The sequence below is a fragment of the Salvelinus namaycush genome, chromosome 5 (genome assembly GCF_016432855.1).
Source record: "Salvelinus namaycush isolate Seneca chromosome 5, SaNama_1.0, whole genome shotgun sequence".
In the NCBI taxonomy this organism is placed as follows: domain Eukaryota; kingdom Metazoa; phylum Chordata; class Actinopteri; order Salmoniformes; family Salmonidae; genus Salvelinus; species Salvelinus namaycush.
In genome coordinates, this window is record NC_052311.1 from 35259513 (window position 1) to 35331601 (window position 72089).

General features: G+C 42.3%; 1 protein-coding gene across 2 annotated transcripts; it reads right to left on the bottom strand.

Moving 5' to 3' along the window:
* Positions 1–29056: 29056 nt before the first annotated feature.
* LOC120048239 (synaptic functional regulator FMR1-like) lies at positions 29057–39170 on the bottom strand. 2 transcript variants are annotated; one of them, XM_038994044.1, is made up of 15 exons: positions 38889–39170; positions 38393–38445; positions 37967–38060; positions 37614–37685; positions 37358–37506; positions 37129–37219; positions 36915–37031; positions 35979–36149; positions 35768–35846; positions 35552–35664; positions 35356–35442; positions 34869–35094; positions 34447–34635; positions 34165–34244; positions 29057–31834 (listed from the first exon to the last, which is right to left on the bottom strand). In XM_038994044.1, exons 1-15 carry the CDS (start codon positions 38937–38939, stop codon positions 31637–31639), a joined length of 1770 nt encoding a protein of 589 aa, XP_038849972.1. In that variant the 5' UTR covers positions 38940–39170; the 3' UTR covers positions 29057–31636. The 2 variants fall into 2 exon arrangements, with proteins under 2 accessions (XP_038849972.1, XP_038849970.1); XM_038994042.1 differs by having other exon boundaries at positions 37958–38060.
* Positions 39171–72089: the final 32919 nt, after the last annotated feature.

A 72089-nucleotide genomic window follows, 5' to 3' on the forward strand; every position in this document is an offset into this window, starting at 1 on the left:
GCAAATGAATTAATGAAGCTTTAAATGACAGCAGGAGTGGATCAGTGTGACAGTGACAGAGAGACAGCGTAAGAAAAAGAGAGAGGGAGGTAGCACATATGAGGAGAAGAGAGGGAAGGAAAGGGAGGGAGAGAAAGAGAGAGAGATAAAGGTAAAAAGAGAAAGAGAAGGAGGGGAGGAGTTGAGTATGGAGAGACGGTGGCATATTATGGCTTAATGGCTGCAGAATAATGGTAATTTCACTATTCTCTCCAGTGGCTCGGACTGTGCTAATGGCTTCATTAACACTCACACACTCTGGCGGGCAATAGAGGACAATGTCACATCCATCTTTGTCACATCACAATAAAGCTGGTTAAATACAACTCTGCTGTGTGTCCGGCTCGGGAGGAAGACAGAAATTAGAGCAGAGATGAATAGCAAAATATCAATGAGGCTGTGGCCACAAACATGCACTACACACTTCCTCTGGTCTTGTCAACTAGCAGGCCACTCAACAAAAAAATGTCAAATTGATTTCTAACAGGTATGTTGTTCACACTTAGAGTAATACGTCAATGCCATGAGATCTGTGAAAAGGCATGCTGGGAAAACAGAAACATGCCATAAATCACCAACGCCAGGCCCCCGTGAAGTGGCCATCACTCCTCAATTGATGACGTTTCCTCCCGGCATTTGCTTGTTGACTTCCCTCCCAGCCCAGCTACCGATTCCTGGGTCTCTCTCAGTCTTCACAGCCACACAGGCCTTTTAGCTATGAATCCCTGCGGCACTTTTTCACTAAAAGGTTTGATTTTTCACACAGGGAGAAGGCGGCGAGGAATCCCACTAGGTTCAGATAATGCGAAGAGCTTCAGGGAATTCTACAAGAGCTTCAAGTAAAAGACAAATAATAAAGAAGTACTAATGTGATGCTAAAGTCTGCCTCTTTACTGTGAAAACATTGCTGTGAGCCAGAGGAACAGAATTACAGCGGCGGGGCTGAAATAAAAAAGCTAATATATTTATGCTAGGTTGTTAAGTTGTCAACCTTGACACCACCCTTTACGTTCAGACATATTGCACAGAGAAAGGCACAGCTGACTTACTGTTACTAACAGTTAGACAGCAGCGTAAACTAGACCAGCCACTGCTATAGGCCCCCACAGTATCAAAAGTTCATCTGTCTCCTTCACTAAGGCATGGCTGAAACATTAGCCATGATGATAACGTTAGTGGTCTGGGAGGTCCACACACGCTTCACACACACTTCACGTGCTAGCCCGTCATCCCGCGTCAACTTGGATGCATCTGTAACGCTTGAGGGGACAAAAGAGAAGAAGAAGAAGAAAATGCAAGAGGAAGCTCCGAAGATTAGGCTATGTGTCGTAAAAGACCAACATCCACCTGCCTAGAGCGTTGCATGTCAATGAAGGCTTTGGCTTATATTCTTCCGTGTTTATTTCGTATTTCGGTTCATGACAACAATGGATGTGTCACAAACACTTCCATTATAAAGAGGCTAGGCTGTGATTCATTGCTGTTTATTTATGCATGAATATGTATTACAAAACCATGGCAGCCTGTGACATTTCTCTACCTTGGAGTGAATGTGTGGCAGTAACGGCTGCTAACTATGCCGACACAAAGGAACACAGCGTTTGAAGTTTGAGAGAAATAACAGACGATTCTATGAATATCTCACGTATTCCAGGTCTGACAGCTCTGAAGCACAGGGATCTATAATGGCAAAAGCAATAGCTCTATTTTGCTGAATTTATCACAGTGATTCAATTCAAGGGCAATTGGAAATACTTTATCAAAGGGGAGCTATGTGAAAACTCCACAGTATAGTGTTATTCTCCTCCAGCAACTAACCTTGTAGAATCACCTAAGTCTTCCCAGCATGAGATGTGTTTTCTTTGGGGTTTTTAGTGTGGCGAGGGGTGTTACTAAACTAAACAAACTGCCTGACTTAATTGGGGTTTTACCCAGATCCCCATTCTCTCCACTGTGATATTAGGAAAATAACTCCCAAAAGAGCATAAAAGCTACAATGACATTATCCAGAGAAAAGTGTTTCATCTGGCAATGAGCTAATAACAGAGGACTAATATGAATGACAAAAGTATTAGAAGTCTACTTTGATAGCTTATGTTTAACGGCATAGTAATATCCATAAAATCTATTGTCCCAAATTGTGTGGAAAAAACATATTTAATTCCCAAGTTAATCCATTGAGTAGGCATTTCAAATGTTTTGAAGCAGAATACATTGTGTTAATCTCGTAACAGGCAAATTACTTATTATTACAATTTCAAATACCAATTGAGTGCAATAAGTTATTTCATATCTTACATAATGACAAAAGCAGAAATGCATTGTGTTATGTATTATGCCCCGTGGTTTGTATACTCTACCATTGCATTTGTTTTAAGTGAGTCTCAGTCTCAAACCTCAACCTACTCAGAGTGGCTCCCATCAAAATGTCCCAATCACCAGGCTACTGTATATCTCCTCTACAGATAACAGCAGCCTGTTCCTCCCCATGTTATTCCTTTTGTTGCTCACTACACTTAACAACACAGGGACTTTAAAGGAGCAGATAGCTCTTTATATTCAAGTCATTTTGGATGTTATTCTTCCCTTATCTATTTTTTGGTGGTAAGGCAGATGTGCATTGTGGAGTGATCTTTATCAGACAGTAAAAGCCACTGGGACTGTCATTTCCCTGGTCTGCACTGCACTGGGCTGCTCTGAAGATGACAGTAATGTCACACAGCAGCCTCTTCTGTCACACACACTAGCCTAGTGACAGCAAATAGGTACATCTGCTTTTCTTCTCACTGCTTTTCTGTGTATGCTGAGTGCAATGTACTCTGGCATGATACAACAACAATGCATAGGGGCAGAGGCGTCATAAGGGCACGTGCCCCCTAAGATTTGTCCTGTAAAAAAATATAAATAATGTTTAGCTAGCCCAGATAGGTTCCCAATCTCCCATCCTAATAACTAGCTGCCAAGAAGCCATTTCAGGCTATCAATCAAGTTAGAGTAGCTAGCTGTTCTAACTATCTTACCTGGCATACCTGCTGGCAAGGGTGGTAGAGTTTAGAAAAGCAAGCAATAACTAAATGTACGGAATAAGACCTCACATTCCTTTCAATCTTTTACCCAGACTTTAGCAGAGATGCAAAAAAAGCATATTCAGTCAGGAGGATGCAGACAGCTCAAGAGGCACAGTATGCTTCGATATGCATAAAAATACATAGAATTAAGCATAATGATTTTGGCTCTAGATTGCAGGAAAAAAGCTGTTTCGGGTGTTTGAAGAATTCAAAATTCTCCGCCTCCGGACCACCCCCCAGTCATCCTCACGTACTTTTTGCCCCATCAGATAATGGGGGGGAAAAGGGGAATATTGAAAATACTGTGTAACACACAATTACATTACAACACTGAATAAACCGTACCTGAACAGACAATGAATAGCATTGGTACTGAATAGTAGCACTGACAAAGGGGAACACAAATTATACACCTTGGTAAAATGGTACACATAATTATAATTAAGACAGTCTGAGCACTAGGTAAATAAAGGATGATTTGAGGGGCCTGGGTAAAAGTGGAAAGCCTGGTGATGTGTCTCTTGCTGCCAAGGTGTTTGGTGTGCAGAGCTTTAGCAGTTCTCACTGCTCCTCTGTCTGTCTCCCCAAACAAACAAGGTGTGATTCATTCACAGGCAGCCAGACACCAGGCTTCCTTTGTGCTCTCTGCCGGAGTGGAGAGGAGGGCCTGCAAATATATTCCACTAGCTACCTCTCCCTTTTTCTACAGTGATGAGGAGGATGGGGGGAGGAAGTTACTTGCATTCAGTATGTGTGAATACTCTACGATCATAAACTGTACTAGCTCATTCATAATTAAATGTAGATTAATAATATTATATTGTAACTTATTGTGTTGCACCCTATAAAAGCAAAGCAGCTGTGTGATGATAAAGTCTAGAGGGAGTTGACATACAGTATTAGTAAACCTGTGTTCTATACAGCTCATTACATTGTACAATGTTGGCCGGTCACTTATCCAGCATGTCAATTCCGAGTCTATTCAGAACGGCTTCACAAAGCAAACAGTGAAATAATGTCACAACAAGCTCAGTTCTCTGGCAGAAGAGACAAATACCGTTGCTTATTCCAAATGGCCATGAATAGTATGTTCACTTGAAAGAATTTGCCATTTCCTTTGGCTTACACTGGACCAATCACGAAAGGTCATCCTAAAACAAACTGATTTACCATGAGAGAAAAAAGATCTCGACCATTCCTCGCCTGGCTCCACTGAATCATCTTATTTGTCATACACTGCTTTCAATGGAGGCACTGACCTTTGAAGTTGGAAAGTAAATTGCTCAGTGGCAGTAAGGCATGCTATTAACTCGGAGGTACTCAAGCTATAGCCCGACCAATCAGGTGACGATACAACACGGCAGCCTTGACGAGGACCCGTGCTCAAATTTATTTGCTTGTAGATTTCAATTATTTTCACCAGGCAAATGTTTTTAGCTTGTTTAATTCAATTATCGTTTGAATGGTTATCTCAGAAGTGGGTTTATTCCACCAAGTTAATACAACCTTGGCAGCTGATGAGAGAAAATGTCAGAGCTGTTAGTTTCATTACTGCTTTGCTCTAATGAACCTGTTTAACTTCTCTAACACTTACTGTTCTGAGAACTGTTAAAATGTTCTCCGTTTTGGTGGTAGAGGCTTAATAACAACAGCATGAATGAAGGGTCAACTAAATATGTGAAAGTCCACGGGGACGTCAAAAGCCGATACAAACAGAGAAAATACAGCACATAATAAAGCAGCATTTCTCCCCAAAGAACAGCTAGTGCTTAGAAGGCACTCAAATTTTCACTCAAGTCCTATCAGCTGGAATTCAATAAAACTCAATTCCCAGAGTTGATAGAGCTTTCCCCTAAGCAGGGCTTGGTGTAATAAGCTACATAGTCCTTATCCAAGAAGAACACAGTTAATAGAAAGTAACATGATGATGAACTAAGTATTACAACATTGTAACAGATTAGAAGGAGGGTAGTGTACCAAATATTTAAAAACCAGTCTGTCCATTCAAGCGTGCATAGAGTCTTGACTCTTCTTCCCCCTTCACATGGTCTCCTCCACATTCACATTCACACCAGCCTTTCCTTTCTGCTCACATGGCAGTGTGAGAACAGTGTCAAGCCTGCTTGGCCAAGCCTGTTAAATTCCCATTTACCTCACTTTTGCCATCACTACAGTCCTTATTAATTAGTGTACTAATTAGTGCAGAGTTATGAACTGTAGAGGGTGCTAGGAGGAGTGCCTGCCAGGAATCCAGGATCTTAGATGGCTCGGGATAGCTGGTAGTGAAGGACTGGAAGTCGGGGTCTTATTTGCCTGAGCCTAGTCTTAGGGAATGCCCTCTCCTCCCCTCCAACACTGTACTGAGGAACTAATGGAGGACAGAGTAAGGCCTGATAGACTGTGACAGACAGGTGTGATGACAAAGGTAGGCACATGCTTTTTGATTGTACGATGCAGGGGTGCACGTAGTAGGGAGGAAGTGGGGGGGGGGGTCTGATCCTATAGTTCTGTAGTAGGCGCCATAAGGGTACTCTCATCCGCTACGTCACACTAGACAGGCTACTAGACAGTCAAGGAGGATTATTTGTATACAATTCCTCCTCTACTGTTTTGTACTTACAGTATCTTCAATAATTTTCTCTCTCCATCACAGAAATATACACTTTCCAACACCACCACAGGCTATTTACACCCAGCCAAGGACAAAAGAGAAATCCTTTGATTGAGACACATATCAAATACTGCCGCCGCCCCCCCCCTCCCCGGCCTCTCCCCTCTGCCAGCTTCAGTCCAGCTCTTGGCCGAGGCCAGGTGGATATTAGTGAGGTGAGGTCTCCCAGGTCTGACAGGAAGAGCTGCTCCAGATGAACTTGTTAATTGCACACTGGACCGGAGGGCAGAAGGGCCATGATACCCTCACCTTTAGTCTCCACAGCGCATGATCACTGAGAGGCTCTGCTTTATCATTCCACAGCACTCGCTGCTCATTGGCAGATGGCAGAACGAGTCCTCGAGGCAGCGGACTTGTCAGGCAGAGCCAGGATGCCAACCACTGCGAGCCTGCACCCGTGTCACGGTGACGGAGCGTAAAGGAGGTGGACGGGCAGAGAGATGCCACCAGGCCGCCTGGCATGGCCGTCTCTTCACGCCGGGCACAAATGAGATTGGCATTGAGAGAGGCTCCTCGGGTGCACTTTATAATATGTGGCCCCCCAGCTGTGGTCTGCGCACCAGGGCGGAATGTGGTGGGTCTGCTGCAGGCCTTGAGAAAACAAAATCCCTGTGACTAAACTGCAGAAAAGGGACTGGAAGGCACAGCTTACAAAAATGTGGAGAAATTCTGAAAACAGATTTTGACCAAACTGAAAAAATATAAATGTAGAACTCAGACCGGGTTATATACATCCACAGAAAGCCCAGTGTTACATACAACAACCACTGCTCTATGGGCACTATCTTATATTACAGCAATAAGACACCCATTATGTCCACACATAATAGTCATCATACTGTACACCTCACATCCACTTCTAATGTATGTATTTGCTCAAAGGTCTGAATTACACTACAGTGTACAGTGTATTTTTATCTAATAATTATGATGGTCCGTTGAACCATCTTAATAAGTCTTAATACTATTTAATTCAGAAGCGTTTTCTTTATCCATTGATATTGCCGCCATAGCAGCATAGCTTAATCCCCCAGACACGTCGGTTCAGAATTACAGAGCTCTTGGGCCCCTTTGGTGAGAATATCAGTAGAAGTAGATTTTATTTTTCCTTCCATCCTGATTCACCAGGCAGAGACCTTGCCGGTATCACTTTACATATCCAATACCCACATAGCCTCAAAGAGACTCTCTTTTTCTATTTTCACCGTCCGGCAACGCTGCGAGGCTTTACACATTTCCAGCCAAATAAAAATGAATTATTTGGACAGCAATCCCTGCTGAGAAGTACAAGTAAAAGGGAAAATGACTATTTCACGAGAAACACTGGAGTCATAGGGTAATCCCTGGGGATCAGTCAAGTCATAATGTAGCTAGAAAATTAAAAGAGAAAGTGACAATAAATAGCTAGGCCTTATTTAAAGGGCTGAGTTAAACCCATTCCAAGGTGTGGATGTCCATAAAACAGGCTTTAGCACACATTATTTGTAGGTGTTAGTTTAATGACTTCTAATTTTTCCTCACAATGCCAACAGAGTGAAGCATCGCCAGGTACAGTACAGTAGTCCAGGCATATATACCCACACACAGGCGTCAATTCCCCGTCTATCTGCTAATTCCCCCTTGAGTGACGAGAAACCATTATGGAAAGAAGGGGAGGACCATGACCTTCATCAAATGAGGTTTAACTGCTATTACTGGTGCTGAGGCCATAATATATGACTGGCTGATTGGAGCGAAGCACAACTACACCACCGGCCCTAGCCCTCCACATATCCCCAGCACCCAGCCTCATCTTTTCTCACTACTGCTGGTGTGGTGTAGTGTTGTGTGGTGGCACTCTCAGTCCGTCACTCCCTCTGTACACCCTGCTCTCTCTTTCGCCCTCTCTCTCTCTCTCTCTCTGGAGCTCATTTCCCACCTCACTGACTCCTTCTCACCGTGGAACTGACTGAATTTGACTTGATTATACCCAACACTTGCTCTACCTAAACCAGCATGAGAGTAATCAAATTATAATCAATATCCGTGTTGGGATATTGCCCTTGGCTTAAGAGGTGGACATGATTTCACATCACTATCACACGTTCTAGTTGTGAAGCGGAAAGAAAAACCTATTTAAGAAGCCAAAGCAGTATAGTAATGGCAGGCATCAATCAATGGAAATCATCTACACTATGTGAGAGATTATACATGATGATATGTGCAAAGAAGACACGTACAGCTTTTTCTATTTCTTATTTGCTGTAATAAAAATATATGTAAACAAACATATCTCATTCGTGCCTGTCCTTCAAGCTGAATTGTGTAATACCAAGGTAGCCCCCATCAAATTATTTAACTCTTGCAGGTAGGCCTAAGGTGTGATCTGGTTATTAAACAGATCATGCTACTGTGGTCACATTGAACACACCCAACATTTACCTCCAGATCCCACCAACCATTATAAACCAACTACAGCAGCATGAAAGATTCTCAATCACTCATCATTTAGTGAAACAGCCTAGGGGATATGACATTGCAAGAAAGTGTATTTTGATGGAAAGCTGTAATTAGCTATTTGTGTATAGCTAGACATTCCATTCCAGTCTATCACTCTCAGAGATAGAGGGGAAATGAAGAGACATGATCTGAATTGAATGAATCTAAATGGAAACAACTAAACCAAAGAGGTGTCTCAAAAATCAACAAATGTAAGTATTGCAGCATCCAATGAACAAAGCAGCAATGGAAACAAACGTGATTAGCAAGCCCTGATGGTGTGGGAATTCAACAGTCTAAATGCACAGTAGCACTTTATCAGCTATAGTAGGCCTAGTATATTAATCTAAGATGAGAAAATAAAACAATTGATGCTGAATGTATGATTTATTCTGTGGTTTTAACTATTGTGCGAGGGAGTGGGGAGAGGAAAACTAAGAGGAGGGATGAATGAATGAATGAAGTAGGAAAACAACAAAAATTTGTGGGGGGGGGGGGGGGGGGGGGGGGGGGATGTAAGAATAAAATCCTGTAGGCTGTTCCCTGCTCTCATGGGTTGAGTTATCATGTTCACAGTTATTTACCTCCTACTGTCTCACCATGTGTTGGTGCTACTTCTGACAATGAATAGAACGCCCCAATCTTTAGGGAATCAATGGCATTCAAATGAAAGTATACAAACATTAGTAGCACACCAATTTGAAATTAAAACATCATATGGTTAGAAATAGTATTATTGCAATAGGTCAAAAATATATATAATAATGTACATACTAGACAATGTACATGCTAGCAGAGGAAACTGAAGTGAACTGAAGAATATGTTCAGGTAATTACTTAATTGATTAATCCTCAACCATTCTAAATCACAATCTATTTGATCCATAAAATCTATTACAAACTTTACAATAGGCTTACACAGATGCTTAAAATGTGTTTTAGAGTAAAGCATCTGACAAAGAATAGCAGGGATATTTACAAACAATAATAAGACAGACAAGGGCATTTGATTCAGTTGTCATGCAATTTATCCACAGCAGCTACATTGGCGACATCAATAAAACCCTATGAATCGCATGTTCAGGGTGAAAACTATGCAATTACGAATCAAATGATCCCGATAAATTTGAAGCTGACATACAGACATACAGTAGTATATGTAGCGCAAAACCAGCAAAGGGGCGAACTTCCCCCATTCATGAGGTGGCATTAGGTGAATAGATGTCAGTGCGCACCGAACACTTTCTACCACTACTTGTCCTACAACGCACAATATGACAATAGAGGTACCGCGTAGACACGAAGAGGGCTGTAAAATAATTAATAACAGTCATCTCTCACTTTAATGCGTTCCGAGAAGGAATGCGAGCATTCCAGGAGCCCAACGCCAAAAGCCGGGCGCATCGATGTTCAGTTCCCAGCATCAAACAAAGACGTTAAACATAACGGAAATAAAAATATACACTTGTACGTACCACTGTTGCTCCAGTTCCCAGTCCCTAAAGAAGTCAAACTCGAATAGGTCCATGGTTGGTCCCAGTTGTCTGATTCAGGAAGGAACCGGTGCCTGCTCAACGTATGCGTCAGTCTACATACATCAATTCTATGTGGATCTGCTAACTGTAACTAGATGTACTGTACTGTACCGTGGTCTCGCTGGCGAACTGGCATACAGTACACACACAGCCAGGAAAACGCGACTGCCTCCACTGCCTGCCTCGCGTCTCCACAGTGAACAGAAGGCGGAGCTTGACAGGCAGAAGCGGCGACATGGAGCCCGGGTACACCAAATTGAGGTATTCGGTTTATCATTTCCAATTAGCTGAAATTATATTTGCCCCACCCATTTTAGTTGTCAAAGTCACCTGTCAAAAATAACTTCAGATGTAATAAAAAATAAATACATTTAAAAAAGCCAATAGTAAATAGGCCAATGAGGAAAACAAACACTATTTTATACAGGTTATAATAAAGTTATAACCCCTTTAGAAATGATGATCAGATTATGCATTTTCAAGCAGTGGGTGTGATAATTGTGCATTACCATGCATTAGCATTATTCACAATAGTTGTTGACTAAAGATCATTTTACTACTGACTGATCATAGACTAGGGCAAGTTCAGGAGTTGTGTTTAGTGTCTATGACCCATATTGACTTTGTAAATGGGTGTTGTTGACAACACTGTGACCCATTGGGCCCTACAGCCTCACACAGAGGTGCTATAAATCATGGAGTTTCACAGTAAATGGTGATATGTTCGAGACATGAGATAGCATTTCATATTTTTTATCGAGCCAATTGCTTTCATCAATCTCAGGTGTAATCATAACAATGAAAAGAGGTATGATATAAGTTATTTGGCAGTGCCCTGTGGGGAACAGACAGGGGGCATGGCAGTAAGGAAGTGGAGGAAAGAGCTCTGTAAATTGATGTATACTGTAGTGAGGAAGCCATGATGGCAACATTAGAAACATCAGCACTATGTGTGTCTAGAAAGACAGTGTCCTTCCATTAACAGCATATAGAACTGGGCGACTGGGTCCTGTAATATGGAGCAGGAGTGTATGCAACATCAAAACAGACATGTCTAGCCTACATCTAGCCTACGTCTAGCCTACTGTATCGTGATTTGCCTAGCTACCATGCCGTGGCAAATGTTGGTAATGTAATGCGTTATTACAATACATCTCTCCTCCTCACATATAGAGCCTGGAAGTCTGTTCTGATTTATGGCATATACCTCCTAGTTGATATTAATCTCACTGCCAGAATAGTCAGCAGCCTGGTCTCATAGACTAGATGTAACATAGTAAAAGTAAATCCGGGACACTCAAATTAGTATGACATGTTAAATTTGGTATGTTTACATAAGACTTGGGGTGGATGGGTGCACATGTCTAGGAACCCAAAGGCTGTGAGTTCAAATCTCATCATGGACAACTTTAGCATTTTATCTTATCAACTACTTATTACTTTTTAACTACTTTGCAACTACTTAGCATGTTAGCTAACCCTAACCCTAACCTTAACCCTTTTAGCCAACCCTTCCCCCAACCTTAACCATTCCCCTAACCCCAACCATAAACCTTTAACCTAACTCCTAAACTTAACCCTAAACTAACCCCTAACTCTAACCCCTAGCCTAGTTAACATTAGCCAGATAGCTAACGTTTTCCACCTAGCTAGAATTTGTATCATATTGTACATTTCACAAATTTGTAACATATAATATGAATTGTAATTCATAACATATCATATAAAATGGGTGATGGACATCCACAAATTAATACAAACCATACGAACTGTAACATATCGTACTAAATGGAGTATCCCAAATTTAATTACAGAATAATAATAAAATGCTCTGAGACCAGGTTGCAGCAGTAAAGGGACCTATGTCTTGGTCAAACACACTCTGGGAGTCATCTGTAACCCATATGGCCCAAATTGAAACAAGTAGTGTCTGCTTTATTGCCTGTTCTGTATGGACAGCAGTAAAGCGGAGGAGAGCAGAGGAGAGGAGGGGAGATGGAGGGCATAATAGTGTTGGTTCTTATGCCAGGGTGCTCAGGTGCACAACACACCATGCCACACATGGGGAATGTTGCCTTTCAGAGAAGCAGACATCTCCTTTATCATGACTTAATGCTTATTTAACTACGCAGCCAATTCACTATAGTACTCGGTTATACCCCCCCAAAAAATCAACCAACTTATGGAAGGAAATGCTAAATAATACAAAATAAACTAAGCAGCATAGGGAAACATGATTTGCACTAATAATCTGTATCTGTGCTTTGTTTGTCATGCATTTTTAGGGGTGTCTTTGGTATTTTGTGATGGCAATAGACGAAGCCATGGTGGGAAAGGGCCTGTGAGAGTCTCTGTCTCTCTAGTTGGGTCTTTGTTTGGGGTAGTCTGGGGTAGATGCCAGCACTGCTCTGCGTCATGCTCTGGGTGCCTCCCAGTGCTTCCCAGGCCCCCACACTGCATTTGCGTTGTTGACCCATAAACCGGCTGCAGGGGAAACACAGGGCTGCACAGACAGATGGGAGAAAGGGAGAACACCGTTCCCAAATCCTTATCTGAACCTTCATGGTGGGAATGCTTTTCTTTCTTACACAACCTGCCTTGTCTCACCACTAATTAACATACACTTTGCAGTTTGTACATTTTAAAGTGCATACACTGTAATAGAATGTATTGCGCATGCACAATGTGTACTGTGCATACACATTGTGCATACACATTGTGCATACACATTGTGCATACACATTGTGCATACACAATGTAGCTAGAATATACAGTACCAGTCAAAAGTTTGGGGACACCTAGTCATTCAAGAGTTTTTCTTTATTTTTACTATTTTCTACATTTTTGAATAATAGTGAAGACATCAAAACTATGAAATAACAAACATTGAAACATGTAGTAACCAAAACAGTTTTAAACAAATCAAAATATATTTTACATTTGAGATTATCAAAGTAGCCACCCTTATCAAAGTAGCCACCCTTAGCCTTGATGACAGCTTTGCACACTTTTGGCATTCTCTCAACGAGCTTTGTGAGATAGTTACCTGGAATGCATTTCAATTAACAGGTGTACCTTGTTAAATGTCAATTTGTGGAATTTCTTTCCTTCTTAATGCATTTGAGCCAATCAACTGTGTTGTGACAGTCCATATTATTGAAAGAACAGCTCAAAAAAACAAAGAGAAATGACAGTCCATCATTATTTTAAGACATGAAGGTCAGTCAATACAGAAAAGACCCAGAGTTACCTCTGCTGCAGAGGATAAGTTCATTAAGTTAACTGCACCTCAGATTGCAGCCCAAATAAATGCTTCACAGGGTTCAAGTAACAGACACATCTCAATATCAATTGTTCAGAGGAGACTGCGCGAATCAGGCCTTCATGGTCGAATTGCTGCAAAGAAACCACTACTAAAGAACACCAATAAGAAGAAGAGACTTGCTTGGGCCAAAAAACATGAGCAATGGACATTAGACCGGAGGACATCTGTCCTTTGGTCTGGTGAGTCCAAATTTGAGATTTTTGGTTACAACCGCTGTGTCTTTGTGAGACGCAGAGTAGGTGAACAGATGATCTCTGCATGTGTGGTTTCTACCGTGAAGCATGGAGGAGGTGTGATGGTGTGGGGTTGCTTTGCTGGTGACACTGTCTGTGATTTATTTAGAATTCAAGGCACACTTAACCAGCATGGCTACCTCAGCATTCTGCAGCGATATGCCATCCCATCTGGTTTGCGCTTAGTGGGACTATCATTTGTTTTTCAACAGGACAATGACCAAAAACACATCTCCAGGCTGTGCAAGGGCTATTTGACCAAGAAGGAGAGTAATGGAGTGCTGCGTCAGATGACCTGGCCTCCACAATCACCCGACCTCAACCCAATTGAGATGGTTTGGGATGAGTTGAACCGCAGAGTGAAGGAAAAGCAGCCAACAAGTGCTAAGCATATGTCGAAACTCCTTCAAGACTGTTGGAAAAGCATTCCAGGTGAAGCTGGTTGAGAGGGTGGTAACGTTGAAGAATATAAAATATTTTTTGATTTGTTTTTTTGGTTACTACATGATTCCATATGTGCTATTTCAATGTTTGATGTCTTCACTATTATTCTACAATGTAGAAAATGTATGAAAATGGTAGAAATGTAGAAAATTGTATTAATAACAATGTTGAAAAGTAGTGGAAATAAAGAAAAAGACATGAATGAGTAGGTGTGTCCAAACTTTTGAGTTGTTCTGTATTTGTACACAACTGTCATAATTATGTTTTAAAATAGATGTCTTCATCATTTCTTCCATACTAGGGTGGTGAGATTTTTTATATTTTTGAATGTTCATCAACATTTTTCCCAATCCCTTTGTCCACCCATGGACATAATTCACTGCAAGAGACATAGCAGCCATTTGTTGAAATTGCCTGTGGTTAAATCACTTGTCAGAAGCTGTGAGAAGTGATTGGAAAATACCTCATCAGAGTGAGAGGAGGCCCTGCAATTGTCTCTGTGTCCCTTTTCATCTCCCTAAAATGAAAAAGAGTCATTATGAGCTAAGTTGATACGGTCTGAGGGGGATCACCTCCTAATTATACCACTGTAATTTCAGAGTTAATTATGTCTCTAACTTCCCTCTTCTGTCGGCCCATTCATAACACAATCTCAACTCTCCTCAACCCTAGCTCACAGGGCGAAGTGGAGGCTCAGGATCATATCTGTCCAGACTGGAGGAGGTGGAAGGAGACAGATCCAGTAGCACATTTCACGTACCTAGGCTAGCCAGACAGATCCTCAATCAGCACAACTAACCCCAGAGCAGCCACAACATCAAGGTGAGTCTGGCGAAAGTCATCCTCTCAGACTGGAGCTGTGTATACTTCCTATGTCTGGCAGTTTAAGTAAACATTAAAAACGCATAGGTCCAGTCAAAACTCCCTGAGGATGATTGTTGGGTGGCAGGATCCATTTAGCTGGTATCATTGCATTTCTGATTGAGTATGGCTCATTTTTGTCTGTTCATCTGAGTATAACTGACAACATCAATGTATTATGCATGAGTTCCACAACTAGCTTCCACAGGCCAAAGCAACAGCATCACTCTGGATGTGTGTATCATAAATTCAGCTCATAAAAATCTCTGAGATGAATATGCAATTTCTAGAGAAACAGTTTTAAACTGCAGTTGAGTGAAAATAAAAATATATTGATATTGCTTCTGTCTTCATGGTCCCCAGAATATAGTAATATGAACACAGCTCTTTAACATGGCTCTCCAATGTGTTCATTGATAATTGGCAGTAGCACTGGCAGCGGGGCACTGAATCAACCTCTCCATGGCAGCCCTGCCTGCTGAGTGACAGATGCTAATTAGCTACCTTCGTCAGGCCCACTAAATAATCTGCTCTCTCTCTCTCTCTCTCTCTCTCTCTCCCTCTCTCTCTCGCTCTCTTTCTCTCTCGTTTCTGACAACTCATTGTAAATGCCAGCTCTCCAGATGCATTAAATGTCTTCATTATAAATTACAGTATTTTTGTGTGGCAGTATTGAAGATTAGAATGGAAGAGGATGAAGTGTTCTTTAAAAAAAAAAAACGATTCAACAGCCATTTACCTTAGCCCGTCTGATTCCTCGCATTCTTCTCAAACACTGAAGAGCCAAGGGACATTTGCTCAATGTAAACTCTCTTTTTTTTTTTTTTTTTACAGCGGACCAGTACCATTGTTCTCTATGGCCATTATCAAATTACTCCATTACCCACCCCAAATTCAATATACGTTTGATAAATGCGCGTGATCCATCAACTGGCTGCACTTGATATGAACATGATTCTGGAAATATTGCCTTTGGTTATTTTTCCCTCAAAACATAGGCCAAATATCATAAGCATTAGTTCTGTGCCTCTGAGTGACTAGTGTAATGTTGATTTCTTTATAAGCCATGCACAGTTCTATTCGCTGTAGACTCCATATTCTTTTGTCTAGAAAGTCTCTCTTAAGTAGCAGTCATCCGGAACGCTTTCAGTGTGAAAAGAGAGAAAGCTATAATGCCGTGAACACAAAACCAAAGTGCCTCTGGCTAATTTCAACAGTGAAATCTTTTTGGCATTGATCGGTATTTCAATACTGTATTTGTGTTCTCAAAGCTCCAATTAAATTACAAAAGAAAATAAATAAAGTAGGATACATACAATGCCGTTTTGACGAATTGTAAATGTCCTTGTAGCCATTCCATAACTAAACAAATCAAGGTGATATTCAGCAGATTCTCTGTGTCATCAACATGTAAAAAATACCAATATATTTTTGTAATAAAAGAGGTGTGTGGGATGCATAATGCCAATATGACTAAATTTAACATTTCCTGGAAGCCATTCCATATCTAAACAAACAAAGCCGATACACCACATATCTATATTTGTGCCATTGTCTGTCTGCCTGTCATCATCAACTTGTCAGCATAACCATGATGATGAACCCTATGAAAGACTATACCACCACAATCTCCATTGTATTACAAACCATCAATTATTTTCTTGTGGTGAAATCTTCCGTGTTCGTTTTTGAATGTTTTTTTCTTTTGTATTTTTCCCCTAACTCTTTTCTTTTCTGGCATCATCTGTTTGTGCGGAGCCAGAGAAAAAGTTCCCGGCAGAAATAATGACCACATAGATAGAAGGTCTTTGAAGAAAATAATCAAATAATTCCTGCCGCTGGATCCAGGGGAATTGATAATGATAGTGTTTTCTGCGGGATGACGGGATTAATCATAGACTGAGGAGGGGAATAGGGCCCAAACATTCTCTCCCTCCTAATTCTTGTGGCTTAAATGTACCGCTGAGCTCCATGGGAGCTGCTGGTGTGAGCACAGCCAAGCCGGCCACATTAAACGCTCTCAGGCTGATCTGAGGAGGATGGTTGTGGCTGATGTCTGAGGCTGGCTGTGGCTGTGCTGGGAGCCCATGAACCCTGGGGTCCACATACACCAGCCCTGCCATCCTACAGTATCCTGGGGGTCCAGACACACACGGTAGCCTGCAGTCAGCACACACTGGACACCCTGCAGTCTGAACACACAGAGCATCACAGGACCCAAACATTGGAAACACCAAGGTCCAAATACACAGAGAATACTGGAGTCCACATGTACAGTTTCTCGTGCAAAAAAATGAAAAGTTGCAATATGAAAGGACTATGGAATTATTGTAAGATCACTGTAAGATGCTACCTGCTTTACTACCATTGCTATATCAAAGCTCCTGGAACAGTGCTGGTCCTCACCTCACTCATCCCAGTCTTAGCTACATTTCTAAGAAATAATAAACTCAATAGCACTGTACTGCAGATCCTTCGTAAATCGCCCACTTCTTTGTGTAAACCCCCCTGCCCAGAGCATGGGCAGACGTCAGCAGAAACTGTGACCTTTTAGTGAGTATGGGGGATAAAACAAAGTGCTGTCAGTAGTAATGAGCCATCTGGATGCTGCTGCGTCCACACCATCCAGCAACCCACCCACCTGAAGAACACATCAATCTGCTATCTGTTCACAAGGTGGTGGGAAGCATCACTGCTGTCACTCACCAGCCTGGACCAGTAATGTACCGCCAATCAGACACACCCTCCCAATGCCTGCTCCAATTTGCCATTAGGCTTACTGGCCATACATCTCACAAAAGATGTAGTTCTATCAAACGTTACAGTTTATGGATTGCCTATCCCAAATGTGTGACTTTGGCTCATTCTAGCTGACAGAGGAATACACCCCAAAATATTTTTACAATGGATGGTGCAATAATTTCCTGTTTGAACGACACATTTGCTATTTGTCATCAGTACCACATCAATAGAAGGATTAATTGAGGAGAACAAACGAGGCAAAACAGATAGAGGGACTCTAGACTGAGGAGAAAAAGGGGTCTGGAAGTGTGTATCAGTACAGGGCCTCACACACCCTATGGCCTGACAGCTAGGGACACATGCCTCCGAGCAGCAGTCGGATGCCACAGGCAGAATGGAGATACACACAATGTTTTTTGTTTCCCGGCGGCGAGTTGTGTGTGTCACAGGTGGATCACACCTGACACGCTTTGGCTACTCTGGCCTCCCACTTTCGTCCTGCTGCTGTGGAGGAGTGCTCCCTGCTGGATCCAGAGGGACATTTTTTCCCACTATGAGGAAAATCTCCTGGGCTAACCACGTACAAGGGCTGCTGCTAATGTGAAAAGAGGACACAACGGATTTAGCAGACTGTAGACGGCAATATGGTGACTTAGTACTCTGGCAGCGAGGGAAAAAAGAGAACATTTGACATTTGTATATCAGATTCATTCCAATGTGTTATTAGAATCTAGACAGTGAAAGTTCTCAATTAAAATAACAGTGTTATTATTACCAATGCTAGATTCAGTATTAACAGGGAATGAATGTGCTTATACTGTCTTGGCATAGAAAATATGATAATACACCACGTGACCAAAAGTATGCTCGTCGAACATCTCATTCCAAAATCATGGGCATTAATATGGAGTTGGTCCCCCCTTCGCTGCTATAACAGCCTCCACTCTTCTGGCAAGGATTTCCACTAGATGTTGGAACATTACTGTGTGGACTCGCTTCTATTCAGACACAAGAGCATTAGTGAGGTCGGGGAAGAATGTTGAGCAAATCGGCCTGGCTTGCAGTCAGCGTTCTAATTCATTATAAAAGGTGTTTGATGGGGTTGAGGTCAGGGCTGTTTGGAGGCCAGCTTCCACACCGATTTTGACAACCCATTTCTGTATGGACCTTGCTTTGTGCACGGGGGCATTGTCATGCTGAAACAGGAAAGGGCGTTCCCCAAACTGTTGCCGCAAAGTTGCCACAAAGCACATAATCGTGTAGAATGTTATTGTATGCGGTAGCGTTAAGATTTCCCTTCACTGGAACTAAGGGGCCTAGTCCAAATCATTAACAACAGCCCCAGACCATTATTCCTTTTCCATCAAACTTTACAGTTGGCACTATGCATTGGCACTATGCAGGTAGCGTTCTCCTGGCATTCACCAAACCCAGATTCGTCTGTCGGACTGCCAGATGGTGAAGCGTGATTCAGCATTCCAGAGAACACGATGCTTCTTCACTCCAGAGAATGCGTTTCCACTGCTCCAGAATCCAGTGACGGGGAGCTTTACACCAATCCAGCCGGCACTTGGCCTTGTGCATGGTGATCTTAGGCTTGTGTGCGGCAGCTCGGCCATGGAAACCCATTTCATGAAACTCCCGACGAATATTTTTTGTGCTGACGTTGCTTCCAGAGGCAGTTTGGAACTCAGTTGTGAGTGTTGCAACCGAGGACAGGTGATTTTTACGCGCTATGCATTTCCGTACTCGGCAATCCTGTTCTTTGAGGTTGTGTGGCCTACCAGTTCGTGGCTGAACTGTTGTTGCTCCTAGACATTTCCACTTCACAATAACAGCACTTACAGTTGACCGGGGCAGCTCTAGCAGGGCAGACATTTCACGAACTGACTTGTTGGAAAGAAGACATCCTATGACGGTGCCACGTTGAAAGTCATTGAGCTCTTCAGTAACGGCATTCTACTGCCAATGTTTGTCTATTGAGATTGCATGGCTGTGTGCTCAATTTCATACACCTGTCAGCAATAGGTGTGGCTGAAATAGCCAAATCCACTCATTTAAAGGGGTGTCCACATACTTTTTATATATAGTGTTTGTTGCTAAAATTATGAAAGTCAGAATGAAAATAAAGGTAAAGAAATTTGAGGGGATGGGATTGGCCCAGAGAGGAGAGGAGGATGGACCAGATCCATGTTTTGTCTGTCCTTCCCTCCCACCCTGTAAACGCCACGCGTATGTTACACCTGCCTGGTCCCTGCTGTAGCCCATCCGAGTGTGAAAACAGTCCGCATGGGAGGATCAGTCTGTCTGTCTCTCTGTCTGTGGGAAGGGTGGGGATGGGAGCCTTTCCAAGGCTGTGTAGTGGGGTGTGACGAAAGCCTTATCTCCTGACAACCACCCCACTCAAGGCGCATGGCCAGAGACCTGTCAGGACCAATCATCCAGTGGCCTCAGCCCTGCCTCCTGCAGTAGCCCTGGACACGGAGGCGCTGTCACAGACTGGACACACAGGAGGAGGAACACAGCCAAAGCTAGCCCAGCCAGCCCAGCCTAGCCTAGTCTCACTCTCTATCCCACATCCAGAGTGACTCATCCCCTAATTCCCGCTGCCTGCACCTCCGGAGTATGAGACTGAGCATGACATTTCTCAGAATTAAGCATCAAGATATTTTCCTATGACAGCTTTTTTTTAAATCAGGGGAAAATAAGTCACCTTGAGTTTATTAACCCTGTGAGATCGGAATAACTGCCTTAAACACTATGGTATGCTTCCTCCTGCTCTGAGCTTTTTTAAAAGAAATTTCTGGTAGTAACTATTGATGGACAGGAACCATCAATCATGGCCAATGTGACAGATAGACCTAATAGAGTCCCACAGTGGAGGTGTCATAATACCCATAAAACCTAGCGGTCAAACAGGGAAATGGTTCCAACCATTTTTCCACTATTAATTTTCCCCTTAGGGAATTTTAGAAACACTTAAAATAAGGGCTGTGTTTCGTGTAGGCTTACGCTTCGATCACACCGACAATGTCATTGCATTTTGGTACACCAGAATTACATTCATTTCCAATGAAACTCTGCGTTTTCCTTGCAGCATTGTGTTGCAGAGGCAGTTTCAGTGCGTTCGGTGTGTAGACGGCTTGACAGAAATGGAAGCAGAAGGTGAATGTTGAACTTTTGTTACATACATATCCAGATGATGCTGCAAACTATTTTGCGCAAGGATGCTGTCGATGTGTTCGAAGCGTTACCCTGGCGTGATGTTTTGATAACCATGTAAATCTCTCTCGGACAAGGTGACTTTTATCAATATATTCTGCTCTATTTATTACTAGATTTGAAAATGATAATTAGCCTCAAAGTAGACATCATGCAAAACAACAAATCCCTCCAAGCACTTACACGTCATCTCTAGCTGACACCTTTGCTAACAGGTATTGTGTCAATTTAAAACTTCCACAAGACAGTTCACATTAATGTAAATTTAAAGAAATGTAGCCAATTTAGGCATTATTATATTTAGCTAACATTAGATAGTTAATCCAGAGATTCTTACTGCCTCGATTCGGCTGTCTCGTCCAGATCAACATGGCATTTGTAGTTCTTTGTGATAGCCACATTAGCAGCTAATTAGCAGTTAATTTTGTTTTGGGGGGGGGGGGGGGGGGGGAAATTCAGGGGAACATATTGATAAAAGTCACCTTGTCCAAGAGAGATTTACACGGTTATCAAAACGTCACGCCAGGGTAAGCCTAAAACACAGCCCTTATTTGTGCGCTTATAAGTGTTTCTAAAATCCCCTATGGGAAAAATCAATGATTGAAAAACGATTGGAACCATCTCTCTGTGTGACCGCTAGGTTTTATGGGTATGATGACTCATACTGTGGTACTCTATGGGAGGTCTTATCCACTGGGCACACACTTGTTGAATCAACATAGTTTCCACATCATTTCAATCAAATTACGTTGAACCAAAGTGGAATTGATGTTGAATTGACGTCAGTGCCAAGTGGGTAGTGTTTATGGAGCACTCAACAAGTTCATTCAACTAGTCAACAAAAGCTGTCTGCATAACTGTGGCCAAACTGTAGGAGTGATGTGTTGACTGTCTGTATGCTGTGGTAGTCTGTCTGGGAGAAACAACCAAGGGCTACAGCTGCACTGACTTCCCTGATAAAAAAAAAGTATTATTACTTAAAATGGCTCATAGCACTCCACCACAGAACCCCCAGATGTGGCCACCTGATCAATACTGAAACCTGGTCCCACTTTGCATATTACTCCTGTTTTTCAGTCTCAGCCTCATGTATTCTTGTTCTCAGCGATTAATCTTCACAGTGAGAAATATACCTGCCGAGGGAAGGGCGATATATCATAGTGCTTATTATGGTCCAAGGTATTTTCAAATCAAGGAACAGTGGCGTATTTAAACTAAAACCATTATACCAGGGGTTCTCAACAGTGGTGTCATGCCCGTAGGGGGCACAAAGGCATGTGCCCCTCAGATGTGTCCTTTAAGCTCACATTTTGTCATAATTATTTGTAAAAAGATCTGCCAGCGGTATTTTGCGGGTGGGGGGTGGGGGGGGCCCACTGACTGGACCAGGTAAGTGGTTCCTTCCTAGATGCACGGAGCAAAGAGGTGCCTAGGCAGGATGCTAGATACTCTAGTGTGTGCAGTATCGTCACTGTAAGAGGAGAGAGAGTGTAGTGACACACACAGCATTTGACTTGATTTTAGCTGCAGGTGACTGGCATGAAGTATGTTTTGTAAATTCATTTGATCAAGCTATGTAGTCTAAAAAAAGTTTTGTTATTTCTCCATAATATTAGCCACCTAACAATTTTCTGAAGTTGGAAATTCATGAACAGTGAATTCAAATTCACTGTTTATGTACTCATGGATGTTTTCCACTGTGAAATTCATAGACAGAGCTATGCATGCAAATATTGACAGACAATTAGACTGTTCTTTTCAAAACTCAAATAACAATAAATCGATACACAGTTGACAAAAAATGCTTTAATTATTGGTTATGATACTACCAGTGTGGCAGCGGTACTAAACTAAGGCATCAAGTTCTTAAAGAATCAATGTGCACCATTAATTAAAATAACAATTGAACAGGTAAAGAGGTATGCTAAGATAACCTATGCAGAAAAATATACATATTTTTGACATAGAATTAGGTGTAAGGATTATGGCTATAGAGCAAGCGAATGAGCTGTGTTAGGTGTTTGAAGAATGCAAACTTCCGGAGGGGGGAACAGCTTCACTACGTACCACGCGCCTCCATCCTGATGTACATTGTGAATCCTCTAAAATAATGAGTGCATGTCGCTCTTGGTTCTCAAAGTGGGGTCAGAGGTACTGAAGGGAGTCCGAGGCCAGATCTCAAAATATGTACAGTACCAGTCAAAAGTTTGGACACACCTACTCATTCAAGGGTTTTTCATTATTTTACTATTTTCTCCATTGTAGTATGTAGTAACCAACAAAGTGTTCAACATATACATTTTATATTTTATATTTGAGATTCTTCAAAGTAGCCACCCTTTGCCTTGATGACAGCTTTGCACATTCTTGGCATTCCCTCAACCAGCTTCACGAGGAATGCTTTTCCAACAGTCTTGAAGGAGTTCCCACATACGCTGAGCAGTTGTTGGCTGCTTTTCCTTCACTCTGTGGTCCAACTCATCACAAAACATCTCAATCGGGTTGAGGTCGGGTGATTGTGGAGGCCAGGTAATCTGATACAGCACTCCATCACTCTCCTTCTCGGTCAAATAGCCCTTACACAGCTTGAAGGTGTGTTTTGTGTCATTGTCTTGTTGAAAAACAAATTATAGTCCCACTAAGTGCAAACAAGATGGGATGGCGTATCGCTGCAGAATGCTGTGGTAGCCATACTGGTTAAGTGTGCCTTGAATTCTAAATAAATCACAGACAGTGTTACCAGCAATGCACCCCCACACCATCCCAACACCTCCTTCTCCATGCTTCACGGTGGGAACCACACATGCAGAGATCATCCGTTCACCTACTCTGTGTCTCTTCTTATTGGTGTTCTTTAGTAGTGGTTTCTTTGCAGCAATTCGACCATGAAGGCCTGATTCACGCAGTCTCCTCTGAACAGTTGATGTTGAGATGTGTCTGTTACTTGAACTCTGTGAAGCATTTATTTGGGCTGCAATCTGAAGTGCAGTTAACTCTAATCCTCTGCAGCAGAGGTAACTCTGGGTCTTCCTTTCCTGTGGCAGTCCTCATGAGAGCCAGTTTCATCATAACGCTTGATGGTTTTAGCGACTGCACTTGAAGAAACTTTCAAAGTTCTTGAAATTTTCCGGATTGACTGAACTTCATGTCTTTAAGTAATGATGGCCTGTCGTTTCTCTTTGCTTATTTGAGCTGTTCTTGCCATAATATGGACTTGGTCTTTTACCAAATAGGGCTATCTTCCGTATACCATCCCTACATTGTCACAACATAACTGATTGGCTCAAACACATTATTAAGAAGGAAAGAAATTCCACAAATTAACTTTTAACAAGGCACACCGGTTAATTGAAATGCATACCTCATGAAGCTGGTTGAGAGAATGCCTAGAGTTTGCAAAGCTGTCATCAAGGAAAATGGTGGCTACTTTGAATTATCTCAAATATAAAATGTATTTATATTTGTTTAAAACTTTTTTGGTTAGTACATGATTCCACATGTGTTATTTCATAGTTTTGATGTCCTCACTATTATCCTACAATGTAGAAAATAGTAAAAATAAAGAAAAACCCTTGAATGAGTAGGTGTGTCCAAACTTTTGACTGGTACGGTATATTTTTTAAATCATACTTTTCATTCTTATTTTTATTAGAATGTTTTGTTCTATATTTGTTTTACATTTCATTATTACATTTTACTAACAGATTAAATACCTTTTGGCCAAGGGATCAGTGGAATAAGTTTAGAGGGTGTAATACAATACAATACAATGTTATAATAATATTTCAGATAATGTTGGTCTGTCTTTTGGTCCGTCTTTTGTTGACCAATAAGAAGGATTCACCATTAAAATGCAGTTTTATGTCGGCCCAATAAAAAAAATGGGAAGAAATTTGTGAAACACTTTCATTCCACCATTTCCACAGATAACTAGTTACTGTGTACAGTATATAAACTCAGCAAAAAAATAAACGTCCTCTCACTGTCAAATGTGTTTATTTTCAGCGAACTTAACATGTGTAAGTATTTGTATGAACATAACAAGATTCAACAACTGAGACATAAACTGAACAAGTCCCACAGACATGTGACTAACAGAAATTGAATAATGTGTCCCTGAACAAAGGGGGGGGGGTTTCAAAATCAAAAGTAACAGTCAGTATCTGGTGTGGCCACCAGCTGCATTAAGTACTGCAGTGCATCTCCTCCTCATGGACTGCATCAGATTTGCCAGTTCTTGCTGTGAGATGTTACCCCACTTTTCCATCAAGGCACCTGCAAGTTCCCGGACATTTCTGGGGGGAATTGCCCTAGCTCTCACACTCCGATCCAACAGGTCCCAGACGTGCTCAATGGGATTGAGATCCGGGCTCTTCGCTGGCCATTGCAGAACATTGACATTCCTGTCTTGCAGGAAATCACGCACAGAACGAGCAGTATGGCTGGTGGCATTGTCATGCTGGAGGGTCATGTCAGGATGAGCCTGCAGGAAGGGTACCACATGAGGGATGAGGATGTCTTCCCTGTAATGCACAGCGTTGAGATTGCCTGCAATGACAACAAGCTCAGTCTGATGATGCTGTGACACACCGCCCCAGACCATGACGGACCCTCCACCTCCAAATCGATCCCGTTCCAGAGTACAGGCTTCGGTGTAGCGCTCATTCCTTCGACGATAAACGCGAATCCGACCATCACCCCTGGTGAGACAAAACCGCGACTCGTCAGTGAAGAGCACTTTTTGCCAGTCCTGTCCTTATCTTTGAAAGACAGGGTCCTGAAAAAGGGCCGTTTCTTTTTTTGCTGATTTTAGAGTTAGACTTAGACTTCCAGCACAATGACTGGAAGTATATGGTATCTGCTCGCTAGCGCTAGATAGCAACTTCCTTCAAAGTGCGTGCAGCAACACAAAAATGGTATCCACGAGTTCATCTGACACTGGGGAAGTAGATATAGGGCCTCATTGACAAAATCCCGAAGTATCCCTTTAAGGACATATTTTGGGCCTCGGAGGCTCACATGGATATTGGTGTCCACAGTCCTCCTCCAATTATGTTTTAAAATGTTTTAAAAATATATATAAATGCACTGTAATTTAATGTTTAAAACTGCAATTTATTCTCTCCGCCTCATGGCAAAATGTGTAGAATTGCAGGATATACGTTTTAAACTGCAACAACAGAAAGTCTCCCTGCCCCATGAAAAGATTTGCAAAATTACAGGAAATTAGCTTGAAAACTTTATAATGTTCTCTCCTATGCCAAGAGGTGGGCCTTTAAAATGTTCCTTCCTAGGGCACAAGACTTGGTTCGTCTGGCCATGCACTGCCAAAGTCATAGTAAAACTCCTTGCATGCTATTTTTATCTCACTCGAGTTGATTTCTGATTATGAAGGGGTCTCTGATCAATTTGCTATCACAAAAGGGGTCCCCAGCACCCAAAAGTCTGAGAACCCCTGCCTTATACAATACTGCGATTACTAAACAGGAGCCAACCGAAGGGATTTTTTCACTATTGAAAATGATTGACACTTTATAAACACTGGATTCCATCCCACCAAGGAGGCTTTCAGTCAGATGTGTAGTGGAATGTAAATAAGCCTGTTTAAGTCCCATTGAAGTGTAGATAAAGAGATGCAAGTTTGTTCACAGTGTCATTGTTTCTCCTTCAAAGAGATAAGATATCAGATGGCTGATAATTACACAAGCACCGACTCATTTAGGGGGGAAGACTTCATACTAATCAAAATGCATTAGTAGACAAGCATCTGACATCAGCTCTAAAATAGCTCTTGTGCAAATTGAATTTGACAAAGTGAGTTAGGGCCTGCTTTACTCAATGGATGAGTACTGCAGGGTTTAGCACATTCAGTGACGACATCACCTACTACTTACTAACTAACCCCACGGGTAAGCGTCTATTCTATGCTAGTAGAAACTATTCACTACTTCTAGGGGACTGACTTAGTCTGAATCGAGACTGGACAAGGCCATTTGTTTAGTTTAATGTGCGTTAAAGGAAGAGCCTTGCTCTCAGCCATCATGTGGCCTTAGCGGAAAGATGTTTCATTTGTCTGGAGAAAATACAAAAATCAATACTTTAATTTCAGTTTTCAATTAAGAGAGCTAACAGGTTAGTTAGCATTTTTAACATGGGTTCCCTATGCTCATCCATCAGCATTAGTGCACATTGGAAATAATGACTATGACTGCATACTCTATTATCTCTGTCCAAAATGGGAAGCACAAAGGTAAGTAATATAAGTGGACAACCACAAACTAATACAATGTGGTGGATGTAATGGACCCTCCGCTCTTTCTTTGTTTAGTCATTTTTTTCCAGCTGAGCAGAAATGAGACCGTGAACTGTAGCTATATATTATTATGTTGCTTGGAAAACAGCCAAATGCACCCTGAATTTGATAATTATTTTCATTTTATCTTAATGATTAATACAGATTAACAGGACAATTTAAATGTTACATGCACATACCTTGATTAAGACTTTAATCAGCAACTTGATAGTAGGAAATCTAATCATTGGTAATGATAACCAATCTGTGTATTTTAATAGTTTAGGCAAGGAGGATGTTTGTTGTGCTGTTCACAGTTAGACCACTGTGTGATGCCTTGGAAGTATGGAAAGGATAATGGTGCTTCAGTTTATTCTATTACGCTTCTATACACACGGACGTACACACACACAAAGAGTGTGAGAGAGAGAGAGAGAGAGAGAGAGAGAGAGAGAGAGAGAGAGAGAGAGAGAGAGAGAGAAAGAGAGCACTCTTCTTGGCAGCTCAATGCCAAGAAAGTTGGGCCTGGTTGAAAAAAACAAAGACAAAGCAGGGTAGAGTGCCACAAGAGCAGAAAGGAAAAGGGCTCCTCAATTGTATTGTGCTGAGACGACTGAAAATAAACCTCTTTAACAGAGAGATATAAACCAAATAAAACATAATCTATAAAATGCTTCACTACATCACCACAATTTATTTGAGATTTCTGAAATACCATTCAAAACCGCAGCACGTTGAATTCAGCCAAAACACTATTTTGACTAATAAAATCACCTAATGAATGTATGTCTGTCATTATATGCTAATTAAATACTTCTCCAGGCCCATTTTTAAGTGTTGCCATTGATTTTCCATGCATGTATTAATGAGAGTACAGGCAGTGTTGGCCAGGGGAAGGGAGGGGACTGGCAAGGGATGAGGGGCTCTGGAGTGCTGGGTTCAATTGACAAGGACCTCAGTGACAACAGGAAAAAGAGCAGGGAGAGAGGCAGAGAGAGCAGTGGGTGAAAGAAGAGGCCACCAGGTCTCTCTTTCTCTCCATGGCGGCTGTTGTTAGGCTGGCCAAAACTAGGTCAGTCTCTGGGATACAGAAATGACAGGCTAAATTGCTTTGCCAAAGCAGAGAGAGAAAAAGAGGGATATATATATATATATATATATATATATATATATATATATATATATGTATATATATGAGAAAGAGAGAGAGACAGAAAGAGTGTGTGCCCTCTTTGTTTTGTGCTCAGTATAATCGGCATATATCTTTTGCAGAAGTTGCGATTCTTGAGTTCATGTCATGACTGCTCAATGTGCAACAACCAATTTTTGGCACAAGGCTAATTGGATTGGACTAAGTCTGTGCCAGGGCTCCACCACGTGGTCAAAAGGAGACTCCCATCGGCGCTCTTCAAATAAATTACCTAGCTACTATACGTACCAGTGGTACTGAAATGTGTCCTGCACAAGTCCCAAGTACTTAATCCTCTTCATTCCTATGAGGAACATAAGCCTTCCAGGAGAAAGCACCACTACTACTTTTTTGCCTTTTTGGAGAGGGTTTCCCATAACAGGCCACAGTCCTTCATCTCCTTCTCCATGGTTCTTTGTAAGGTTTCCTTTGGGCAAGAAACAATCAATCAATCAAAAGTATTTTATAAAGCCCTTTTTACATCAGCAGTTGTCACAAGGTTCTTTACAGATACCCAGCCTAAAAACCCAACGAGCAAGCAATGCAGAGGCAGAAGCAGAGTTGCTGGGGAAAACTCCTGAGAAGGCAGGAACCCAGGAAGAAATCTAGAGAGCAACCAGGCTTCGAGGGGTGACCAGTACTCTTCTGGCTATACCAGGTAGAGATTTAAGAGTACATGACCATTAAGGCCAGATTGTTTTACAATACGTTCAAACGTTCATAGACGACCAGCAGGGTCAGATAATAATTGATGGCTACAGAGGGTGCCAACACTTTAATATTCTAAAATTAGACAGCTTTTCATAGTCAGGGATTCAAAGTATCATTACATATTTGCAGCTACTGTTCTTGGATGAAATATGGCTACAAATATTTAACTTTCATGATAATTATTGCCCAATCCATAGCCACCAACGTTTTATATGTAGAGCTCAAAATAAACAAAATACTCTAAAGTAGCAGAGGAAGATCAACCTTTATTTATTGAAACTGCTTGCATACAAAATATATTGCACTATAACCAGACAATGTCAACATAAAGCCCAATCTGTTCCGCTAATATGTACAAAGAAAATATTGCCCAAAGTGGTGTAACATACAAGGTCAGTCTACCCAGTTGGTTCACTATCTACAGTATTTCTGGTTTCAGTTCTGCTTTCAAAACACAACACCCTACAATGTGTGCAAGAATAAATGTTTTACAATTGTATTTTTCTTGAATCATATACGTTCCCAAAATAAATAACTAGAAAACAGTCTGTTTGGCAACACTGTGACTTGACAACAGAGTAGACTGTGAGCTGATCTGCAACATCTTGTCAGTTTACTGTCTGTGTCAGATAGATGAATGTCATTCAAATACTGAGTAAACCATTTATGCCCCAGGCAGGGTTAGATAAAGTCCCAGATGGATGGTGCCATTCTGAAGAGACCATGGCCCACATTGCTCAGGCCGTTCATAACGATCTGATCAAACATCTCTTCCAAGTCTGCACCATTAAACTGGGCTAAACCTGCCATAATTTTCTGTTTTAAAAAGCTTTTTTGCTTATCCCACCCCTCCGCTATTAGTACAAAATATTCAATTAATGTCTATGTAATTTCATCATCATACTTATCTAATTTATATAAAATCCCTAAGACTGAGTCAGACTGGGGCCAGTTCAATTGTTGACTGTTAACGCTGGGGAGAACAGTTGCTGTTAGCCTGCTGAAAGACAATTTTGCTCATTGGACATTGGCAAAAAACAGCAACACAAGAGATGCTCAGACAGCTGTTCACTGATGCCCATTGGCTGTACATCATCCAATGTTGCAATTTAGAGTGTAAACAAGAAAACAAAAATTATTAAAACAAGACACTAGGAATACCCTCACAGTAATTTTTTTTCTTCAACTGTAAACTAAAGTTTTAATGCACAAGCACTGCTCCGATATAAGACATATGGTTATAACATGGGACTAAACTTCATCCTCCATACGGCAAAGGTACATTAGACTCAGAGTTAGCTATAGGGTTATCTAAACTTGGTAATATTGTTGACAGCATTCATGTGATTCACCTGCTGAAGAAATCTTATCACATCATCCGTTTATTATGGTTCATATTATTTAGTAGTTGCAAATAAACCAAAAAGAATGATAAGTGCACATTTGAAGTTCAGTCCAAAACAATAGCAAAAAAGTATTTTAAACAAATGAGATAATATACAGTATGCACCCCCCTTTATATAATTTACAATCTAATGACCAATTGTCAATATCTTATGAACAATATATTAGGGTTGGAGAGAGATGTGTGTGTGCCAGTCTTCCCATTGACACTTTTAAATGAAAAACCAACAGGAAAGTGATTGTTGGTCAATGTATGGCAAAAGGACCATGTGCTCAATATCGCTCCCCAGTTCGACATAGTTCATGTTAAAAGGTCCATATATAAGTGCTTCTGTCATAAGGTACTGTACAGTGTTGACGATATGGAGTCCTATCTGAATCTAATAGTCTCCATTAAATGTAGCCAGTGTGAAATGACATGAATCTGTTGAGACTTGAATAAAAATTCACACAAATAAACTCACAGCATCTTTCTCCACTGTGATCCTATGGTAAGATAGATATTGAATTCATGGTCGTTCCACCATTTAAAAAAAGAGAAATGCTTTATCATTGGCTAGAAAAATCATCATCCCTATTCAAGCAATATTCAGCACTAGGAAACAGAAACCAAGCAACGCTTCGGAAAAGTCAAGATTGCTGACTTTCGCCAATGTCGAAACCAATGATAAAGATGTAGCCTACATGCATCGCAAGGTTAAAAAGACAAACTTTTCATATTTTTTTTTGGAAGGTGAGCTGTGTGTCCACTACATGAGTAAAATCCATTACTGTTTTCCAATGTCGTCTTCTTCCCTGATTGACTTCTATTTGTGATACTATCCACACGAGATAAAGGCACAGATCAGAGAGGAGGGTTATTCTTTTTTTTTTTTGCTAATGATGCAGCCGTGACCTCACATGGTAATGAGTTCTATATTCCACTGTGACACACGGCTCCATAAACACATCATGATGGAAAGAGAAGGCAGGAAGGACCAAACAATCCAACCCTCTAGCCGGAGAAAAGGCTAGTACTGTACATGAACAAGTGATAGAAAACCATATCTTTTAGAAATACAGATTCATCATGGTGGCCCCTCTTTTTGTTTTAAACATTTTCTCCCCACAGCTTTTAATCATCTGATAGGTAGTTGTCAACAATGTCAATTAGAAAAAGACTGCAGTCTCAGTTTTCCTTCTCCCGTTAACTAAAAGCGTAGATGGCTCCTTCCCTGTACACAGTAACCCACCCAACACCCCATCCACCTGCCGCTGATGCTGTCGGAGTTGCTTTGTCCAAAGTGTGCTTAATTTCAGCCCTGACCTGTCCTCTTTGGCCTAACGTGTCTCTAATGAAGAAGCTTCTGGATTGATGGTGTGGTGTGTGTGTGAAAGAGACGTGTGTGTGTGAAAGACGAGGGTGCCTTCCGTCGGCCCCATCTACGACACCCCGTTCACCACCACCGGGGGCACAGCGGTGGATTCACCACTAGGGCCCTCCTGCTTCTCCTTCTTGATAGGTCGCTCTTTGATGGGTCTCTGTCGGTTTGCTCCGAGGACAATTCCGTCGCCTGCGGGGCCAGGGGGACCTCTGGCTGCAGCATGCACACTCCTCTCATTGTTACTGTCCACTCGGATCTGTGGGACCAGAGGATACTATATGAGATGGTAGATTGGGGAGATGCAGGACAACGGAGTAGCGTCACGTACAGGTGAATTAGAGTTTGGAGCAGTCTGTCCGCCAGCCAGATGCATTGATATTCGATTCTCCTGGAGAATAGTGTCGGCTAATGTGCTATCACTTTACCTTTGCACATGCCACAGATGACCATTAAATCGGCACTTCTATAAATTGCGTGTCAGTCGTGTGGTGAAAAACTCAATGGTCGGAGCTCGAACTGTTGTTCCCATGTCTCCCCAATTTAAATTAAAAAGGGCATAAAGCAACTATTTCTCAATGCCAGAAATGCAAATATTACTAGAGCAACTCAAGAAAACATTCACAAATTACAAACTTTTAAATACATTTGTATAATACTGTAATATTGTCCTAAAAGTTGGGTTTGAGGTTCTCCAAATCAGCACTAACTTTGGAAACAATCACAACGTCAGCTCCACAGTGAGGAAATAAAAATCCATGCTCACCCTTCATCTACTCGTGGGTAAAAAAATACAAATAAAACTTGTGTGTTAGTAGTATGGAGCTAACTAACAATTGCATTTTTATTCATCAAGATGGCCAAGCTTTGTGTGGTAGTAGGGTGTAGAAACACTTGCTATGCCTCTATGGCCACGCAAATTAAACACTTAAAAACTTAAAAAGTGAGAAACATTTGTGAGAATGACGGGGTTGAATTGGGCATCTCCTCATCAATCTGCGGGGCACATTTCAGGACTTGAGAACTTCCATGGCCATCAACAATGGAAGGAGGGTTCAGCAAAACGTTGCTTTTCCAAAGTGGATACTGTCCCTACCAACACGTTGGCTTATAAAATATCCCGAACAGCCAGCAGCACCAGCAGAGACAGAGCATTATCATGGCGTCACTGTGTAAGTGAAAGAGCTACAGCATTAAGCGCACGTCTTCCACCTAAATAACACTGATTAACGCCAAAGTAACCAAATGTCTACCAGCTGTGGAAAGCTAACTGCTGGTGATGTCATAGAAAGTACAAGCCTATGGGAAAAGAGTCGCGATGCAAGTCAATGTTTCTGTATAGAGCAGAGGCTGGGAACGATGTGGGGTCTGTGTGTAGATGGCGGGCTAAACTGAAATGAGACGGCCATGTATTCGATAGTGGATCTGGTGAAATTTTGGAGAAAGGAGGCAGGTTTCTTTAGAGGGGTGGATTGTGGATTTTGCTCAATGCGAAAGTTTTGTCTATTTACGGAGCTTGCCGCATGAATTGTTTTTGGAGCTGCTGGCTGTCTGCATTTGGGCTCTGTGTGGATGGCTCATTGGAAAGTGTCTGTGGCGACAGGGGAGTTTTCTATAGAGCCTGCCTGCGGGCTAAATTGAAATGCGACGCTTTGGTAATGGATTTGATCGCAGATCTGGGGTCATTTTGGTGAAGTCCCAGACACAGGCTTTCTTTGGAGCTGTGAATTGTGGATTTTGTTCAATGGGAAAGTTTATTTTTTGATCGTAGGATAAATGTTGTCACAGTGGCTTCTTGTTGAAGAGTCATCAGCTAACATTAGCTCGCTATAGCCAGTTATTCTCCTCCTCCGTTTCTGAATTAATTTGTGGCCGTTTCTTTCTAACTGGCAAAATAAGTGAGATAGATTTTGTTTGTGTACTGCCATATGTCAATAACATAGCAAAGTTTCTCTGTGGTATGGGCTAGTAAATATCCTAAAGCTAGCCAGCTAGACAGTGAGAGCCAAAATATAAAACTGGGGAGAGTTAGAGGAAAGACTTCACTTTGTTTCCTCTGCTGCTGGCTTGATACTGTTCACTGAAATAAATGTATGTAATTAAAAAAAATTCTATAAAGATTGTAATTGTGTCAAAATGTTAAGAATATTGCAGAAGAATCCTCAGCTGTGTACCAGCTTACCATGTACAGTAGGCTACAGTAGACTCACCGTGTGAGTCATCAAAATTACTATATTGCGTTCGGGCAGTCTTCGTGGTTTGTATATGCAGGGAGCATAAATTGTACAATAGTTTTTATACAGCACTAACTACATAAATATCTGATAGGGTCCATTATCTGCTACCTGTTAAGCCTTTGTCAGAGGTCATTGACTAAGTTGCAAAACGGCTCCTGTTGTGTGACCAAAATGGCTCATTTTATGACCAAATGACAAAATCAAGTTCCTACAAAGCGCAAATTGTATTAATTTCTACATTTCCCAGAGGTCTTGAAACGGTACATGGTGACATCTACTGGTAGTGTTATGACACAGCAACTGAGGCTGCTGCCAGGATCAAAGAACAGCTGGTGCTTCTGGAATTCCTCACCTGCAAAGAATCTTCCTGAGGCCTTAGCTTAGGGTCTCTGGTATTCCGTGAACGTGACTCAGTCCACTGGATGTCTTCAGCTACAGAGACAGACAAGGTAATATACAGGACCTCAAAATGTTATTATGGCAGAATGATTGTATCATTACTCTGACTCATACAGCAGTACATAAAACCCTAAGGCAACGAATGCATTTATATACAGACAGTGAAACGGGGCCCTTGCACAGTAGGGGTATTATAGTAAGAATAGATAGGCTAGTTCAAATATGGATAGTAGACCTTTGAAGCCTCCCCCTCCTCTTCCTCTCCCTCCCCGTCCGCGAAGCCCTCCTCCCCCTCTCTTGCGTGTATCGGGTCGTTTGGGGAAACCCCCTGTCAGCTCGTCAGTGGGGGCCAGAGACCAGTCGCTCAGCTCGTCCTTGTGGTCCGACTCGGTCTCAGACGCATTGGAAGCCTCAGAGTTGGTGCCTGGTGAGAGCGATAATTAGTTATCCTGTAAATAATCACCAATTTACCAAGTTCCACTCAGTCCCATACAGCCATAGTATTGTGAAGAAAATAAGGAAATAAGGTTCCATATAGGCTGAACTTGTTGCGTATGAACATACAGTAAAACATAGAAGACAATCAGTGCCTTCTGGACATAGCCTACTGTTCCATATGGACATGCAGATACAGCTCCACTCTCTCTAGTTACATACCGGAGGTAAAAGAGGGACCACCGCGTCGGCCACGGCCGCCTCCTCCCCTGCTGAACGGCTTCCCTCCTCTCTGGGAGCCCATGCTCATCATGCCCAGGCCACCGTTGTCTACAATGAAGATCTTGTTGTCAGGCCGTCCAGTCCCCGGGGCCCTGGGGCCTCCTCCCCCAATCTGCCTCAGCTGCTCATCTATCTGCAGCCGCTCCATGCGCAGCTGGTCCACTTCCTACAGGGAGACACAGTGTGTCTGTATCATGACTGTATTCAATAACAACTTACTTATTTAAAAGTAACCTATATATCTAATAATGAATGTTAGGCAGAACCTATCATTCTGATGAAGTCAACAGTCAATAGAACAGTAAACAAACTCCTGATATCAGTCTTTGGATGAAAGCTTCTGCTATGTGGCATTTATCTTAACATCCATAAAAGGAACATAATCATGTTGCAAATTTTAGCAAAGCAATAGGGGAAAGCTTCTAACCTTCAGATAGTTGAGATGATAGTCTAACAGTACTTTAGCATTGGAAATGCTTTCCTTTGTACCCACAAAGACAAACGGCACCATGCCCTGTAAGAGAAACAAATAGACAGGATCTAATGAGGACAGAGTGGCTCCAAAGCCATCAGTAGAAAGCAATTAAAGTGAATACAGAGTTCATTTGATTCTAGCCACTTACCTCATCCACTGGAGGTGGCTTCTTGTCGTTCTCAGCCTCAATCCGAACTCGAACGACACCAGATTTATCCACTACTTCCTGGATCAACTTCCCATTTTTCCCAATGACTTTCCCTGGCAAAGGAGATGTGGTATTAGATTATGAATGACGATAAAATGGAGACTGAGTTTTGATGACTTTTCAAACAGAACACAATTTTATCATCTTCTACTTTACCCACTAAATTCCTTGGTACTTTGATGACATCTTCAGAAAATTCCAAGAAGCTCCTAGCCTTGCGCACTGCCTCTTGATCCTGCAATTGAATCATACCCAGAGGAGATAAAATACATGCATGTCTATCACTAGTATGACCAAGTAAATATAGCTTGTGAGTAGAGGTTTGTGAGCTTCCATATTTGTGCTAGTTGTGTGGTGAGCTCCCTACCTCGCCATAGATGTGGAAAGTGCAGGTCTCTTCGTCCAGGTCTATGGTGGTGACCCCAGGTACTTTCCTGGCCTGCTGGATGTTGGCACCATGAGTCCCGATGGCCAGCCCCATCAGGTCATCTCGGACCACAAACTGCTCATGGAACCTAGATGCCAGCTGCCGAGAGCTCTGCACACAAACCATAACCCCACGCATAGCTTAACCATAGTTCACCTCATGTAGAGACAGAGCCTATTGAGGTTAACAACGCTAACATGGCTTTGTCTTAATATGCGACAATAAGCAGGTTTCCATTCAATCTTTTTATGCGAGTAAAGTACATGTCGGATAAAAAAAACACCATGACAGGCCTGATGGAAACAGAAAATGTTTCGGTAGACTTTCTAAATGTCGACAAAACAAAATACGCTAGACCAGGTAGGATCTTTGTGTCAGTAAAATGAATTACGTGAGAAATGTCGGTGGAAATGCTTTTATGCGTAAATATTTATATAATAACCATCATATCGAAGTAAACTTGGGGACTTGTGTGGTCGTCCCACTATGACCAGGCGGGAAAGCATGAAGTTTATAAGGCTACAGATGAAATCAATGATGACGAACTTCAGAGGGTGGTGAAAGTACAAGGTGATGAGCTTAAAACTCCTTTCCAATAAATATTGAGGGTCTTATTGGCTGCCGTTTGACAAATACGAATAATATTTCTCCATAATAATAATCTCATGTAGGCTATACGTGCCAATACCGAAGTGGGCACACTCGCTATATAACACAGCATTTGTGTAAGAAAACCACCAGTAGAGTTGAAAATGCAATGAAATAGTGTGCATATTGTTATGCAGATTTTAGAATATTTGCATGAAAATCTGTCACCAATTGGATGGAAATCTAGCTAATGTGTTTGACTTGCGAGTGTGCTTAAACTTTAAGTACCTCCAGTTGGCGGCTAGCCTCCTCGTTCCTCTGCATTAGGGACAGCTTGGTGCGCAGGCTCCGGAAATGCATGTCGCTCAGCATCTGCGCCCTTTTGGTTGTAATCTCATTCACAGACTAAAATCAGAGAAATTATGCGGGAACTGTATGAAACAATACCTAACAGGGACTGAGGTGTGAAACTTTGAGAAGCCAGAAAAAGAATCGAACATACCAGAATAACAAGCTGTCTTTTGTCTGAGTCATAAGTGACATTGAATGCTCCCACTGCCTTCTTAAAATCTTTATGAGAGTCTTTCGAACACCTAAGAACAGAAAACAGTTTTGACCCAAAAGCAATAGTCACACATAAGCCTCAAAACCAATAGTCACACATACGGCAGCAATGACAACATAACTCCAGTACTTTACTTGAAAAAGCCTTGAAGAATAGACCTACTTACATTTGCAGCAAGTCCTCTGGGACGTCTAGTTGAATTTTCAGGAAGGAGTTTTTTGTAGCTGTCTTGTTTGGGTTGACAGGCCGTAACCTCTCTAATGTGACTATTTCATTGAGCGTGGCATCACAAGCTGCATACTCTATGACATAAAACTGAGAAGAAGAGACTTACATGGGGATCATCAGGATAAGATTACAATAGCTACATAATAATAATAAATTAATGCAAACTCTCACTTGAACCGCTGCATTGGACTTACCTCTCCCTTCACCATCCGGACCTTCGCCAGCCACCACCCACATGGTTCTTTATCATTAGCCCTAGAATAAACCTGTGGATAGAACAGTGGATAATATTTGATTAATTAAGTACATCTTGTTGAGTTATTCTCACTGAAATCCATTTCAATTGTTTGCGATACACATTCACCAAAACCCTGTGAATAACCAAACAGAAAGAACACAAAACAGCAGTTCCCTTCTGCTTTCAAGAAACACATAACTATCGAGCTGCTATTGTATATCCTAGCCTACTAGCAATCAGCAAAGTATTGGGTTTAATTGACATTGACCAGTGGGAGGGAAGTCCTTATCCATTACTTACAGCACATACCTCAACTTCATCACTCTCGTTTATCTCTTTCTGAAAACCTGTGGGTGGAGGAAATCGAACATCATGGAAGGGAATTTGACGTTCTGGCTGCCAACTGAAAGAATAGAAATAAACAAATTAAACCAGGGCACTTCACAAGGGGAATTAATCAACAACTGAACAAGTGTGCGGTGCACATACACTGTAGTTCAATTAAAAGAGATACCAATGTTATTTGCAAGTACAACTAATTATAGTAGACATGTAGTCCATGGTGGTTAACTATTACTCAATAGCTGGGTCTGATTTAAAGTAGCATACTGCGTTGCTATTTATCTAACTACAAACTAGTTACAGTAGCTAGCTAGTTGGCTAGCTGGAAAGGCCATATTAGATTTGAACACTAGCTAGCTAATTGGCTTATGTTGCCGGAAACCAAACACTCACTTGTTTTCAAAGGACACTGTGACAGCACTTTCATGAACATCCTTCAAATATCCCTAAAATGAGAAAAGGGTTGAGAAAAAGCAAGACATGAAGCAGACAGTCATTGAGCCAACAAGAGGTCAAAGCCAAATAGATTTTAATCTCATTGACTGTTAGATAGCAAGTCTTATTAACGTTACAATATTAACTAGCCAACAGCTGAAACTAACGTTACTCGACGAAATAACAAATGCTACCAACGACACGAAACTCAAATTATTTATGGCCTTATTGAAACAACTTCAGATGTGTTGTTAGCTAGCATTGGCTGCACGTCTGGTAGAATAAGCCTGTGCTGTCTTGTCTGGGCCTGACGCGTTACCCCCTAGCTATCTAGCTGTAGCAAGATAGCTCACTGACTGACTCAACGCATACATATTTACTGGACACCGCTGTACAACAGAAACGCATTCAAATACTAGAACTAGCAGCTAGCTAGCTAACATTACCAACCCACCTTGTAAAAAGCCCCACTCGTCCCCCTGACTTCAACAGCTAGCTCGTCCATGACACCTAAGCTAATGTAATGCTAGCTGGGTAACGTTAGCTACAACACTATGAGTGCAAAACTCCGGTCTTGAATCTCTCGGTAACGTCGTTACCCTTTTGCACGCTTTAATTTTTCGATTTGCAAAGTTGCAATTTTAGATTTATAAAGAAAAGAAAGCGAAACATTTAAATGATGCTAGATTATACAGTTCGCAACTGCTCTTGCACGCATTGATGTGTAAACATAAGAGCCTCCCTTCCCATCGTCACGTGACACGGGTCAACTCTACCATGTTCACTCAGTTTCATTTCATCTGTTTCTATTCAGGAATGAGTGGTTCAGCGATCACTGTGCAATGGATGTAATAATCATCATAGTAAAAATATGACATCTATCTACATCTGTGAAACCTATTCTTATTCTTTGAATTATTTTCCCCCCTTGACATGTTCAAATAACTCAAGCATAGTTTGGCATCTTTTTTCTTATTTGGCAAAACTAGACTTGACCAAAAAAATAAGGGCACCGATTGGCCTATAGGAAGCGCTGTAGAAAACAGAAACTTTGTATGTACCGGTAGGTGTCTTTTCTCATGTTGGACAAATGTGCCTTAATATCAGTCAGGATATATTTTCCTCCTTTGAAATGTTTGAAAACCTTGGAAATAACACAACATTCAGTATGTAGGCCCATGGTACATCTCTAAATTTACACTGAATAAAAATATAAATGCAACATGAAGTGTTGGTCCCATGTTTCATGAGCTGAAATAAAAGATCCCAGGAATGTTCCATATGCACAAACAGCTTATTTCTCTAAAATGCAATGCACAAATTGTATTACATGCCTGTTAGTGAACATATCTCCTTTGCTAAAATAATCCATCCACCTGGCAGGTGAGGCATATCAAGAAGCTGAATAAACAGCATGATCAGTACACAGGTGCACCTTGTGCTGGGGGACAATAAAAGACCAATGTTCAGTTTTGCCACACAACCCAATGCCACAGATGTCTCAAGTTGAGGGAATGTGCAATTGGCATGCTGACTGCAGGAATGTCCACCAGAGCTGTGGCCAGATAATTAAATGTTACTTTCTCTACCATAAGCCGCATCCAACATCATTTAAGAGAATCCTCATCAAAGCCATTAAACTCTAACTGTTTTAAAGTCACCATTGGCCTCATGGTAAAATCCCTGAGGGGTTTCCTTCCTCTCTGGCAACTGAGTAAGGAAGGACGCCTGTATCTGTAGTGACTGGATATAGATACACCATAAAGTGTAATTAATAACTTCACCATGCTCAAAGAGATATTCAATGCCTGCTTTAAAAATCTTTTTTACCCATCTACCAATAGGTGCCCTTCTTTGCCAGTCATTGGAAAACCTCCCTGGTCTTTGTGGTTGAATCTGTGTTTGAAATTCACTGCTTGACTGAGGGTCCTAACAGATAATTGTATATGTGGGGTACAGAGATGAGGTAGTCATTCAAAAATCATGTTATTATTGCACACAGAGTCAGTCTATGCAACTTATTACAGTGGGGCAAAAAAGTATTTAGTCAGCCACCAATTGTGCAAGTTCTCCCACTTAAGATGAGGCCTGTAATTTTCATCATAGGTACACTTCAAATCTGACAGACAAAATTAGGAAAAGAAATCCAGAAAATCACATTGTAGGATTTTTAATGAATTTATTTGCAAATTATGGTGGAAAATAAGTATTTGGTCAATAACAAAAGTGTATCTCAATACTTTGTTATATACCCTTTGTTGGCAATGACAGAGGTCAAACGTTTTCTGTAAGTCTTCACAAGGTTTTCACACACTGTTGCTGGTATTTTGGCCCATTCCTCCATGCAGATCTCCTCTAGAGCAGTGATGTTTTGGGGCTGTTGCTGGGCAACACGGACTTTCAACTCCCTCCAAAGATTTTCTATGGGGTTGAGATCTGGAGACTGGCTAGGCCACTCCAGGACCTTGAAATGCTTCTTACGAAGCCACTCCTTCGTTGCCCGGGCGGTGTGTTTGGGATCATTGTCATGCTGAAAGACCCAGCAACGTTTCATCTTCAATGCCCTTGCTGATGGGAGGTTTTCACTCAAAATCTCACGATACATGGTCCCATTCATTCTTTCCTTTACACGGATCAGTCGTCCTGGTCCCTTTGCAGAAAAACAGCCCCAAAGCATGATGTTTCCACCCCCATGCTTCACAGTAGGTATGGTGTTCTTTGGATGCAACTCAGCATTCTTTGTCCTCCAAACAGGACGAGTTGATTTACCAAAAAGTTATATTTATATTTTGGTTTCATCTGACCATATGACATTCTCCCAATCTTCTTCTGGATCATCCAAATGCTCTCTAGCAAACTTCAGACGGGCCTGGACATGTACTGGCTTAAGCAGGGGGACACGTCTGGCACTGCAGGATTTGAGTCCCTGGTGGCATAGTGTGTTACTGATGGTAGGCTTTGTTACTTTGGGCCCAGCTTTCTGCAGGTCATTCACTAGGTCCCCCCGTGTGGTTCTGGGATTTTTGCTCACCGTTCTTGTGATCATTTTGACCCCACGGGGTGAGATCTTGCGTGGAACCCCAGATCGAGGGAGATTATCAGTGGTCTTGTATGTCTTCCATTTCCTAATAATTGCTCCCACAGTTGATTTCTTCAAACCAAGCTGCTTACCTATTGCAGATTCAGTCTTCCCAGCCTGGTGCAGGTCTACAATTTTGTTTCTGGTGTCCTTTGACAGCTCTTTGGTCTTGGCCATAGTGGAGTTTGGAGTGTGACTGTTTGAGCTTGTGGACAGTTGTCTTTTATACTGATAACAAGTTCAAACAGGTGCCATTAAAACAGGTAACGAGTGGAGGACAGAGGAGCCTCTTAAAGAAGAAGTTACAGGTCTGTGAGAGCCAGAAATCTTGCTTGTTTGTAGGTGACCAAATACTTATTTTCCACCATAATTTGCAAATAAATTCATAAAAAATCCTACAATGTGATTTTCTGGATTTTTTTTCCTCATTTTGTCTGTCATAGTTGAAGTGTACCTATGATGAAAATTACAGGCCTCTCTCATCTTTTTAAGTGGGAGAACTTGCACAATTGGTGGCTGACTAAATACTTTTTTGCCCCACTGTATATGATTTGTTAAGCAAATCTTTACTCCTGAACTTATTTAGGCTTGCCATAAGCCTTCAAACTCAGTGCCTTTCTTGCTTGACATCATGGAAAAAATCTAAAGAAATCAGCCAAGACCACATAAAAAAAATTGTAGACCTCCACAAGTCTGGTTCATCCTTGGGAGCAATTTCCAAATGCCTGAAGGTACATGTTCATCTGTACAAACAATAGTACGCAAGTATAAACACCATGGGACCATGCAGCTGTCATACTGCTCAGGAAGGAGACGCGTTCTGTCTCCTAGAGATGAATGTACTTTGGAGCGAAAAGTGCAAATCAATCCCAGAACAACAGCAAAGGACCTTGTGAAGATGCTGGAGGAAACAGGTACAAAGGTATCTATATCCACAGTAAAACTAGGTCTATATCGACATAACATGAAAGGATGCTCAGCAAGGAAGAAGCCACTGCTCCAAAACCGCCATAAAAATGTCAGACTACGGTTTGCAACTGCACATGGGGACATAGATCGTGCTTTTTGGAGAAATGTCCTCTGGTCTGATGAAACAAAAATAGAACTGTTTGGCCATAATCCCCATCGTTATGTTTGGAGGAAAAAGGGGGAGGTTTGCAAGTCAAAGAACACCATCCCAACCGTGAAGCCCGGGGGTGGCAGCATCATGTTGTGCGGGTGCTTTGCTGCAGGAGGGACTGGTGCACTTCACAAAATAGATGGCAGGAAAATGATGTGGCTACATTGAAGCAACATCTCAAGACATCAGTCAGGAAGTTAAAGCTTGGTCGCAAATGGGTCTTCCAAATGGACATTGACCCCAAGCATACTTACAAAGTTGTGGCAAATTGCTTAAGGACAACAAAGTCACAATATTGGAATGGCCATCACAAAGCCTTGACTTCAATCCTATAGAAAATTTGTGGGCAGAACTGAAAAAGCACATGTGAGCAAGGAGACCTGCAAACCTGACTCAGTTACACCAGCTATGTCAGAGGAAATGGGCCAAAATTCACCCAACTTATTGTGGGAAGGTTGTGGAAGGGTACTTGAAACATTTGACCAAAGTTAAACAATTGAAAGGAAATGCTACCAAATACTAATTGAGTGTATGTAAACTTCTGACCCACTGGGAATGTGATGAAAGAAATAAAATCTGAAATAAATCATTCTCTACTATTATTCTGACATTTCACATTCTTAAAATAAAGTGGTGATAACCCTAACCCTAGGATTAAATGGTAGGATAAATCCTTAATTGGCACTCCACACAAAAAAGTTTGCCGACCCCTGCTGTAGGCTATCAGGCCTACCACTGTTTTGTCGTCTGCAAACTTGATGATTGAGTTGGAGACATGCGTGGTCATGCAGTCATGGGTGATGTCGTGGAATTATTGTAATCAAAAAAAGAGAGACTTTTACATTTCTTCAAAACAAGTAAACCTTATTTTTAAATTACTGCAGTAATGGAGCTTGTCAACGAGCCCCCCATAGGTGATTCGTTGAGAGCCCAACCAGCAGGACTAAGCCAAGGCATTTTATAGCAAAGTCCATCCTCCTGGATGTTCATGATAAATCACAGATGAGAGAATGTATTCAAAGGCACATTTTGCTCTCATGCAACAGACATCAAGATATACATGGGGCCAAATATCTGTCTCTAGTTCATTTACTGCTTGCTTGTACAAAAATACTAATGCAACCTAGAATACTAAATCCTTTCTTTAAAGACACTGGAGATTGGTTCTCCCTGTTTTCTACAGACATCTGTAAATATTAATAAAATTGTTACATTTAAACGAGCCTAGTTGGTTTAGCCAAAGAAAAAGTCAGCAACCTTCCCGCTAGCCATGATTGGCTGAGCTAATGAGTGGGCTGGACATGATGAGATGAGTTCAGATTCGTCTGCCATATAGCATGCTTCTGTCTATTTGAGCTCGTCAGTATGTCTAGGTAATCCTGTCTAAAGCGGCTTTTTTCTAAATGTATTGTGTATTAAAACTACATACAGTAAGTGTTGCTCCACTTTCTGGAGGACTCCGTTTTAAAATCAGTGGAATTCGAGAATGATAGTTTCCGTGTTACATCTTCAAACTAAGGGCAACCATGGCATCCAACAGGAGACACGTCCAATGATTAAAATAAAATAAAGTTAAATAAAGGTTAAATAGAAAATTACTAAATTAAAATGATGTATACTGGTAAGATAGTCTGGCTAGCTACATTATCAGATGTTACATGTTTCTAATGTTGACAGAAAGAGTAATTTACTTGGCTAGCTATAGCCTAATGTTAGCTAGCTAACATTGGACCTGGTTGGCTAGCTACCTGCAGATTCATGCAGGGTAGTAACGTCATGAGTTGTGATTATAGGTAAACAATGAACCAGTTAGCTAGCTATCTCCACTACGCAAGTAACCATTTCGGGTGCATTTGTAAATTCAGTCTGGCCATCTACTCTGATTTCAAACCACTCTCATCTGAGTGTGCCAATGAGCGCAGAATAACTGATGAATTTACGAACGCTCAACACCTGTTGAATATGGCCGGTGTCAGTAGTCAGTGGCCAGTGCGTCCGCTGTGTGCTCTGAACGCGAAAAGCTCTGAATTTACGAACGGACAATCTGACAGCACAGTTGCAGTCACCAACACTCTGGATAACATAACAGCCTAACCAGCTCTGCTAGGGCGAGAAATGTTCAGTGAGCTGTTCTCTCTCACTTAGATGTCTGGAGGTACCCAGCAAGTTAGCTTGGGTGCTTGACTGCTGCTGTTAGTACATTCTAATCAACGATGCTGAATGGGTGTAGACAAAGAAGGGCTCTCCAGTAGAAGTACCAAAACAAAGGCCATTTTCTCAAAAGTGAGTTTACAAGTTTATCAACTTTCAAGCAAAATTACTCTCATTTTTCTTCAACTGTATTGTATGATATACCATTTTGTAGCTCTGAGTATCTACTTTTATCCAATGTAAAAATCATAACTTCAAATTTTGCTACATAAGACCGATTTGAGCCAGTCAGTCACATATGTATGTAAATACTCCAGCCAGCTGGTCTGCGCATTCTCTGAGGACTTGGCTAAGGATGCCTTCTGGTCCAGCAGCCTTGCGAGGGCTAACACTCTTAAATGTCATACTCACATCGGCCATGGAGAACGAGAGCTCACGGTCCATGGGAGTGGCACTGTGTTTTCCTCAAAGCGGGCAAAAAAGGTGTTTAGCTTGATCGGGAGCAAGACGTCGGTGTCCGCGACGTGGCTGGTTTTCCCTTTATATTCCGTGACTGTCTGGAGTCCCTGCCACATATGTTTAGTGTCTGAGCTGTTGAATTGCAACTCTACTTTGTCTCTGCACTGATGTTTTGCCTGTTTGATAATTATCTCGGGAGGTAATGTGGTCTGCATTTGATTGTGAGGTATTCTAGGTTGGGTGAACAAAAGGATGTGGTTCCTATACGTTACCACGAGTAGTTAATCATGAAACATACACCCCCTTTATTTTTCCCAGGGAGAGTTCTTTATTCCTCTCTGCTTGATGTACTGAGAACCCAGCTGGCTCTATGGACTGGGACAGTATATCCAGAGAGAGCCATGATTCCGTGAAACAGAGTATGTTATAGTCCCTGATGTCTCTCTGGAAGGGGATGCTCGCCCTGAGCTCACCTACTTCCCAAGTATATTAATACACAAAAAGATGTAAGCAAATTAATCTCCTAACATTATTTTGACATTAAAATTATTGCAACAATAGCCTCATTGTCAACCCAAAATTCATGCCAATCATTTGTTCTGTAAGGGCCGACGCCGGACAGGATAAGCAGGTTACGGGAGTCAGACATTTATTCGGGAACAGACATAGAACAAGACAGGAACAGCGTCAGCACACGGGTAACACGGACATATGACAAACAATGCAGCAGCAGGGAACAGAGCTGGGGAACTGACAAACATAGGGGTGGTTATAAACATTTGATTGAGTGAGTCCAGGTGAGTCCAATATTGCTGAAGCGCGTGGCGAGGGAATATTGGACTCACCTGGACTCACTCAAATGTTTATAACCACCCCTATGTTTGTCAGTTCCCCAGCTCTGTTCCCTGCTGCTGCATTGTTTGTCATATGTCCGTGTTACCTGTGTAAGGTGTGCGTAAATGATGGTGGCAGGAGTGCGTAATGCAGGGCAGCCTGGCGCCCTCGAGCGCCAGGGGAGAAGAGCGCGAGCAGGCGTGACAGGTTCAGGTATTGTACATCTAAAATATCTTTCATGCATTCCTGCTTGGACATTGTTCGATGAAACAACTTACTGTATTCCTTGAATCATACCATCTCAGCACGGTGAATGACTTTATAACATTATTCCTATTTTTTTTATATTATGTGACGCCATGAACAGCCTTTTTGCCCAGAGCTCGTCAACTTTATTATCCAGAGACTGAACATTAGAAAGTAATATACTCTGAAGTGGTGGGTGGTGTGCATGCCTTCTGAGTCGGACTAAAAGTCTGCTACGAGTACCTCTTTTCCACCGGCGGAGTTTTAGAACAGCCTCTGGGATCAGTGCATTTGCCCTGTGGGGTATGAACAAAGGATCCGGTTCGGGAAAGTCGTATTCCTGGTCGTAATGCTGGTAATGTTGGTGAGTTAGTGTCACTCTGATACCCAAAAGGTCTTCCTGGCTGTATGTAATAACACAAAACATTTCCTCTGCCAATTAAGAAATAACACATAAAAAGTAAATACTGCAGAGTTTCCTAAGAGCTTGAAGCACGGCAGCCCTGTCCATCGGTGCCATTTTCCATTTAGTTGAGGTTTACGGTTAAGTGAATTACTTTTCCCAAATACAATTCTTTTTTGAAGTATTTAGGACCAGCTTATTACTTGCCACCCATCTTAAAAAACTGACTGCAAGTCTTTGTTAAGTATTACAGTGATTTTCACATTTCATTTGGAATGCTAATAAAGTTGGGTTAATCATATTATGTTATACTAATATAGTTGCTCGGAGAAAGAGATGCTGTTTAACAAGTATTAAGAGCTATATTTTCATGTTATCCAATACATGTAAATGTCTGGAGTTTGTTAAACAGGATTGGAACTGGTGCTATGGTCAGATTAGAGCTCTTTGACCATACACAGTGGTGGGTTTGACGTCCAAATAAGGATGTATTAGCAGAAAAGAACCCCATACCTAATTATCTATTTTGCCTCCACAAGTCCTGGGGCCCTTGTTAAGGTCAACGGCATCATAAACTTTACCCAGTACATTTTAGCCCAAAACCTGGTTGCCTCTCCCAAAAGGCTGAAACTTGTCCGCAAGTGGCTCTTCCAGCAAGACAATAACCCCAAGCACACATCAAAGTCTCCGGAAGTGAAGCCAATTGAAATCCTGTGGTTTGAATTGAAGAGTGCAGTCCATAAAATATTCTGTATGGAGGAATGGTCAAGATCCCTCCCAATGTGTTCTCCAATCTCATAAAACATTTTTGAAAGAGGCTCAGTGCTGTTATCCTCGTAAGGTGAGGTATTGAAAGGTGTTGAAAACCGGGGTGGCAATAATAAAAAGAACGCATTTGTTCAACAAAATCTTTTTCTCTGGGCAATTGTATAAGTATAAAATAATATAATTTCCCAATTTTGGGTGGGGGGGGACCCGCCTCTATGCAATCACCTTGAATGGTAAATGTGGCGCTACGCGCGCTCTGTAGCCTAGGCTATATCAAATCATATAGACCTGCTTCAATCCGTGCTAAAACGGTCAAAAATGAGAGTTGGGAAATAAATGGTCATGAGGCTATGCAGTTGAAGGTTTTATGCACAGACCTTGCATAGGCCTACCGTGGATTGCTGCATAAAATGTTTTTACCAAATCAAATCAAATTTTATTTGTCACATACACATGGTTAGCAGATGTTAATGTGAGTGTAGCGAAATGCTTGTGCTTCTAGTTCCGACAATGCAGTAATAACCAACAAGTAATCTAACCTAACAATTCCACAACTACTACCTTATACACACAAGTGTAAAGGGATAAAGAATATGTACATAAAGATATATGAATGAGCGATGGTACAGAACGGCATAGGCAAGATGCAGTAGATGGTATAGAGTACAGTATATACATATGAGATGAGTAATGTAGGGTATGTAAACATTATATTAAGTGGCATTGTTTAAAGTGGCTAGTGGTACATTTTTACATAATTTCCATCAATTCCCATTATTAAAGTGGCTGGAGTTGAGTCAGTATGTTGTCCTGGAGGGCAGGTAGTTTGCCCCCGGTGATGCGTTGTGCAGACCTCACTACCCTCTGGAGAGCCTTACGGTTGTGGGCGGAGCAGTTGCCGTACCAGGCGGTGATACAGCCCGACAGGATGCTCTCGATTGTGCATCTGTAGAAGTTTGTGAGTGCTTTTGGTGACAAGCCGGATTTCTTCAGCCTCCTGAGGTTGAAGAGGCGCTGCTGCGCCTTCACAACGCTGTCTGTGTGGGTGGACCAATTCAGTTTGTCCGTGATGTGTACACCGAGGAACTTAAAACTTTCCACCTTCTCCACTATTGTCCCGTTGATGTGGATAGGGGGGTGCTCCCTCTGCTGTTTCCTGAAGTAAGTCCACAATCATCTCCTTTGTTTTGTTGACGTTGAGTGTGAGGTTATTTTCCTGACACCATACTCCGAGGGCCCTCACCTCCTCCCTGTAGGCCGTCTCGTCGTTGTTGGTAATCAAGCCTACCACTGTAGTGTCGTCCGCAAACTTGATGATTGAGTTGGAGGCGTGCATGGCCACGCAGTCGTGGGTGAACAGGGAGTACAGGAGAGGGCTCAGAATACACCCTTGTGGGGCCCCGGTGTTGAGGATCAGCGGGGTGGAGATGTTGTTACCTACCCTCACCACCTGGGGGCGGCCCGTCAGGAAGTCCAGGACCCAGTTGCACAGGGCGGGGTCGAGACCCAGGGTCTCGAGCTTGATGACGAGTTGAGGGTACTATGGTGTTAAATGCTGAGCTGTAGTCGATGAACAGCATTCTCACATAGGTATTCCTCTTGTCCAGATGGGTTAGGGCAGTGTGCAGTGTGGTTGCAATTGCATCGTCTGTGGACCTATTGGGTCGGTAAGCAAATTGGAGTGGGTCTAGGGTGTCAGGTAGGGTGGAGGTGATATGGTCCTTGACTAGTCTCACAAAGCACTTCATGATGACGGAAGTGAGTGCTACGGGGCGGTAGTTGTTTAGCTCAGTTACCTTAGCTTTCTTGGGAACAGGAACAATGGTGGCCCTCTTGAAGCATGTGGGAACAGCAGACTGGGATAAGGATTGATTGAATATGTCCTTAAACACCAGCCAGCTGGTCTGCGCATGCTCTGAGGACGCGGCTGGGAATGCCGTCTGGGCCTGCAGCCTTGCGCGGGTTAACACGTTTAAATGTTTCTCACCTCGGCTGCAGTGAAGGAGAGCTCGCAGGTTTTGGTAGCAGGCCGTGTCAGTGGCACTGTATTGTCCTCAAAGCGAGCAAAAAAGTTATTTAGCCTGTCTGGGAGCAAGACATCCTGGTCCGCGACGGGGCTGGTTTTCTTTTTGTAATCCGTGATTGACCGTAGACCCTGCCACATACCTCTTGTGTCTGAGCTGTTGAATTGCGACTCTACTTTGTCTCTATACTGGGACTTAGCTTGTTTGATTGTGATGCATAATTTCCATAGTAATTTAGAATATCCAGTCAATGAGCACTATGAGTAATGTAGTCCTACAGATTCTAAATTTGCTTACATCAAATGCCTTATGACAGCATGATATCCCAAAGCAACCAGTGCATTCCAAAAAGGAAAATAAACAAAAATACAAAACACAGTGAAATATAAAGTGGCCCGTGGCATGTCAGCTGCTCAGAGTCTGACGGTATTATAGATGTAGGCCTTTTCTACAGTTTAAAAATTGTCCTACAAACTCGATAGCACTAACAAATATAATTTGTACGCCTAAAACAATCTAATCATAAAAAGACAAAGTCGTCAACTTAGTTTAAAGCCCTCATTTTTATTTAGAATACGTTTTCCCAGTGAGCTTTGCAGCCCAAAGGACACTTACCTAATAGGGAATTGATGGCTAGTAAAGGACCTAACATATCCTACTGCCAACTCTCATCCTGCGCCTCACGGTCCGAGTGGCTCTATCTGAAGTGGTCTGAGCATTATTATCCTATAGTTATACGGTGACTGAACCCGCACTTTTATAGGCTTTGCCTTGGGAGTGAAATTACATAGTGATATATGTATATATATTGTTTTATTAATGTAAATAGTGTTCTGTTTATTTGGCCAACCCCATGATCCCTGGTAGAAATAATCACTTAGGTCTTTATTTAATGGTAAAGACCATACCATTACAAACACAACTGGGGTGTAAACAAAAATACAAAACAGTGGACTATAAAGTTGACGGTACCAAAAGAGTATGACACGCTTCATTTGTATCAGGTGTGAAGGTAAGACCCAGATGCAGACAACGTCGAATTAACAGTGGTTTAATCATCCAACAGGGGCAGGCAATAGACAGGTCACCTCTGAACCAGAGGTAGGGCAACTGTACCTGATGGCTGGAAGGCTCAGGGTCAGGGAAGGCAGAGGGAAAAAAATCCAGAGGAGAGGCAAAGGTACAGGTCAGCAGGCAGGCTCAGGGGCAGGCAGAGTGGTTAGGCAGGCGAGCGCAGAGTCAGGACAGGCAACGGTCAAAACCAGGAGGGCGAGAAAAAGAGAGACTGGGAAAAGCAGGAGCTGAAACACAAAACCGCTGGTTGACTTGACAAACAAGATGAACTGGCAACAGACAAATAGAGAACACAGGTATAAATACACAGGGGATAATGGGGAAGATGGGAAACACCTGGAGGGGGGTGGAGACAATCACAAAGACAGGTGAAACAGATCAGGGTGTGACAGTTTGATCCTAAAATGAAGAAAATCTGTGCAAAATTGTAAGAATAGTCCCTCCCTTAGCTTAGAAGGCTTAGCTGAAGGCCTATTATAATACAGAAATATACACTCAGTGGTCAGTTTATTAGGTAAACCCCCCTGTTCACAAAAATTGTTCGCTCCTACAGACACGTGGCCATGGCTTGCTATATAAAGTAGGAAAACAGACATTGCGCCATTCAGTTACTGTTTGATTGAATGTCAGAATGGGCCAAACCTAAGCATCTTTGAGTGTGGTATTCTCTTCGGTGCCAGGCGCACCGGCTCCAGTATCTCAGAAACGGCCGGCCTCCTGGGCTTTTCACTCAGTGCAGCGTCTAGGGTTTATCGAGAATGGTGTGACAAACAAAAACATCCAGCAGTTCTGTGGGCAAAAACAGCTTGTTGATGAGAGGTCGAAGGACAATGGCAAGAATCATACAAGCTAACAGGCAAGCCACAAACAGGCAAATAACGGCGCAGTACAACAGTGGTGTGCAGAACGGCATCTCGGAAACCACAACTCGTCAGTCATTGTCGCGGATGGGCTATTGCAGCAGACAACCACACCGGGTTCCACTGCTATCAGCTAAAAACAAGAACAAGAAGAAGCGGCTCCAGTGGTCACGCGATCACCAACACTGGACAATTGAGGAGTGGAAAAACATTGCCTGGTCTGACGAATCCTGGTTCCTGTTGCGTCATGCTGATGGCAGAGTCAGGATTTGGTGTAAGCAGGCCCCATCCTGCCTGGTGTCAATGATACAGCCTGGTGGCGGTGGTGTAATGGTGTGGGGAATGTTTTCCTGGCACACGTTAAGTCCATTGATACCAATTGAGCAACGTTTCAATGCCTCAAAGAATTCAGGCTGTTCTGGAGGCAAAGGGGGGTCCAACCCGGTACTAGATGGATGTGCTTAATAAACTGGTCACTGAGTGTAGAATATATCATGGTGTAATTGCTGCCTTTATGTTTTGGTTTCCTGGGAGCACTATTTATGAATGCTGAATTTGGTGGAGTTTTAAATTAAATCACATTTTATTTGTCACATGCCACGTAAGCAACAGGTGTAGACTAACAGTGAATGCTTACATTATGGACCCTTCCCAAAAATGCAGAGAGACTTATTTGTTTTGAATTTAAAAAATGAAAACACGAGGAACACAATGAGTAACGATTACTTGTGTCACGCCCTGACCTTAGAGATCCTTTTTATGTCTCTATTTTGTTTTGGTCAGGGTGTGATTTGGGCGGGCATTCTATGTTCTGTATTTCTAGGTTTTGTATTTCTTTGTTTCTGGCCTAGTGTGGTTCCCAATCAGAGGCAGCTGTCTATCGTTGTCTCTGATTGGGGATCATACTTAGGCCGCCCTTTTCCCTCTTTCTATGTGGGATCTTGTTCTTTTTTTGTGTGTAGGGAGTTTCCACATCGAAGCTGTTCGGTCGGTGTATTCTTTATTGTTTAGTCCTGTGTTAGTTTCACTTCGTGATTAAATTATGTGGAACTCTAAGAACGCTGCGCCTTGGTCTCTTCCTTCCGACGACACCCATTACAACTTGGCTATATATACACGGGGTACTGAGTTGATGTGCAGGGGTATGAGGTAACTGAGGTAGATGTGTAAATATAGGTAGGGGTAAAGTGACTAGGCAACAGGATAGATAATAAACAGTAGTAGTAGCATATGTGATGAGTGAAAAAAGTTAATGCAAAAGGGGTCAATGCAGATAGTCTGGGTAGCTATTTGGTTAACTATTTAGCAGTCTTAATACTTGGAGGTAGATGCTGTTCAGGGTCCTGTTGGTTACAGACGTGCATCGGGAACGCTTGCCTTGCGGAAACAGAGTGTCATGACTCTCTCTCCTTGGTGAGGATCAAAGGTGCCAGATCAGCTCGGCACAGGGCTGACAGATAGCCCTGTGCCGAGCCCACCCCCTCTCCCACCAGAGAGGAAGGGGGAGTTGGGCTGGTTTTATGACTTAACGCCGGTTGTAAACTTTCTCTCTCTTGCCAAGCAGTATTGAACAAAGGAATGTGCTGTGTATAAAGAGAGACTCTTGCCTGAGAACTCTAACATCAAAAGATTGGACATCGGAACATTAGTTTTGAAATCCAAACGTTTGGAATGGGTGGTGGGGATCCAAACAGTAATCATGTCATAAAATGTATTATTTTGTGATGTCATTAAGGATGGTATAACAAGATAACTGTAACTCTGAAAGTGGGGGTCCTAGTTATTAAGTTTGCATCTAAATGTATAACATAAATTATTAAGTATAAGAATGCTTTTGTGAAGATAGAAATGTTATTTTAGCCTTCTAAATGAGATAATGGCTTTTCATATAAACCTGGGCCCAGTCAGTAACCACGCCCACGTGAGCACAGACATTGTGTCAAGAAGACGGATCATCCTCCAAGGCCAGAGTGCTTAAAAGGACTCGCTGAGAATTTAAATACAGACTAGAGAACGTGAGGACGGTCCACACATTGAAATGGTTAAAACTACAAGACCAGAAAAGGATAAGACCCTCAAACTCTCGACAAGTAAAGACTAGACCAAAACATGCACCATCTGCAGCTCTGCATGTGAAGTAGTCTAGGACAATTGACTTAAGACAGGAGGGAAGACCTATCCCTCTCACCACTTTGTGGTACACCTGAAGGACCCATCCTAAGAACACTCCAGAACAAAAGAAGCAACTAGAAGGACATTGTGACTTCTAGTGGACAACCAGAGACTTACATTGAACTACTTCCCATAGACGGGCTGAGTGGTTTCAACAGAGAGATGACAGCGAATGACATCTATGCGTAAATATATGTTGCATTTCTAATCTGAATGAGCGGTTGTTAGGCTGCTAAATATTCATATTTACAGTGAGCGTAGTTTCCAAATGTGTGTACGATAATTCCACTCTCTTTGTCTCTCCTGCTCTTTATCTTTCCCCACCCCCTTTCCATTGTGTAACAAGCCGTCATATCGGGCTAGTCCACTAGGGACTGTTTTCATTGCATTATGTTAGTAATCAATAACCTATACCATGTGTGTGTGTTTATTTAGTTAGTAAATAAATAATTAAGCTAATTTGTGTATCACGGGTTCGTGCAGATTTACGAAGTCAACGGCGTTCAGAATGAGACTGATGAGTTAATAATTGACTGTTACTGATGTGAGATATTTATAATATCTTTAGAGTTTAAGTTGGGAGATAGTAACTTGTTAAAGTGTGTTTGGTGTGTTTAATTGCTAAATTGTAATTATTTCACCACTATGGCCTATTTTATTTCCTTACCTCTCTAAAATTACTACATTTGCACACACTGTATATAGCCTTTTCTACTGTGTTATTGTCTGTACGTTTGTTTGTCCCATGTGTATCTCTGTGTTGTTTGTGTTGCACTGCTTTTTCTCAACTGGCCTACCTTGTTAAATAAAGGTGAAATAAAAAAATACAAAAAATTAAAAATAACTATTCCCGTGGTGCCCCAAATTGCTAATGAGTTAATTGTTACATGATTAATTTAATGTTAATTCCTTAGTGATGTGGACACAGAGGAACTTGAAACTCTCAGCCTGCTCCACTACAGCCCCATTGATATGGATGGGGGTGTGCTCGGCCCTCCGTTTCCTGTTGTCCACGATCAGCTCCTTTGTCTTGCTGATGTTGAGGGAGAAGTTGTTGTCCTGGCACCACACTGCCAAGTCACTGACCTCCTCCCTATAGGCTGTCACATCGCCGTCAGTGATCAGGCCTACCACCGTTGTGTCGTCAGCAAACTTAATGATAGTGTTGGAGTTGTGCGTGGTCACACAGTCATGGGTGAACAGGGAGTAAGCACAAACCCCTGAGGGGCTATGATATTTAGATATTCTGATCGATATTTGAGTTAATTCGAGAAACGGTAATGCGTTAAATAAACTTTTCCCATGGTGCCCCAGATTACTATTTAATTAATTGTTATGTTTATGATTAATTTAATCGTGCAATAATTGAATGTGGTATGTAAATATTCTTTGAATAGCCGTCATCACATTAATGATAGTCGCGACAGGACATCAGTTAAGAACATATTCTTATTTACATTGACGGCCTACAGCACCAAAACCCTAACGACACTGGGCCAATTGTGCGGTGCCCTATAGGACTCCCGATCACGGACGGTTTTGATGCAGCCCGGGATCAAACCAGGGTCTGTAGTGACACCTCCAGCACTGAGATGCAGTGCCTTAGACCGCTGCGCCACTCAGGAGCGGTAACAGTATTGTGTGGGGCCACAAATCTCCTCCACTCTGGGGGGCCTTTTGTGGAATGGATTAATTTTACACTGCCACAGGAGGCAATAAATATTTGCTCTAAAAAACAACTAAGTCAGGGCATTGCTGGAGAATACTTTGCGTTATAAATCCAGGCTGAATGTTTTTTTTATCACTGTTTGCTACACCTATTGTTAATTGATTGTGTGGGTTTTATTTCACTAATATCAATAATATGAACGGGCATGATAAGACTGCTCAACAACACATCATCTGAAATGATAGGTATAGAATTTATATTGTGGCACTAGTTAGGTTACTCTTTGCATTTTCAATGAATGTGTCAAACTGTAAGCAGTAAATATCATGCTCATTACATTTCTGTGTCTTGTATATTTTTGGCCAAAAATGATGTAGCCTTCACATAATACTCTATCAATGCAATATCAGTATGCAATAGCACTGTCAGTCCTCTAAGGGAATTAGTATCACATTATAGCACTAGATGTCAGTACTGCACTCTCAAATAATAAAGCAGAAAGAGTATTTGAGCTGCATTGGATTTCCTCATAACAGAATATCAGTTTTCAATAATGTTACAGCTGCACCAGGTCCAGTGTACGCCAACTCATGTAGTGTTGATCACCAAGATGGACCGTCATGTTCAAATCTTTAAGTATTGGATAACACTTTGACAGTCAATGAGAAAGGTTTGAAAACCCACACCCAATCTAGATGTGTAGTACAGTTTATTGTTGAGCAAGGTGCACTTCTAATGATACAATTTTGCCAATGCATTCATTGGCAACATTGCTATTGACGTGACATTAAATTTAATGGCAGGTGCATCACATTGTCAATACATTGTATAAAGCAATACAAGTATCCTTTCTTGACGGTGAGTCAGAGCCATAAAAACCACATTAGATACAGTGAGCTCCAGAAGTATTGGGACATTGACAAATGTTTTGTTGTTTTGGCTTTGTACTCCAGCACTTTGGATTTGAAATGATAGAATGGGGCTGAAGTGAAGATGGTCAGCTTTAATTTGAGAGTATTTTCATCCATATCGGTTGAACCGTTTAGAAATGACAGCACTTTTTGTACATAGACCCCCCCCCCCATTTTAGGTGATCAAAAGTATTGGGACAAATTTGCTTATGTGTATTAAAGTAGTCAAAGGTTTAGTATTTGGTCCTATACTCCTAGCATGCAATGATTACGTCAAGCTTGCTGTTTGTTTTTTGGTTGTGTTTCAGAGTATTTTGTGCCCAATAGAAATGAATGGTAAAATATATTGTGTCATTTTGGATTCACTTTTATGGTAAATAAGAGTGGAATATGTTTGTAAACACTTCTGCATTAATGTGGATGCTACCATGATTACGGATAATCCTGAATGAATTGTGAATAATGATTTGTGAGAAAGTTACAAACACCATTACAATAACAGGGGAAGTTAGCATTTTGGGGGGGGGGGGGGGGGGGGGGGGGGGATGATATTATGCCTCTGTAATTTTGTCACTCATCATTATTCAAGATTCATTCAGGAGTTCACTGTTATGATGGTTTTCAGCAAGATCCGCCTCACACAACCCCTTTTGTATTGCTGAGCACTGTTTTCAACTGAAGTGATTTCACGGTGTTGACAAGAAGTGCAGGAACATAAAAACCTAATGTGTGGGCACAGGCGAGGGAAAAACTTGCCTCTTCTATTCCATGCTGGAGAGGGCTCTGTGTGTGGCAAAGCCAGCCATTCTCTCCCCAGCTGGCATGCCTATCACACTAACAGCTCTGACTCAGTGAGCAGTTCATGGCAGCTACTGCAAGGAATACAGCCACCTCTCTCTGCTTTGAGCAGGGAGGATGAAACACCCCCAGAATGGCATGTCACTTTTTTAATGCACATTCTCTGGATGTTGGCCCAGGTTCCTTTTTCCCCAGAATTAGTTTCTTTAGTGTTTTAGGAGGGACAGTGGTGGGGTTTGGAGTAGTTGTCTATTCCAGGCAGGTTGAACCCACTGTCAGCATGAAAATGAGACATGGCACAATGCAACTTCAACCCCCCTTCTTTCATGCCCCAGCCTAGACATGTGTGACAGACAGTGAACACCCTGTATTATCTCATTCAATGTTGTATGTTGTTTTTTCCCTTTTGAAAACTAGATGGCTAATTTACCATTTTAATCCAGGGTTAAGAGAGGAGACAGGTTTCAGGGTGACAGTAAAAACATATGGAAGAGAATAATGATAGTGTGTCACAGAGAAATTAGTTTGTGAGATCTGTCTTGAGATCAGCTGGTCAGTCAGGATACAATTAACAATATCAAATATTGTAACTAAATGGTGGACCTTTTACCACATGCCCTGACAATAATCAAAGAGCTTTGTGAAAGAGACAATCAGATGGAGAAAGAGCAATAATGGAAGAGCAGACAGAACCATGACTACCCTCTAATTTGTCTGCCAGGCCCATGAGCAGCTCCCCTGATCAGAGCACTGTAGGAACAGGGCTCTGCGAAAACATCAATATCAGGGCATCCACTTTTGGCAGTATCTTTGCTCAAACACAGTCGAATGTCTCTCAGCTTGTCACGTAGAACATGTAGAGAGAAATGAGGGTAGCCTCTGTGGACAAAGTGAATGTCAATATGCAGTAAGAGAGCATAGAAAAGCATTATTACAATATCATGAAACTCTTAGTAAAATTAATGTTTAAAATTAAATCATCAGAGCATTCAGTCATTACAACCACTGGAATGACCTTGCTAAACAGGTCTAGTTCCCCCGACAAGTCATTTCACGTTACATTTCAGAATAAAAGTATGAGAAGAAGCAATCCAGGTCAGTTAGAGTTTGTCAGAGTTGCAAAAACATGCTAGTCACGAATGCAAGCTATTTACAATTACACACTTAGCTGACACAAGCAGAGTAGAGTCGGGAATAACATCTGATTCGAATACCTTTTTATGTAAGAGAAAAAAAAATATGAATACACTAAACTGGACATGACAACTACATTCCTTTCCCAAGCAGTCAATGAATGAGTGCATTATGCATACTGTAGGCCTAGAACTTACTTACTGTATAACTTTACATGAGCTTTTTCCACCCTAGAATATTGACCTTATTGTGGCTTTCCCTTAGGTGGTACAGTACATTGATTTGTATTGTGTGGTAGCCCTCAGTACAGTTACAGTGTCACACAAAGCACAACAGCACTGGTACATTATCCTGGGGGAAAACAGTCAAGCGGGTACGATTTCATTTGAAGTCAAGTAGATTTGTTTTGCTTTTGTTAGCACATTTTATGGACAGAAGGCCGGAGGAAAAGCTGGATAAAATGATGCATTATTGATTGCATACGTGATCCATTATTTAAAAGTAAAGTGTAATATAATGTGAATAAATTCCCCACTTTGTTGTTTGTATTCTTTATAGAGTTATGTGCACTTGATACCATTGTGTAAAGTATGACTACTGTACATGTGGAAATTTGTGGAATATCCACAAGGGATATTCCACAACCACATATGTATGCCCTGGACCATGGAAAGTCTGATCCAAATACAAACCTGCCATTTGTACGTATACAGTACTTCTATTATGGGGAGATCATTAAAACATATCCCAGGGTTAAATACATTCCAGAGATGATTGACATGATGTGTGCTTTCTATCTACTCCAACTCAGTAAAACACATTTGATAGAAAGATTTCCCATTTTGATGGACAGGTCAATACATTCCTGCTGTTGGAGTTTATGATGGCTTGGAGATATCCAGGTTCATAAACCTTCTTGACATTTATGACAGGTATTAGTTTAATCTCCTCTCATTTAGCCTCTCATCATCCCATCCTCTAGGTGGTTTGTGTCTCTGGCACAACTGTCTGTCTCATCACTTCCCTAATTAAGTCTGCTGCTTTAAGCAGCCCTTCCACCTCATTTGGAAAGACTGCTTGAGATTAGGCCTGGCCTAGACTAGCCTCGGCTTCCAGGCCTTGCTCATGACTGTCACATTGTTCTCAAAAGCATGGGGAAGATCATATTAGGTATGAGTGGAGAACCTGCTGGCTGATTGTCTGTGAGTAGCCAAGATTTTTCAAAAACAAACACCCCTGCTATCCCTCTTCAGAAGAACACATTTTCCAGAGTAAGCTAATTTACGAGCAATATTTAAGATTTTTTATTTATTTAAATGTTCATATAATTTGGTTGAAATGACACTTCGACATGGGCACCATTGAAAAATATTGGCTTTCGGTTTCGACTCTCTGCCTCTGTTTGAACTCGCCTATTCGAATTGTTGGGAGGGGCAAACGGCTTGGATCCCCTCCAGCTTCTTTTAGCCTTTTTCCAGCAGGAACTTCCACAGGCTTTCAAACCCCAGGTGACGTGAAAGCCTGGTAGAGGCTTACACAAGCCTCTTCGATATTTTTTGGTCATATAGGCTTGTGAGTTATGTTTCCAATCTCACCGTGACAATGACAATATGTTGGAATAAATCACCCATAGTTGATGAAACACAAAAAAGTTGTTGATGATTAATTTGTTTGTAATGAACAGATTCATTGCTGAGGTGACATTTTCATGCCTTTAGAATAGTGGTTCCCAAACTTTTTATAGTCCCATACCCTTTCAAACATTCAACCTCCAGCTGCGTACCCCCTCTTGCATCAGGGTCACTGCACTCTCAAATGTTTTTTTTTGTTGCCATCATTGTAAGCCTGACACACACACAGTATATGATACATAAGAATGAGTGTGAATTTTTGTCACAACCCGGCTCGGGGAAAGTGACAAAGAGATTGTATAGGCTCAGGGCACAAATAATACTATAATAATAATCAATAATTTTGCTCTATATTTAACCACCTTACATATAAAACCATATTTGTACATCGAAAATTGTGAATAACTCACCACAGGTTAATGAGAAGGGTATGCTTGAAATGATGTAATGTTAGGCTGTATCGGAGAGAGTCTCAGTCTTAATGTCACGCCCTGGCCTTAGTATTCTTTGTTTTCTTTATTATTTTAGTTAGGTCAGGGTGTGACATGGGGAATGTATGTGTTTTTGGATTGTCTAGGGGTTTGTAGGTTAAATGGGTCAGTGTCTTGTCTAGGGGTTTTGTATGTCTATGGCTGCCTAGATTGGTTCTCAATTAGAGGCAGCTGTGGTTCATTGTCTCTGATTGAGAGCCATATTTAAGGCAGCCATAGGCATTGGGTTTGGTGGGTAATTGTCTATGTAGAACGTTTGTAGCGTTTGTATTGCACTTACGTTTGTAGCGTCACGGTTGTTTTGTTTCGTTATAAGTGTTCGTTTTGTGTTTCTCTCGTCTCTAAATAAAAGAGAATGTATTTTTCACACGCTGCGCCTTGGTCCACTCATTATCCTCAAGACGATCGTGACACTTAAATAATTTTCCACACCCAATATTTAGTTTTCATGCTAGTGAGGGCTGAGAATCCACTCTCACATAGGTACGTGGTTGCAAAGGGCATCAGTGTCTTAACATCACGATTTGCCAAGGCAGGACACTCTGAGCGCAGCCCAATCCAGAAATCTGGCAGTGGCATCTAATTAAATTAAATTTTCACAGAACCGCTTGTTGTAATTTCGATGAGGCTCTCTTGTTCAGATATAGGTAAGTGGACTGGAGGTAGGGCATGAAAGGGACAACGAATCCAGTTGTTTGTGTCAATCGTTTCGGGAAAGTACCTGCGTAATTGCTGCCCATATCATTGCACAGTACAGAAAATACACAAGAGTTCAGGAGCATTCCTTTGGCAGCAAGAGCCTCTCGGTGGATGCTGCAGTGTACCCAAGTGGCGTTGGGAGCAACTGCTTGCACGCGCGTTACCACTCCACTATTTCTCCCTTTCATGGCTTTTGCGCCATCAGTACAGATACCAACACATCTTGACCACCAACGTCCATTTGATGTTGCAAAACTGTCCAGTACTTTAAAAAATATCCTCTACTGCTGTCCTGGTTTCCAGTGGTTTGCAGAAGAGGATGTCTTCCTTAATTGACACCCCATTAACGTAACGGACATATACCCAGAGCTGTGCCAGGCCCACCACGTCTGTTGACTCATCCAGCTGTAACGCATATAATTCACTGGCTTGTATGCAAAGCAATAATTGTTTCAAAACATCTCCTGCCATGTCACTGATGCGTCGTGAAACAGTGTTGTTTGATTAAGGCATTGTCTCAATCGTTTTTTGCCTTTTCCCCCAGCATTTTCCCAGCCATATCCGCGGCAGCAGGAAAAATTAAGTCCTCCATAATAGTATGGGGCTTGCCTATCCTAGTCCCTCGGTAGCTCACCATATAAGACGCTTCTAGACCCTTCTTATTAATGGTATCTGTTGCTTTTATACATGTCTTACTACTCGAAAGTCATCTTAATTCTTGCTCAAAAAACTCTTGTGGCTTATTTTTCAAATTGCCATGTTTTGTTCTAAATGTCTGCGCAAGAGTGAAGGTTTCATCGAGTTGTGAGATAGTACTTTTGCACATATAACACACTGTGGCTGAGGAAAGGCACTACTCCCAATATAAGTGAACCCCAAATCAAAGTAGTTCTCATCATATTTGCGCCTCTTCGATGGTCCAAAGTCCCTGTCTGTTGTTCGGTGGTTTCCCGGGTAAAGGGGCAGTAGGTCTTCGCATGCATCAGATTCACAACTGTCAGTGTCCATGCTAGCTGGGCTAACAACAAATGTAGAATTACTGATGCTAGCATTGGATGTGCTCGTGGAAGCAGAACAACTTGTGTCGTCGACTGGTGCAGGTGTAGTACTGCTGGTGGTAGCAGTACTACCAGTAGAGCTGGTATGCATCTCTATGGCCTTACTTTTTTTTAACCATTTATCAATTTTTGAGCAAACGGAATGAGCAGCAGCTACGTTTGGCTACATACGGACCGTTAGTGGAATTCCCGTGAGATAGTAACGGTTAATGTGATTGGATGTTAATTATTTTTCTAGGCTACCTGTATTTGACATTGTGTTGTTATTTCAATGAACACTAGATGGTTTAATTTTATTTTTGGCAGTGAAACGAGGCTACTCAGGCGAGAAAAAACCTTTGCCCAAACGTATAGCCCCATATTGTAACGGTTGTCCTCCTCCTCTTCGGATGAAGAGGAGGAGTAGGGATTGGACCAAAGCGCAGCGTGATAATTTGACATAATGAAGTTTATTAAAGAAAAGACGAAAACCGAAAACACTTCAACAAACTACAAAATAACAAACGAACGTAGACAGACCTGAACTATGAGAACTTACAAAATGACGAAGAACGCACGAACAGGTACAGACTACAACAAACGAACGAACAAACCGAAACAGTCCCGTGTGGTGCAACATACACAGACACAGAAGACAATCACCCACAAACAAACAGTGTGAACAGCCTACCTTTATATGGTTCTCAATCAGAGGAAACGTCAAACACATGTCCCTGATTGAGAACCATATAAGGCTAATTATACCTGACCTAAACATAGAAACACAAAACATAGAATGCCCACCCCAACTCACGCCCTGACCAACTAAACACATACAAAAATAACAGAAAACAGGTCAGGAACGTGACAGAACCACCCCCTTAAGGTGCGAACTCCGGACGCACCACCAAAAGTCTAGGGGAGGGTCTGGGTGGGCATCTGTCCACGGTGGCGGCTCAGGCTCTGGGCGTGGTCCCCATCCCACCATAATAAATCCCCGCTTTTTTATCCCCCTCTCAATGACCACCCTCCAAATAACCCCACCTAAATTAAGGGGCATCACCGGGATAAGGAGCAGCACCGGGATAAGGGGCAGCTCCGGACTTAGGGACGGCAGCTCCGGACTGAGGGACGGCAGCTCCGGACTGAGGGACGGCAGCTCCGGACTGAGGGACGGCAGCTCCGGACTGAGGGACGGCAGCTCCGGACTGAGGGACGGCAGCACCGGACTGGATAGCGGATCCTGGCTGGCTGGCTCTGGCTGGTCATGGCTGGATGACGCCTCTGGCTGGTCATGGCTGGATGACGGCTCTGGCTGGTCATGGCTGGATGACGGCTCTGGCTGGTCATGGCTGGATGACGGCTCTGGCTGGTCATGGCTGGATGACGGCTCTGGCTGGTCATGGCTGGATGACGGCTCTGGCTGGTCATGGCTGGATGACGGCTCTGGCTGGTCATGGCTGGATGACGGCTCTGGCTGGTCATGGCTGGATGACGGCTCTGGCTGGTCATGGCTGGCGGAAGGCTCTGGCTGATCCTGTCTGACGGAAGGCTCTGGCTGATCCTGTCTGGCGGAAGGCTCTGGCTGATCCTGTCTGGCGGAAGGCTTTGGCTGCTCCTGTCTGGCGGAAGGCTCTGGCGGCTCCTGTCTGGCGGAAGGCTCTAGCGGCTCCTGTCTGGCGGAAGGCTCTAGCGGCTCCTGTCTGGCGGACGGCTCTGTAGGCTCATGGCAGACGGCTTTGCAGGCTCATGGCAGACGGGCGGCTTTGAAGGCTCAGTACCGACGGGCGGCTTTGAAGGCTCAATACAGACGGGCAGTTCATGCGGCGCTTGGCAGACGGACAGTTCAGATGGCGTTGGGCAGACGGACAGTTCAGGCGCCGTTGGGCAGACGGGCAGTTCAGGCGCCGCTGGGCAGACGGGCAGTTCAGGCGCCGCTGGGCAGACGGCAGACTCTGGCCGGCTGAGACGCACTGTAGGCCTGGTGCGTGGTGCCGGAACTGGAGGTACCGGGCTAAAGACACGCACCTTCAGGCTAGTGCGGGGAACAACAGGGCACACTGGACTCTCAAGGCCTACTATAGGCCTGGTGCGTGGTACCGGCACTGGTGGTACCGGGCTGAGGGCACGCACATCAGGGCGAGTACGGGGAGAAGGAACAGTGCGTACAGGGCTCTGGAGACACACAGGAGGCTTGATGCGTGGTGCCGGAACTGGAGGCACTGGGCTGGAGACACGCACCACAGGGAGAGTGCGTGGAGGAGGAACAGGGCTCTGGAGACGCACTGGAAGCCTGGTGCGTGGTGTAGGCACTGGTGGTACTGGGCTGGAGCGGGGAGGTGGCGCCGGAAATACCGGACCGTGCAGGCGTACTGGCTCCCTTGAGCACTGAGCCTGCCCAACCTTACCTGGTTGTATGCTCCCCGTCGCCCGACCAGTGCGGGGAGGTGGAATAACCCGCACCGGGCTATGTAGGCGAACCGGGGACACCATGCGTAAGGCTGGTGCCATGTAAGCCGGCCCGAGGAGACGCACTGGTGGCCAGATATGTAGAGCCGGCTTCATGGCACTTGGCTCAATGCTCAATCTGGCCCGGCCGATAGGAGGAGCTGGTATGTACCGCACCGGGCTATGTACACGTACAGGAGACACCATGCGCTCTACTGCGTAACACGGTGTCTGCCCGTACTCTCGCTCTCCACGGTAAGTACAGGGAGTAGGCGCAGGTCTCCTACCTGACTTCGCCACTCTCCCTTTTAGCCCCCCCCCCAAGAAATCTTTGGGGTTTACTCACAGGCTTCCTTGCTAGTCGCGTACCCTCATAACTCCGGTTCCTCTCTCCGGTTGCCTCTGCTCTCCTAATCGCCTCCAGCTGTTCCCATGGGAGGCGATCTCTTCCAGCCAGGATCTCCTCCCATGTGTAGCAACCCTTGCCGTCCAAAACATCCTCCCATGTCCACGAGTCCTGGTTTCGCTGTTGCGCTCTCCCACGCCGCTTGGTCCTAGGTTGGTGGGTGATTCTGTAACGGTTGTCCTCCTCCTCTTCGGATGAAGAGGAGGAGTAGGGATTGGACCAAAGCGCAGCGTGATAATTTGACATAACGAAGTTTATTAAAGAAAAGACGAAAACCGAAAACACTTCAACAAACTACAAAATAACAAACGAACGTAGACAGACCTGAACTATGAGAACTTACAAAATGACGAAGAACGCACGAACAGGTACAGACTACAACAAACGAACAAACAAACAAACCGAAACAGTCCCGTGTGGTGCAACATACACAGACACAGAAGACAATCACCCACAAACAAACAGTGTGAACAGCCTACCTTTATATGGTTCTCAATCAGAGGAAACGTCAAACACCTGTCCCTGATTGAGAACCATATAAGGCTAATTACACCTGACCTAAACATAGAAACACAAAACATAGAATGCCCACCCCAACTCACGCCCTGACCAACTAAACACATACAAAAATAACAGAAAACAGGTCAGGAAAGTGACACATATGAAAATATAAATTGACTATTTTAAAATGTGAATAATTGTATATGTAGGACCAGGCAAGAAAGCCATCAAAGTGGTGAACGTCTCATCTTGGTGTTGCATTGCTACCAGGTCACCATTCTGGAATGAATGAGTTAGCAACATGGTATGTTCGTGCAAAGATTTTTCCCATGCTGCTACAAGGCTACGCATGACCACAGACACCATGGGGGTACCGGTGATCAGTGTGTCCCGAGCATCGAACACCCAAGGAGTGCCTTGAATTGCACCAGATTTCGCCAAGCTATCTGCATGGTTGTTGCCAAGTTTGTCACGACCAGGTGATTTGGAGTGTCCCTTGACTTTCTTCCAATACACCTGTACGTCGTGTCTTGTTATTAGGTCGTCACAAGCTAGAATGAGCTCTTTTTTCTTCACTTCTTTTCCACTTGAAGAAGTCATGTGCTTTTGTTTCCAGAACGGAAAGTGGCATAAGAAGGTGAGTCTGGCATAGTTTGAGTTGGTGCAGATTGCAGGTTCTGACAAGTTGTGTTTCACCGCATTTTGCAGGGTGATAAGTACACCAGCCACTTCTGCTTACTGGCTGGTCTTGTTGCCTCGCTGAAATTGAAGTGGCTTGCAAGTGGTCTAGATGATAGTAAGAACAGCCATCAATGAATGCCATTGGCATGCCAAGACATACGCTCTCTTCGAAGTAGTGATGGTTTGAAGGCAACGGCAGAGCTACGTCAAACGGGGCGATTTTAAGTCGGTGTCATTGTCACCACAGCTTTGACACACAGCCAAAGCCCCACCCAAAGGCAGTTTTTTGCTTTTGCGTAGTTTGCGTACTGCCTGGATTCTGCTAGATTGTGGCAGGATGCCCTCAGCACCCACCAGAAGTCCAACATAGTTTACTTTGGTCCTGCACCGCTGTCCTTTCCTTTCCTTTTTTTTTGATTGCCAATTTAGCCCTGGCTGCACCTAGTTGTGTAAGAACGTGATCCATCTCATTGAGGTGGTGTGACCATGTCTCACTTCTCATGAGAACATCGTCAATATAGATTATCATCCCCCTCGCAGGAAGATGTTGAATTCTGCAGGGGAGTTTGCATTCCCGAACGGGCAGCGATTGAATGTGAAGAGTGTGTTCGAGAAATAGAAAGGCTACTTGTGTTGATCACGAGGGTGGACTTTCATAGTCCAGAAACCATTCGCCACATCTACGGTGGAGAAGTACTATGCATTTGCCACCTTTGGCAACTCTTGGTCGAGCTGTGTCATTGGCCAATGTGACAACGGAACCAGCTTGTTGAGTTGCCTATAGTCAATGGTAAGATGCCATTTTCCAGTTGGTTTCAAAACAAGCCACACGGGAGCGCTGTACAGTGGTTCTTCCTTTAAAAGTTGTGGCGTACTGCAGCACAGCTTGCGGGGTGCCGCAGAATTCTATGCCACGTTATTTAAGTGTCAGCCATTGTTGCCATTAATGGTAGTTAGTGCTAGTTAGCCCACCAGAAGGCATCTTTGAGAAGCAAAGTTATTAAATCGCTTATTCATTTGTGCATGTCATCACACAGCATACAAGTCATCCATGTCTTTAAATACAGTCAAGCATTTTAGTTATTAAACTAAATATCAAAGGGAGCCTTGATACATTTTGCAATCACGGCTAAAGCGATTTAATTCATGCATTTGACAATTTTAAATATTGGCTGTACTAGAGACAATAAAACCTGTTTTTGTTAGAACAGACTATATGGGATAGATTTTTAGAAATGTAGCTTAATTTATTTGATTAATATTATGGTGTTTCTATTCCCCCACAAAAGATGAAAATGCATTTCTTACTGTAGGCGATGTAAGCCTAAGGGTTTCCGGAAATATGGGGCTGTATAACGTGACCGGTCGGGAGTAGGCCTAGGCAAAAACACAATTTAAGAATCTAGCAAAACAAACCACTTTCTTGGGAACCATGCGTTTTTTCGGTGCGGCCTGTTGTCCAGCCCTTTGTCCACTGATCTTCACGGATGGTTGTCTGTCGGCATGGTTGTATGCTCTGCAAAAACACATTCACGTTTTTAGGACACAATTATTGATTTTATTACACAGTATGCCTACACATTGATAGGCTATGTATTTTTTTTAAAGAAAATGTACTGAAACCAAAATACCTTTAGATTTGGTGATCCTCTCAGCACTGGCTCATTTTCAAGTCCTCTGGTGATTACAGGCACAACCCTGGAACCGGTAGCACCACTGGAAAGATGTGACTCCAGGTTACAATAGGCCATACTGTAAGTATACAACAGATAGGTGACTGTCCTCACTTTAATTATTCTGTGACAACATACTGTAGCACCATGACCAGGATCTCTATTCATTTAAGTGAGCAGATTCGGGCTTTCAGGAGGAACGGAAAATCTACTGGAGACATTTCAAAAACAATGTTAGACTTGGGGATTATGGTCACGGACAGTGCTATTCGCAAACACCATCATCAGATGCCTGTGTTACGTCGAATGAGAAAGCTCAGGAAAATGATCAGGTACAGTAGGCTACAATACTGTACTGTAGGCCTAATAATGCAAAAAATTATTCTTATATAAATCTACTGCTGGTCTTTCTGTCTGCTGCGCATTTTTACATTGTATTCCATTTCCCGCAAGATTATTCAAGCAATCGACTCACTGATGAATAAAGATGAGCGATCGGCAAAGGCCATCTGGATTCTTCTGGCATCATGGCACAACAGCAACATCGCTCTAATCATAGTCAGAAGACAGTTGAAGAAACTTGAGGGGACTTATGTAAATGCTCGGTAAGACATTTTATATATATATATTTTTTTTTCTCCAGAACATTAACAATGTGTGTTCTCTTGTTTCGTACTGTTCTCTAGTTTCGACCCAATGATTCGTCTGACAAACAAAGAACTTTGCGTGCTGCAGGTCCAGGCATGGATCAAAGCTGGCGAGACATTCAATGACCTTATCTTCACAGATGAATTAACCGTGGCCCTTGAGCAATTTGCTCAAAATTGTTACAGAAAAAAATGTGTCAGCAGAGTACATAGACCTACAACACCTTTAACAGCACATTACTCTAATGAGACTCACCTTGCCTACGGTAGACCTACAGTCAGTGGCGACCCGTCATTCAGGGCAGGTGGGACTTTCTTGAGTAAGTCAGCTCCAAAATGCAGGTGTTTCAGCCTAGCTCAGTGCTTTCTGTGGTGGTGGGGCTAGCCAGCAGAAAATACAGAGCGTTGCGCCTGATTGGCTCAGTTGTCTGTCATGATTGCCTCAGTTTTGTCACTCATGGGACGGTACCTCATCCCCAATTTTAAGGTTAGAGCTAAAACATGTTAGCCCCTTGGGTTCTGCCATAGAGTTATATTAGAAGTGCCCATCCAAGAAGGCTCAAGGTCATTGGCCACATATATAATTACATAAAATATCTTTATATCTACAGTAGCTTTGATTGAACATCTTATTTTCAAGGTCTTAGCTAGCAGTCATCATCAGTTGTCATCAAGTCGACAATCTACTGGCAAATCCTTTTTAATCCTTGTCATTTGAAGAGAAATAATGAAAATAAATTATAGATAAAATGTATCGGTGCTCATCAGCCATTGTATATAAAGATTACACAACAAGTTTGAAATCGCAAATTCAACAATGAATCGTTTGGAAGGAATCAGTGGCTAACTTCAAGCGTTGCAAAGAAACCACTAACGTTAGCATGCTTTTCAATGGAGTGGCTGTGTTTTTTTAGATCCAGAGAATGACAGACTTTGATGACAAAATTTGATGATAGAATTTGCCAACAAAGGACCACTGTGCCACCTTCACAAGGTGAGTCCAAAAATGTATTGTATGCTGCCGCATAAATTATGTAATATGTAAGAGAGAAATGTATACAGTAGTTAAGAAAGTAATACTAAGTGTATGTTGTGTAGTAAGCTGTTAGTAGCCCATGTGCTATGTGGACCTCTACACCAGGCGGTGTCAGAGGAAGGCACTAAAAATTGTCAAAGACTCTAGCCACCCTAGTCATAGACTGTTCTCTCTGCTACCGCACAGCAAGCGTTCCCGGAACGGCAAGTCTAGGTCCAAGAGGCTTCTAAACAGCTTCTACCCCCAAGCCATAAGACTCCTGAACATCTAATCAAATGGCTACCCAGACTATTTGCATTGTCCCCCTCTTTTATACCGCTGCTACTCTCTGTGTTTTTCATCTATGCATAGTCACTTTAATAACTCTACCTACATGTACATATTACCTCAACTAACCGGTGCCACCGCACATTGACTTTGTACCGGTACCCCCCTGTGTAAAGTCTCGCTATTGTCATTTTACTGCTGCTCTTTAGTTACTTGCTATTTTATTTCGTATTCTTACTCGTATTTTTTTTAAATTGCATTGTTGGGTAGGGGCTCGTAAGTAAGCATTTCACTGTATGTGAAGTAAGCATTTCACTCGGCGCATGTGACTAATAAAAGTTGATTTGATGTTCTGAATTTGTTGCTGTACATTTCAAAAGTACTAAAAAAATAGTTATATTGACTACGTCCGTCGCTTGCTCATTAATGTCTTCATCAAAATTACGGATTGCCTCTTATCCGCTTGTCGTCCCCTTATGCTATAGTTGTACATCTCAATTGTCAGTAGAAACCACATTTGTTTAAGCAAGTCTGCCATATCAGCTATGTTTTTATGTGTAATGGCTTTGCTGGCATGCATCCCACTTTTGCCACTGCCTACAGTATTTCTACAAATATGTTTTTCATCTCTACATGTAGGTCTCCTGATTTTAAACCCGGTCGAACTTGTTTGGCATCAACTGAAAACATTTATCCGTAACTCTGCCAAGCCTATGTGCAACGATGAACTGGTGAAGGCCATCAAGTCGTTTTGGCTTGAGAAACTGACGATACAAAAAAAAAGCATAAAGATGTTGATGAACAAATACTGTACATTATATGCTTTATCCAACATTTTGCGGTTGCATGAGGTTTGGAGTTACAAATGTTAAACTTTAGAGTACTTAATACATTGCAAATTGGGGGGATTTTTTTCACACCTAGCTGAGCTATTAGACTATCCTTTTGTAAATAACTTGAGGTATGAAGGGTCTATTTTCCTGCTCATAGCCCAAACTAATACAAAACAATAAACAACGAACGTGAAGCTATATACGAAACAGTGCAGACACAAGCAACTATCACATAGACAATAACCCACAACCCACAATACAAAACAGGCTACCCAAATATGGTTCCCAATCAGAGACAACGCGAAACACCTGTCTCTGATTGAGAACCATATCAGGCCAAACACAGAAATAGACAAACCAGACAAACAACATAGAATGCCCACACAGATCACACCCTGACCAACCAAAACATAAAACATACAAAGCAAACTATGGTCAGGGCGTGACACCAATAGACAGTTCTTTTCCTTTCCATGGTAGCAACATCATACACATCAACTATTTTTGCTAACTTTCTATTAAAATTGAGTGAGATCATTTCCTTCTTTCGGGATATGTATACCGAGTATGTCCACATCCCCGTTAGTACATTTTATTGGTAAACTACACGGTGATGTAAAAGTTATATTTTTTTGTGATCCAATACCTAATATAGTAAGTTAAAAAATCAAGCTTGCAACACACATCTGATAATTCATTATGAATAGGATTTATTTAATTTATTTTGTTTACATTCTTCATCGTGACCACAATGTCACAAATAATTAAACACACACATGAGCAGATTAACTTGGTCAAAACTTTTCTTTATTATTAAAGACTATCAGAAAGAATGTTGGTACTTACAGTTGAAGTCGGAAGTTTACATACACCTTAGCCAAATACATTTAAACTCAGTTTTTCACAATTCCTGACATTTAATCCCAGTACAAATTCCCTGTTTTAAATCAGTTAGGATCACCACTTTATTTTAAGAATGTGAAATGTCAGAATAATAGTAGAGAATTATTTATTTCAGGTTTTATTTCTTTCATCACATTCCCAGTGGGTCAGAAGCTTACATACACTCAATTAGTATTCGGTAGCATTGCCTTTTAGCATTGCCAAACATTTCGGCTAGACTTTCACAAGCTTCCCACAATACGTTGGGTGAATTTTGGCCCATTTCTCCTGACAGAGCTGGGGTAACTGAGTCAGGTTTGTAGGCCTCCTTGCTCGCACAAGCTTTTTCAGTTCTGCCCACAAATTGTCTATAGGATTGAGGTCAGGGCTTTGTGATGGCCACTCCAATACCTTGACTTTGTTGTCCTTAAGCCATTTGCCCACAACTTTGGAAGTATGCTTGGGGTCATTGTCCATTTGGAAGACCAATTTGCGACCAAGCTTTAACTTTCTGACTGATGTCTTGAGATGTTGCTTCAATATATCCACATAATTTTTCTACCTCATGATGCCATCTATTTTGTGAAGTCCACCAGTCCCTCCTGCAGCAAAGCACCCGCACAACATGATGCTGTCATCCCTGTGCTTCACGGTTGGGATGGTGTTCTTCAGCTTGCAAGCCTCCCCCTTTTTCCTCCAAACATAACGATGGTCATTATGG

Bases quoted from the DNA above. Each gene is read 5' to 3' on its own strand.
- LOC120048239 (XM_038994042.1), bottom strand. From the start codon at position 38,939: ATGGACGAGCTAGCTGTTGAAGTCAGGGGGACGAGTGGGGCTTTTTAC. The intron at 37,686-37,957 runs GTAAGTAATGGA...TTCTATCCACAG, and splicing joins ATGAAGTTGAGGTATGTGCT to GTTTATTCTAGGGCTAATGA. The intron at 35,443-35,551 runs GTAAGTGGCTAG...TTTCTCTTACAG, and splicing joins AGCCACCTCCAGTGGATGAG to GGCATGGTGCCGTTTGTCTT.